The sequence below is a fragment of the Amblyomma mixtum genome, chromosome 3 (assembly GCF_055824585.1).
Source record: "Amblyomma mixtum isolate Tamu chromosome 3, ASM5582458v1, whole genome shotgun sequence".
In the NCBI taxonomy this organism is placed as follows: Eukaryota; Metazoa; Arthropoda; class Arachnida; order Ixodida; family Ixodidae; genus Amblyomma; species Amblyomma mixtum.
This window is the reverse complement of record NC_143014.1, coordinates 302,327,404-302,388,351: the sequence shown is the minus strand read 5'-3', so window position 1 is coordinate 302,388,351 and position 60,948 is coordinate 302,327,404. Positions and strand designations below refer to the sequence as shown.

Below are 60,948 nucleotides of genomic sequence, written 5' to 3'. Positions count from 1 at the left end.
CTACCCAGACAACACCAAAGATCCGTAGGACGTCCCAAAAATGTACGCACGTCCCACATCCCTAACAGGACGTCCCTGGGACATCCGTATGAAGTCCGCACTGGGATTATCCCGGGAACAGTCGCGGCTCAAACGTTACACGGACATGACGTCCGTATAAAAGCCGCGGTGGGATCATCCCGAAAACAGTCGCAGATCGGTTGTTATAAGGAAGTGTTTATATTCAGAGGGTCTGAATCGTGCAGATGGCCGTACAATTCTCATGAGCGCTCGAGTGGCACGCTCCACTGTCCTTTTCCGACGTCTTTGGCTAGCGGGCTTGATACAGCTGTTTAGAACAAGTAAACAATAATCCATGCGATGTATAAGCGCAAGATGTCACAAAGTAATACACAACCCAGTACTCATTTTTTGAAAGAGCCAAAAAAAAACCTGTTAAAAGCAGGACGAAAATAAGCAATTCCAAAACGGCCATTAGCTGAATACAGAAACCCTAAATTTTAAAACTTCGAAATTAGGGAAGGGCGACCTAATTACCCTAACTGAACCTGGCTCAAATAGTCTAATTCCCGTTTTGTTATAGCTATCGAGGGTGAGCTTACACTCTTCTCCTCCAAGCTCACAACATAACCACCTTGACGCAAAATTGTATTCCCGCCTTCCGACCATAACAGCCACTGACGATGACAGTGACACCACAGCAAAAACAACTGGCCACTTGTTCGTGCTCTTAGAGCCGTGATCATAAAAATTAATAACTTACATCATTTTCTGCAGTTATCTTTTGTTTATTTAGGATCACAGTTCTATATTTGTCTTAGGTGCATGTTGCTTAAAAAAAGGCCCTTTGCTCATTAGCTCAATGGCACCACCATCGTCATCGCACTACTGAAGTAACAAGCATGAACTGAAGGTTTGAGGCGTGTGTTAGCCAGTTTTCCGTTTTTTTGGACCAAAATTTCAGGTAATTATTGACGCTCCTACTGCATGTTCGTTGCGTAACGAGTGTAATTTTTTTTACGTATTCAGCAAGGTTCCAGCAGCGGGAAACACGGATGGCACATGCGGCAAGTGAAAGTAGGTGGCAGTGTGTGTGAGCCTGGTGTGTGAGCCGTGTAGCGTGATTTCTAGCTTTTGAAGTAATTTTAGCGGCGGTATTAAAGTTCAGTGACTGATGTTGGCTCAACATGAGCAGAAGCTTACTGGGGGTCAGTATATTAATCTGGTGACAGCATAATGGCGACGGTGCCGAGGAGTACTGCTTACAGGGGTGCACGCCGAGAGGCACGTCGTGATATTAAGCTAATAGCGTCGGCTGCTGGCGATGGTGTTGCATACGGCCCTTCCTGATCCGTGTGCTGTTGCAAAGTCGCAAGAGCAGCTAGATCCTAGCTCGTCGCATGTTCCGTGCCTTCAACATTCGACTGAATATGCGCCTAAAGTTCCTGTTCTAATTTTGATTTGGTTTATTGGTTTGTTTGGGTTGAACGTCCCAAAGCAACTATGGCTCAGAGGGACACCGTAGTGAAGGGCTCCGGAAATTTCGACCACCTGGGGTTCTTAATGGGCACTGACATCGCACAGTACACGAGCCTTTAGAATTTCACCTCCAACGAAATTCGACCGCCACGGCGTGGATCGAACCCGCACCTTTCGGGACAGCAGCCGAGCGCAGTAACCACTTTGCCGGGGCGGGGCTGTTTTAATTTTGTATTCTGTTTATAACTGTTGCATGCGCACAGATTTTCTTTTATTGGTTTGTAACCTAGATATATATAGTATTGAAAAGAACTATTGCATAACATAAGAGTAGCGCAAGACCAGGATGACGGACACAAGGGGAGAGAACACACACCAACAACACAGGCTCCTATGTTGTTGGTGTGTGTTCTCTCCCCTTGTGTCCGTCATCCTGGTTTTGCGCTACTCTTATGCTATGGATCAATACCGACCTGCCCAAATTTCCACCCTGGAGAACTATTGCAATTTCATTTTAACTATATGTGTTGTTTGGGCCTTTTGCATCCAAAAAATGAGGTCATGCATGTTTTTACTTATGAATTTTTTGCTGGCGAGGGCCAAATCTGCCCCTGTGTCATATGGATGGCTCATAATGTACGGCATATGCATGTTTAATTGTACCACCTAGGGATACCTCACAACAGCATGCCAGCTGCCTTCAATATGATAAAAACTGACTATAGCAATAGAGTTCCCCTCTGTTAACTTGAGAAATCCTGATTTTATTTTCTTGGTCTGATTTCGAACCTAATTCTGTTTTGATCTAGAGAAATCACATGACTGTGCAAGATGGAGACACTGCAAGAGAAAAGACATCTCAGATTCTGCGAAGTATTCTAACATCTGAACTGGCTTCTAGCTACAGCTGGTATGGTGCCAAGGGAAGAACAGGCTCTGTGAGCTGAATATATGCAAAATCATGTGCAGTAAGTATTATTTGGAGGAAGCTATTTCAAATCTTAAAGGAGCACAGATATAAAATTTTAAACTCAAATAAGTGATCCGATCTGTGTCCTGGGCACAAAGGGTCTTACTTTTCCAAATTTTCTGATTTCACTGATTCCACATGCCAAAAATCATTGACAGAGGAGCTGTTAGCCAATGCTGACATCTATCATCTATATATGGACTGGTTGGCAGAGTCACTAGCAAAACATGGGGTAAGTCCTAACCATGCCATCACATGATGCCATAATGGACTCCAGCACTGGCATTGACCTGACAGAGACCAAAAGTACTCGTATAAAACAGTTTAACTGTTCACACTGTGGACTAAATATTTAAGCTCATTTCCATGATTAATAGGCTTTTACGTCTCATTAAAAGCAGAAAAATGAACACTTCAAAACACTGTGTCTGTATCCCTTTAAGACTTCGAATATAAATCAGATCACAGAATCAATATCTACTTTAAGTGTTTATAATTGAATTTGTAGGTCTTGGTAGGATTGCGTCAAGACCAGTGATATTTGCTTCGAAAAAAAATGCCAAATTTTCATTGTTTATTTTCAGATCTGCACATTCACTCACTTCACAACTAGCCACATGGATTTTTGTTGTAATCTGGTTCATTGGCTCATGGCTGCAGTGCCATGAATGTTACCACAGGTTAGAACAAGCTAGAATTACAGCTTTCATAGTGTGCATTTGGGATTGTTTTCATACTGCCTGCACAAAAGGCATGGTCCAGCAATGGAATTGGTAATAAGATGTGTTGAAATATGCCATCCTTTGTTACTCAAGCCCATGCCCTTTGCCTGCTGGTTCAAAATTAAGGAAATGCAGTAAAGTTTGGGTACAAAAATTTTTTGTGGTGAGATATATTTTTTATAAAAAATACACAACATATATACTCTCATTCGTATATAGGTTGCCTAACCGACCAGCAGACCTCAAATCAGGCACAGCAAACTACGCTGAAAGAAATCGAAAAGGTAGCCATGTCATGGTTTCGGCATGCAACTGAACGGGTAATGCGCAAGAAAACTCGCGAACAAAGCTGTGCTCCTGAGCAAAACTGTATGGTGAGTGTGTTCCTAGTGTGCTACATTTTTTTGTTGATATTAACATCTTGGGTCGAGGATTTTTCATTCGAAACTGTTGATATTTTTCCTGTGACAGTGTGCTGAGAGGTGATTGATTTTGAGAGAGCACAGAATTCAGTAGATTATTTCAATAGATACTGTGAAAACTTCTGCATATCAGCCTGTGTAGTTAGGTAGAATCATGAAATGTATCTAAGTTAACTTGGGTATTCTTAGCCTGCTAAGTCCTCACGCACCTCTCTTTACTTGGCCGTCTGTTTGTGGTGGTTTTACTCCTGGAAGTATGTACATTTACTTCTGCAAGGATTAATTCCTTGCCGCAAGTACCATTTGGTGCCAACACCATGTGAAGGTGCTGCAATTTGTATATTGTGCTGCAAGTTTTTTTTTTCTCAAATGCAGTCAGTGATTTAAAAAAAAAGGTGAACTGAAAGAAGTGTCTATATGTATAGGGTCTTTTTTGTCTTCCTTCCAGCAAGGCAGCCTATTTCAGCATTGGCCCAGGTGACAGGATTTCTGCTTTACATGTATACATAACTCTTCTTTTCGATGACACTATAGCAGAACCGAAAAGAAGACTGCCTAAAATGAGAAGCCAAGCAATATCTTGAAAACGTGTCACTTTATTAATACCTAGCAGTTGTAGTATACTTAAGTGTCTAGAAATGCGATGCTTTGTGCATGAACAATTTTTTTTTTCTCTGACCAAGCTGGGCATTTTGTTGCCCATCTGAAATTTACTTGTATCGAGCTATACTTGCTGTTTTTGTCTCTAGTCCCACTATGCTTGTGTAAATTTGTTCCTGACTGCTACTACTAGAGTTATTTTTCACCCCCATAGTGCGTTTGTATTGCTGTTCCAGCAAAAAAAGAGGATATGTGGATTTTAATGACTTTTATGGTCTATGTAAGAAACGACCATACTTCCTGTGGCTTGTAGCAGTCTTATAACTTGTTAATGTTAATATCATACATATGCAGCATGTTTTAGATTTTTTTTCTGGCCGTGCTAGTTGCCTTAAAGCCCATCTACTCCTTATGCACACTTATGTGTGCTTTTTATTTCTAGTCCAGTGCTTGCTGAAATGTGAGTCTGAATGGTAGTGCTTGTGTCAGTATTTTAACCTCTGATCTGTGTGCATGTATTGCTGTTATAGCAAAAAAAGGCTTATTTGTGATTTAATAATCTTTATTGTTTTGAGTGAGACAAGCATAGTTCCTGTACCTTGTAGCAGTCAGACAACCTGTCTTATTTTAGTCATTCGACATGCAGCTTGACTGAAATGTTTATCTTGCCTTGTTGTTGTGGTTGATGCTGGCTAATTGCCTTGAAGGCCACCTACTACTTATGCACAGCTATATACCTGCTTTTATCTCTAGTTGCATGCTTGCTGAAATTTGATCCTGACAGATAGTGCTTGTGTTAATATTTTAATCTCTAATCTGTGTAGTTGGGTTGTATTACTGTTATAGCAAGAAAGGGTCATTTGTGTTTTAACAACATTGATTATTCTAAATAAGACAATAGTTCCTATACCTTATTGCAGTCACATAATTTGCCTCATTTTAGCTATGCTACGTGCAGTGTGATCGAGATTTTTGTACCTCTGCTGCGTATGCTTGTATTGTTGTTTCAGTAAAAAAAAGTTGCATTTGTGTTTTTAGTTTGTTTTTTTTGGCGTTTTACATCCCATAGCGATCCAGGCTATAAGGGATGCCATAGTGGAGGGCTCCAGATAATTTCGACTACCTGGGGTCCTCTAGCGTGCACTGACATCGCACAGTACACTGGCCTCTCAACTTCTCGCCTCCTTCGAAATGGGACTGCCATGGCTGGGATCGAACCTGCGTCTTTTGGGTCAGCAGCCGAGCACCATATGACCAATGAGGCACTGAGTGGCATATTTGTGTTTTGTTGCGTTCATTATTTATAAGACAGTCATGTAATATTTATGCCTTAGAGTTTGCTGCTACTGTTTGTTTTAATGTCATACCCTTTGCAGTGCAATTAATATTTTTTGTTCTGACCAAGATAATCATCCCGAAGCCTGTTTAGACCTTACATGACTTATATGTATATACCTGCTGTTTTAGCCGTATAGTTATTTTGCATCTCTCTATTTTGCAACTCTGCATCTGGGGTTGGCTTGGCTACTTATTGTATTGGAATCCTACTGCTTCAAGTTTGAAAACGTGATAATTTTGGCTAATACTAACCAGACAAGCTAAACAAAATTAATGAAGCCTATTACACACACTGCGAAGGAAGGTCTACGTGCACACCATCCATGACCTTGCTCTCAATAACGAGAAATGCCTGAGAGGAGCTGTTAAAGCTGTGTTAGTGCTTCCTTTATGTGAGTTCTGTGTCATGTGCTGTTATTAAAAATAAAATTCAGCTGTGAATCAGCATTCGGCCTGATCATCAGCATGCCCCATATATTTGAATAAAACTTTTAGCCAAAGCTTCGTGTTTTAAATCACTGTGCAGCATAATCCAGGCCTGTGTTCTAACTTTGTGTCGTTTTTACTATAGCATCGCTCTCGGCCATATGCAATTGGCCGAAATGCCAGAAGCTGACGCTGGTTCTGTTGCGGCCATGAGGCACTGCTTCTGCTTCTGGTATTTTGGTCCGTCATGCGTGACCAGTAGCGACACTTTTGAAAAGGACACGAGGTTATATTGGGTCCTGGCCAAGGAAAAAATAAAAATAGTAACGTCCTATTGCAGTCCTGCGAAGGTCCCAAAAATGTACTCGTCAGACATCCGAAGGACTTCTTTCGGCGTTTCACTTCGGATGTTTTCAGGATTTTTTCGGGACATCCGCGGGATGTGCGTAAAGTCCTGCCGCGGACTTCCCAAGGACGTCCTTAGGATGTAGGTGTGTTGTCTGGGCTAAGGCTATGAGAGACGCCGCAGTGGAGGGCTCCGGAAATTTCGACCACCTGGGGTTCTTTAACGTGCACTGACATCGCACAGTACACGGGCCTCGAAGTTCTCCTCCAAAGAAATTCAGCCGCCGCGGCCGGGATCGAACCCGCGTCTTTCGGGCCAGCAGCCGAGCACCATAGCCACTGAGCCACCGCGGCGGCTGAATCTATATGCTGTAGCTTCACAGATGGACATGTACTATTGGTCACTGATGTTCAAGAATAAGGGCTGCAGTTAGCAGTCTCCCAGAGCTTTCTTTAGCGTGCCTGCACTCCTTTAGGGTACAGGGTGACTGAAGTATCGTATTTTGTAAAAATATGGAGTGCATGTTTTTCATACTATAGAAGCCGGAATAATCGTACCATACTTACAATTTTAGTTCTAGATATTCAACACAACTGAAGGTGATTTCGGCCTTTCGAACTAGTAGTGTCAAAAGGGGGTGATCGCAGCAACAGAGTAAGCACTAACATATAAGTTCTAGCATATAAGGGGATTCTTTACCACCCAACATTTTTAAGAGCAAATATTTTGTGAAAGGACTAGAAAGCCATATTTTGCATACTTAACATATCTTGTTTTCCTTCCAGAAGAGTTATTTGTCATGCATTTTGCATTCATATCATACATGAGGTGTGTTGTTGCCATTTATTACCCAATGTTAGTTTTATCATATAGTTGTTCTTTTAAGAAATGTGTTGTTTCCCATGGGTTCTTCCTCGCATTGTATATGTTCTTCTTGTTGTATCCCAAGCAACCACAGATATCCATCGGACGGCCGTCGGCCGTCCGTTTCGGATATTCCGTACGGCCGATGGACGTCCGCAAACAGCCGGTGGACGGCCGTCCGACAGGCGTCCAAAGGGACATGTCTGTATGGCCAACAGACGTCGACTTCGGACGTCCGTTAACGGATCTTTCTCGGATGTTTGCATATATGGCGCATGCATGCTTTTTTCCCGCCCCCGAGGCAATAAAATGGAAAAGGAATTGTACACCGGGCATATTTTATTTTGGTAGTACATCAGCACAGGACTGAATTATAGTAAAACTTCGAGCGCACACCCATCTTCCATGATGAAGCGGAAACAAACAGCATTCTTTAAAAAAAAGAAAAAGGTTATTCCTCAAGCCTACGACAAATTCCAGTAGACCATGATAACTTCAAAAATGCTCGGAAACTTTGTTTTGGTATTCCCGTAGCTCATGCAACCCAACATAGTCATCCTCCTTGACACGACAAATAATTCTATGCTTGAAAGAGGCCAAGAGCAAGGAAGTTTAGCATTTTTCATGATGGTATCAGGCCTACAACCCACTTGTTATATTCAGTACCCTGCTCGAGTAATACCTACCTTTTCCATTATAGTAGTGGCCCACTGCTGAGGAAACGTTTCAGAGTTCAAGCCAGAATATTGCCAGCTTTGATCCACTTCGAAAGCAGTATATAGGTGATAGGAGCACAACAGCCATCTTCTACGACATGAGTGGTGCTGCACAAAACCAGACATAGAACAGAGACGTCAAGACCAGCGGCTTAAGTGGCAGCCTTGCAACTCACCTTTAGCCCGCATTCAGTCGTTCTCATCGTGGCTAGAAGTGCTGCACACTTGTGTGTCTAGAGGAGAAAGAGGAAAAGGTGTGAGAAGGCCGGACACTGCAGAGTAATGAGACCTACCCTTTGCAACAGTAGTGAGGCATCGTTGAGGAAACGTTTCCTAGTTCAATCCAGAATACTGGCAGCTTTGTTCCATCTTTAAAAGCAGTATATAGGTGGTAGGGGCCTAACAGCCGTCCTGTACGACATGAGTGGTGCTGCACAAAACCAGACATAGAACAGAGACGTCAAGACCAGCGGCCTAAGTGGCAGCCTTGCAACTCACCTTTAGCCTGCATTCAGTCATTCTCATCGTGGCTAGAAGTGCTGCACACTGTGTGTCTAGAGGAGAAAGAGGAAAAGGTGTAAGAAGGCCGGACACTGCAGAGTAATGAGACCTACCCTTTGCAATAGTAGTGAGGCATCGTTGAGGAAACGTTTCCTAGTTCAATCCAGAATACTGGCAGCTTTGTTCCATCTTTAAAAGCAGTATATAGGTGGTAGGGGCGTAACAGCCGTCCTGTACGACATGAGTGGTGCTGCACAAAACCAGACATAGAACAGGGACGTCAAGACCAGCGGCCTAAGTGGCAGCCTTGCAACTCATCTTTAGCCTGCATTCAGTCGTTCTCATCGTGGCTAGAAGTGCTGCACACTTGTGTGTCTAGAGGAGAAAGAGGAAAAGGTGTGAGAAGGCCGGACACTGCAGAGTAATGAGACCTACCCTTTGCAATAGTAGTGAGGCATCGTTGAGGAAACGTTCCCTAGTTCAATCCAGAATACTGGCAGCTTTGTTCCATCTTTAAAAGCAGTATATAGGTGGTAGGGGCGTAACAGCCGTCCTGTACGACATGAGTGGTGCTGCACAAAACCAGACATAGAACAGGGACGTCAAGACCAGCGGCCTAAGTGGCAGCCTTGCAACTCATCTTTAGCCTGCATTCAGTCGTTCTCATCGTGGCTAGAAGTGCTGCACACTTGTGTGTCTAGAGGAGAAAGAGGAAAAGGTGTGAGAAGGCCGGACACTGCAGAGTAATGAGACCTACCCTTTGCAATAGTAGTGAGGCATCGTTGAGGAAACGTTTCCTAGTTCAATCCAGAATACTGGCAGCTTTGTTCCATCTTTAAAAGCAGTATATAGGTGGTAGGGGCGTAACAGCCGTCCTGTACGACATGAGTGGTGCTGCACAAAACCAGACATAGAACAGGGACGTCAAGACCAGCGGCCTAAGTGGCAGCCTTGCAACTCACCTTTAGCCTGCATTCAGTCATTCTCATCGTGGCTAGAAGTGCTGCACACTGTGTGTCTAGAGGAGAAAGAGGAAAAGGTGTAAGAAGGCCGGACACTGCAGAGTAATGAGACCTACCCTTTGCAATAGTAGTGAGGCATCGTTGAGGAAACGTTTCCTAGTTCAATCCAGAATACTGGCAGCTTTGTTCCATCTTTAAAAGCAGTATATAGGTGGTAGGGGCATAACAGCCGTCCTGTACGACATGAGTGGTGCTGCACAAAACCAGACATAGAACAGGGACGTCAAGACCAGCGGCCTAAGTGGCAGCCTTGCAACTCATCTTTAGCCTGCATTCAGTCGTTCTCATCGTGGCTAGAAGTGCTGCACACTTGTGTGTCTAGAGGAGAAAGAGGAAAAGGTGTGAGAAGGCCGGACACTGCAGAGTAATGAGACCTACCCTTTGCAATAGTAGTGAGGCATCGTTGAGGAAACGTTTCCCAGTTCAATCCAGAATACTGGCAGCTTTGTTCCATCTTTAAAAGCAGTATATAGGTGGTAGGGGCGTAACAGCCGTCCTGTACGACATGAGTGGTGCTGCACAAAACCAGACATAGAACAGGGACGTCAAGACCAGCGGCCTAAGTGGCAGCCTTGCAACTCACCTTTAGCCTGCATTCAGTCATTCTCATCGTGGCTAGAAGTGCTGCACACTGTGTGTCTAGAGGAGAAAGAGGAAAAGGTGTAAGAAGGCCGGACACTGCAGAGTAATGAGACCTACCCTTTGCAATAGTAGTGAGGCATCGTTGAGGAAACGTTTCCTAGTTCAATCCAGAATACTGGCAGCTTTGTTCCATCTTTAAAAGCAGTATATAGGTGGTAGGGGCGTAACAGCCGTCCTGTACGACTTGAGTGGTGCTGCACAAAACCAGACATAGAACAGGGACGTCAAGACCAGCGGCCTAAGTGGCAGCCTTGCAACTCATCTTTAGCCTGCATTCAGTCGTTCTCATCGTGGCTAGAAGTGCCGCACACTTGTGTGTCTAGAGGAGAAAGAGGAAAAGGTGTGAGAAGGCCGGACACTGCAGAGTAATGAGACCTACCCTTTGCAATAGTAGTGAGGCATCGTTGAGGAAACGTTTCCCAGTTCAATCCAGAATACTGGCAGCTTTGTTCCATCTTTAAAAGCAGTATATAGGTGGTAGGGGCGTAACAGCCGTCCTGTACGACATGAGTGGTGCTGCACAAAACCAGACATAGAACAGAGACGTCAAGACCAGCGGCCTAAGTGGCAGCCTTGCAACTCACCTTTAGCCTGCATTCAGTCGTTCTCATCGTGGCTAGAAGTGCTGCACACTGTGTGTCTAGAGGAGAAAGAGGAAAAGGTGTAAGAAGGCCGGACACTGCAGAGTAATGAGACCTACCCTTTGCAATAGTAGTGAGGCATCGTTGAGGAAACGTTTCCCAGTTCAATCCAGAATACTGGCAGCTTTGTTCCATCTTTAAAAGCAGTATATAGGTGGTAGGGGCGTAACAGCCGTCCTGTACGACATGAGTGGTGCTGCACAAAACCAGACATAGAACAGAGACGTCAAGACCAGCGGCCTAAGTGGCAGCCTTGCAACTCACCTTTAGCCCGCATTCAGTCGTTCTCATCGTGGCTAGAAGTGCTGCACACTTGTGTGTCTAGAGGAGAAAGAGGAAAAGGTGTGAGAAGGCCGGACACTGCAGAGTAACGAGACCTACCCTTTGCAACAGTAGTGAGGCATCGTTGAGGAAACGTTTCCCAGTTCAATCCAGAATACTGGCAGCTTTGTTCCATCTTTAAAAGCAGTATATAGGTGGTAGGGGCGTAACAGCCGTCCTGTACGACATGAGTGGTGCTGCACAAAACCAGACATAGAACAGAGACGTCAAGACCAGCGGCCTAAGTGGCAGCCTTGCAACTCACCTTTAGCCTGCATTCAGTCATTCTCATCGTGGCTAGAAGTGCTGCACACTGTGTGTCTAGAGGAGAAAGAGGAAAAGGTGTAAGAAGGCCGGACACTGCAGAGTAATGAGACCTACCCTTTGCAATAGTAGTGAGGCATCGTTGAGGAAACGTTTCCTAGTTCAATCCAGAATACTGGCAGCTTTGTTCCATCTTTAAAAGCAGTATATAGGTGGTAGGGGCGTAACAGCCGTCCTGTACGACATGAGTGGTGCTGCACAAAACCAGACATAGAACAGGGACGTCAAGACCAGCGGCCTAAGTGGCAGCCTTGCAACTCATCTTTAGCCTGCATTCAGTCGTTCTCATCGTGGCTAGAAGTGCTGCACACTGTGTGTCTAGAGGAGAAAGAGGAAAAGGTGTGAGAAGGCCGGACACTGCAGAGTAATGAGACCTACCCTTTGCAATAGTAGTGAGGCATCGTTGAGGAAACGTTTCCCAGTTCAATCCAGAATACTGGCAGCTTTGTTCCATCTTTAAAAGCAGTATATAGGTGGTAGGGGCGTAACAGCCGTCCTGTACGACATGAGTGGTGCTGCACAAAACCAGACATAGAACAGGGACGTCAAGACCAGCGGCCTAAGTGGCAGCCTTGCAACTCACCTTTAGCCTGCATTCAGTCATTCTCATCGTGGCTAGAAGTGCTGCACACTGTGTGTCTAGAGGAGAAAGAGGAAAAGGTGTAAGAAGGCCGGACACTGCAGAGTAATGAGACCTACCCTTTGCAATAGTAGTGAGGCATCGTTGAGGAAACGTTTCCTAGTTCAATCCAGAATACTGGCAGCTTTGTTCCATCTTTAAAAGCAGTATATAGGTGGTAGGGGCGTAACAGCCGTCCTGTACGACATGAGTGGTGCTGCACAAAACCAGACATAGAACAGGGACGTCAAGACCAGCGGCCTAAGTGGCAGCCTTGCAACTCATCTTTAGCCTGCATTCAGTCGTTCTCATCGTGGCTAGAAGTGCTGCACACTTGTGTGTCTAGAGGAGAAAGAGGAAAAGGTGTGAGAAGGCCGGACACTGCAGAGTAATGAGACCTACCCTTTGCAATAGTAGTGAGGCATCGTTGAGGAAACGTTTCCCAGTTCAATCCAGAATACTGGCAGCTTTGTTCCATCTTTAAAAGCAGTATATAGGTGGTAGGGGCGTAACAGCCGTCCTGTACGACATGAGTGGTGCTGCACAAAACCAGACATAGAACAGAGACGTCAAGACCAGCGGCCTAAGTGGCAGCCTTGCAACTCACCTTTAGCCTGCATTCAGTCATTCTCATCGTGGCTAGAAGTGCTGCACACTTGTGTGTCTAGAGGAGAGAGAGGAAAAGGTATGAGAAGGGCCGATATTACAGGGAATATTGCAACCTACCTGCTTCTTGAGTAGTGGCCCATAGTAGAGGAAATGTTTTCCAGTCGAAGCAGGGATAATGCAAGTTTAGTTGTGCAGTCTTCAAAGGCAGAAAGTATGGGCAAGACGCCTAACAGACATCCCAAGCCAGAAGTTGCTGCAGTGGCTCCGTTGTTATGGTTCTCAGCTGCTGACCCGAAAGACTGGGGTACGATCCAGGTTGAAGTAGTTGCATTTCGATGGAGCAAAACTCTAGATGCCCATGTACTGTGCGATCTCAGTGCATGGTAAAGAACCTCAGGTGGTCTAAATTATCTGGAGATTTCCACTTAGCCTGAGTCACTTTAGGACATTAAACCCCATAAACCAAAGTTATCTCCAGCGACACTGGGCTGAATCTGGGTTTACGCAATAATGGAATCCAGTGTCGGAAATTTGTCAAAATGGAAATGAGGCAGGCAAGCCTCTAAAAGTTAACCTGTGTGTAGTAGGGGCATAACTATCATCTTTTCTGACAAAGGAATCTGGGCTGCATTTTTTGACAGAGGAAGCCTAACTAGCTTTTGGATGTTGTGGAGTGGCCAGTGCTTTGTGTCAGAAAGCTCAGACACGACAAAGACACCAATATTGCCCGAATCGAATGGCTTTTCATAGAAGTTCTCTTTGACCCTGTATTCACGGCCAATGATGCACGGTACCGATGTTGATGCCAGGCTTGCAAAATTGTCAATGACAACGATTGCATCATTAACCATACAACAGTTGTCTGGAATCCCAACAGTGAGCACAAAATTTGAAAACTGGGCTCGTTTGTACTGGGGTGGCCTGCAGGCAATCGGAAGAGGGCCATTTGCATGCTCTCTTGTGAAGATTACATCTGGTGAAGATGACTTCGTCAGTGCATGTCTTCCTTCTCGTTCCTTCAAGCGATTATACAGCTGGGCAAGCGGGGTGTTGTGGCTTCTCAGAAGGCGTTTGAAGAATTGCATGTTGTTTTCGTACCGAAAAGCACTGAAGCAGTCAAGTGGCCCCTGACTTCGGACATCGTTTGCAAGATGCAAAACACAGTGTGCATTGTACGATACTTGGTCTTCTCCGTAAATTGAAGCAAACATCTTCACAAAGTGGCAAAAAAGGTGTTCTGCATAGTCAGCATGTTCTTCCCAGCGATTTGAAGCTGCAACAAGAACAGCACCACAGTGCAGGCTGAGGAAATTCTTGTACAGTGCTCGGGGCAAGACCGATCTAAGAGCCACCACCCCAGCATAGAACAGAAAAAACCTAAACTCAGTCGCCTTCCACCTCTCAAATTCTGCGACGCTCCTTGTCTTCCGCACAAATTCACTTGGAACATATGCAGCAAATGCAACATTTTGTGCTGACAACCTCCTCCTCTTCTGAGGTCCGAGGCGCACATGCAAGGGCCCACATAGCCAGAGATGTATCAATTTCTTGGTGACTCCGAGACAGAGAAGGTGCATATAATCAAGAGGAGCAGTGTTTACACAGTCGATCGGAAGTGTTGTTAATACTGAAGTCTCGTTATGGTGATCCGGGTCAGTTTGCTGCCGAAAGGAATCATCTGTCCGTAATACCGAACTTTTTGGAGGGAAAACAAGCCGCCTGTTTATGTATGCTCCTTCCGCAATGCACTTTGGGCACCCGGAATAGCCCATGTGACCCTTAATGCCAAACACGAAAGAACGTGCTGGTGCGTCACAAATGAAGCTTTTCACAGATACCTGGATTATTTTCCCTTTCATGTCCATCCCATGTAACATCAGGCGCTTTAGTTCGGCCACAAATGGTCCCAAGAAATCTTTAGCCGAAGCTGGCTTTCACGGCCCAGCAAAGACCCCAATAACAAAAGGGGCCATCTTCTCAAACTCAACAATCGTGCACTGAATCGGCCAAAGCTGCATTCTAGAGCTTTTCGAAATAGGCAGTCCATCAATGTTAAAAGAAAGGGTGATTGATGAGATTTTGGGAGCTGCTTGACCATGAATGAGCTTCAACTGATGCTCGAGACCAAAATGACAGTAACTGCCAGGGGGCATCTCAATTACTTGCGAGGTACGGTGCGTGTCGCGGGGTGTTTTCAGCAAAGTGCGAGCATCGCTTGGAAGAGTAGCTGGGTCCAGTGGGCTAGATTTTAGAACCTTTAACAGCGACGTCAAAGAACTGTGCGGTATATTCTCATCAAGTGCCCAACGCCTTAAAGCTGCAACTCCATCACTGGATTCGGCAGATGAATCTGGATTCGCGCCATCAGCCTCGGAAACTTGGCAACTTGCTAGCGGCGATGAAGGCAGACCTTTAGGAGCATATTCTGAACCCCCTGAAACGTCATTTAATGTTTCTGGAGGCCTATTTGTCATGGAGGGCATTGTGTGGCCCCCATCAGATGCATGTGACAGCTCAACATCGATGTGACCAGCATCCAAGCTGTCAAAATTAGAGGCACTGTCCCTGTGATCGGAAGAATCCAGATCATGCTGAGCTGGATCCAACATTTCCTGCTCCTCTGCCCTGCTATGGCACGGTCGCCCAATGATTTCAATGGTCGCCCTTGTCAACTTGTAAGCCTTCTTGCGTATATGCAACTTTTCCTTGTACGGCATGATGACCTGCGGTTTAAGGGCATGGGCGTTACCAAAAGGCTCCGAAACGTCAATAGGGCTAGTTGGGAATTCAATTTAAAGAAAAATGTGGCAGACTGGTCGCGAAAAAATGAAAGCACACACAAAAGAAAGACTAGACAAACGCCGACACGCTCCGAATGTCTAGTCAGACCTGTTTTCCAACCAATGTGGCGCGCTTTCCCCAAAACGAAAAGGAAAGCTGACCTGCGAACTGGTGCTGATTGTTGAATGACGTGAAGTTTCGGGCTCGTCGGAAGCTGTTCAAGATACTCAATGACAGCCGAACTTATCAGACTGGGCACTGCGCCGCCCCGCCATAAGCCTGTTTTGACTTGACTATGGAACGAGCTTGGCTTGCGATGGCACTGCGCCGATAACGGCAACAAATGTACGACTTCAGTTTTAGTAATATAAACTTTATGGGCGAAAATAACGACAAAAAATTATTTAAAGAGTTGCACTTCTAGAGACATTAATGTCGATCTTAGCGCTTGTCGTGTCCGGTCGCTGTGTTGAATGCAGCGAAAGACGCACACGGTACTTTAAGACTTCGTTTATTTAAAGCCGATGAGGGTGCGACCAGCGTCGACCGAGGCAGGAGCCGAACTGGCCGCCCGAAGAAAGGAGGGAGCGGAGAAGCGTCCACGGGAGGGAGTGGCTTCCCAAAACAGGAGGAGGATGCGGGGGCGCACCATGGGGGGGCATCTGGCGACAGCGTGCGACGAAGGGCAAGTGGTCGTTAGGAGGAGGATGCGTCCGGTCGTTAGGAGGAGGATGCGAGTGGTCGTTAGGAGGAGAATGCGGGGGCGCACACACACAAAAGCAATAAGGGGACACAACACTTCCTTCCCCCTTAGAAAGTTGCCTGGTATCGTGCAGGGGGTCGGCGCTCACGCGTGGAGGCGCGCTGGCTTTGTGCGCTCGGGGGAGAAACACTTGTAGGCTGGCTGTTGTTCGCTGTGTCTCCTAGGTCTGTCCTGGGCGAAGTCTCTTCTTCCGGGAAGAGGTGCCAGGCTATGTGGGAAGATGGTGCACGTGTTCTCTCCGCTGGCGGACAGCTCTCAGACGGCGTCGTAAATCTACGCAGCTGGTTGAGATGTCGGCGTGCTACTGTGCCATGTATGTTGACGAGCCAAGAGCGCAGGCCTATGCGTCTGACAATTGTAGCTTCCTCCCAGCGTGGCTTTTTCAGAAACTGTCGGGCGAGGACGCGCTGCCCCTCATTAAGCGTGCCGCAGCGCGGAATTGCTTTTTCTTCCCGGAACGTCTCTGCCTTTGGCTCGGGGAGGATGGCTGTGAGCTGGGTTCGCATTTCACGCTCGAACATCATTTTCGAGGGGGTCTCGCCTGTTGTGCTCTGAACCGTCGTGTGCTGCTTGAAGAGAAAGCGCGCAAGGCGGCGCTGCAGCGAGCCTGTCTGATCTCTTTCAAGGGCGCGTTTTAGCTCGGCTACGTAGCGCTCGGCTTGGCCGTTTGTCGCTGGGTGGTAGGGGGCCGATGTAACTGATGAGATCCCGTTGTCGCGATAAAACTTGAGGATCTCCTCAGACACAAACGGTGTTCCGTTGTCCGACACTACCTTGCGCGGCAGGCCGAACGTTGCAAATAGTGATCGGAGGTTGTCAATGACTGCTGCCGAAGTCGTCTGTCCCATTTGCCTTATCTCAAGCCACTTTGTGTAGGCATCTACGACCACAAGGAAAGTGCAGCCCTCAATTGGTCCTGCAAAATCAATGTGCAGTGTGTGCCATGGTGTGTCTGGCTTTTCCCATTCTGGGACAGGAGCTTTCGGCGGGGCGCTCCGGCTGCTCTGGCAAGGCTTGCATTCTCGCACCACTGTTTCGATGTCGTTGTCAATGCCAGGCCACCACATGTAGCTTCTGGCACACTTTTTCATTGCAACGATGCCCCGATGTCCGGCGTGGATGAGAGACATAGCTTGTGCGCGTAGTTCTCTCGGCATCACAACTCGGGACCCAAATATGATACAGCCGCGATGGGTGCTCAACTCTGTAGCTCGCCTGCGGTAAGCGTCGAAGTTGTCCCCTTTGAGTTTATGCACGTTGCCTTGTTGAACAGCTGTGTAAACTAGCCGGAGAGCTGCGCACTTCTGCGTAGATGCTGCAACTGTGCCTGCTGTAAGCGGAGGTTCTGGCAGTGCTTCGAACATCAGAACGTCTCCTGGTGGAAATGGTTCGTCAACAGTTGCGTCTAGTGGCAGACGGCTTAGCGCATCGGCGTTTTGATGTTTACTCCCATTGCGGTAGACCAGAGCGTAGTCGTACGCTGAGAGTTTGATGCACCAACGTGTCATTCGCGGAGACAAAGTTGGTGGCATAGGCCTTTGTGGTCCCAGAATGCCCAATAGCGGTCGGTGATCGGTTATAAAGGTCACCTTCCGGCCGGCAATGTACTGGTGAAAATGTGTCGCCGCGTAGACGATGGCTAGCCCTTCTTTGTCAAGTTGCGCGTAGTTGCGTTCTGCTTGCGACAACGTACGTGAGGCGAAGGCGATAGGAGCTTCCCTTCCTTGCTCGTCAGTTTGCGATAGAACCGCGCCGACTCCGTACGGTGATGCGTCGCAAGCCAAAAGCAGAGGCTTCCTTTCGTCGTAGTGGCGGAGGACTGTACATCTTCGAATCAGGTCTTTCAGGGCATCGAATGACTGCTGATGGCGTGGCGACCATGTCCATGTCACATCTTTCCGAAGGAGTTGGTATAAGTCGTTGGCCACGGTAGCTCTTTGTTCCAAGAACCGGTCGTAGAACGTCAAGAGTCCGAGAAAAGCCTGTAGCTCCTGCTTGTTTGTTGGAGCTCGTGCTTCTGTGATCGCTCGCACTTTGTCCTCGGTAGGGTGAATGCCTTCCGCATCAATTCGGTGTCCCAGAAATTGCACCTCTGGCACCGCAAAACAGCACTTCGATTTGCTTATGCACAAATTAGCGTTTGCTAGCCTTTCGAGAACGAGCTCTAGGCGCACTGCATGCTCTTCAGTGGAAGTGCCACTGATGATGACATCGTCAAGGTAGACACAACTCCTGGGATGCCCTGAAGCACTGTCTCCATGAATTTTTGAAATATGGCCGGGGCTGCAGCTACGCCAAAAGGCAGTCGCTTGACTTTGTACAAGCCTTTCAGTGTGTTAATTGCCAATAATTCAGCAGTTGACTCGCTCACCTTCAGCTGCTGATACGCCTGGGTGAGGTCCAATGTGCTGAAGACTCTTGCGCCACGTAGTACACTGAATACTTCTTCAGGTGTCGGTAGCGGGTAAGAGGACGCTTTAGTCGCAAGATTGACGGTGCTCCGGTAGTCTCCGCAGAGGCGTATGGTTCCGTTCTTCTTGCGAACTACGACAAGTGGTGTGGCCCATTCTGAATGCTGCGTCGGCTCGATGACACCTTGCTGCTCCAGTTTGTCCAACTCTTTTTCAACTGAATCTCGGAGAGCAAACGGCACCGGCCTGGCCTTCAGAAATTTGGGTTGCGCGTTGTCCAACAACTCCAGTGTGACCGGGGGCCCTTCGTTTCCTGGAATCTCTTCCGAGAATACTCTTTCGTATTTCTCTTGCAGTTGCTCAACCATGTTCTGGCTCGGCGTCTGGTGTATGCCGCATATCATCACGCCTAGTGGAGAAAACCAGTTTCTCCCTAGAAGGCTTGATCCTGTGCCCTTCACAACAAGCAGAGGTAGCGTATGGGTCTGGCCGTTGTAGTTAACCTGCACGTTGGCAGAGCCCAATAGTGGCAGATTCTGTCCTGACCACGTTCGCAGGTGCGTGTCGTCTTGTTGCAGGGCGGGTGCGTCAGATGGCCATGAAGTTCGGAACGTGTCCTCACTGATCAGAGTACAGGCTGCGCCGGAGTCCACCTCGAACTTAATCAGCTGGTGATGTACGCTTACTTCTGTAAAAATCTTCGGTCGCGTGCCGAGATTCATGGTGTCCAGGTCGTACAACACAGATGGTGTTGCTGATGTTGTTCCATGGAGATCAGATAGCGGCGTATTCTCTGAGGCGTTGACGCTGTGATTAGGCTGGGAAGGTGACTTTATCTTGGCAAGTCTCCGTTTCGTAATGCATGCTCTTTCGATATGCCCTCGCTTGTGGCAAAAATTACACGTGGCTGACTGGAATCGACATCCCTGGGGGTTGTGTTGGTCGTCACACCGCCAGCAGCGTTGTGCCTTTTTGACCGATTTTACAACAACAGAAGGCTTGCGCACCTGGTTGCTTGTCTGGTGTACCGGCTCGGTGTTCCGGCGAATCCCTCTCTGCTGGTGACCGGCGCTCTCCGCTCGAACGGCGATGTCGTAAGCTTTGCTGAATGTGAGGTCCTTCTCAGCGAACAGGCGCTGCTGCAGTGACTCGTCACTCAGTCCGCACACAAATCTGTCGTGTAACATCACGTCCAAGGGAAGCATGGTGGTGTTAGCAGAAGAAGCTGCGTCTCCCTCCTGCCCGGTAGCTGTTGTCGACAGCGTTCCAAAATTGCAGTCGGCAGCGAGCTTCTTGAGCGCGGCTACGTAGGCGCTCACAGTTTCTCCTCCCAGTTGATCTCGTCGTTGGAAGCGAGCCCGGCTGTAGACCTCGGATGGCCTTGGGTCGTAGTGCTTTTGCAGCGCTTTTACGATGTCGTCGTAAGACACTGCCGCTGGTGTGCTTGGCTGAATAAGGGCGCAGACAGTATCGTAGGTCTGCTCCCCGCACAGCGTCAGCAGGTTGGCCCTCTTCAAGGCTGGGTCTGTGATGTTGTTAGCTTCAAAGTAGAACTGAAGGCGTCCAACCCACGATGACCACGATGAGCCGTTGAACTCTGGTATCTGATTGGGAAACCCTCGCGTAGCCATGGCTTGTCAATAGCGTTGCGTAGCGCGGGTCGAATCCACTTTCTCGTCGCCACTGTCGTGTCCGGTCGCTGTGTTGAATGCAGCGAAAGACGCACACGGTACTTTAAGACTTCGTTTATTTAAAGCCGATGAGGGTGCGACCAGCGTCGACCGAGGCAGGAGCCGAACTGGCCGCCCGAAGAAAGGAGGGAGCGGAGAAGCGTCCACGGGAGGGAGTGGCTTCCCAAAACAGGAGGAGGATGCGGGGGCGCACCATGGGGGGGCATCTGGCGACAGCGTGCGACGAAGGGCAAGTGGTCGTTAGGAGGAGGATGCGTCCGGTCGTTAGGAGGAGGATGCGAGTGGTCGTTAGGAGGAGAATGCGGGGGCGCACACACACAAAAGCAATAAGGGGACACAACAGCGCTATTGCAGCTGGAGCCGTCGGCGCTGTAGGTAACACGTGACTACGTTTGTTTGGCCATTGTCATAATCACGTGAAATGTTCAACCACGGCGCTGCTGCTGAGAGTGCTGACATGCTTCACGTGTTGCGAAGTGGATAGGACGCAAATCCAAAGCGATAGCAGTCCATCGCAATCTCCTTCAAGCAGCAGAACGCATCTGGAGGTAATTGCTTGCATGCTGGCTGTTGCTTTTCAGTTTTGGAGTGTTCGATTTCCGCTTACACAAGCCGTGTTTTCTTGTTTTTTTTCAGATGTACGCAATTGTAGAATTTAACGAGACGCGTGAAGTGGAGCTCATCCCATTAACGTAGATGAATGGCTCCACGTGCTCATGGCCAAATGTGCCAGCTGGCAAAGCCACTAGGCTTGTCAGGAAAGGCGGACCGCCGGGTCAAAATTACGTCGAATACAGAGCGACGGTCAAGCGGACATTCCGTAAGAATCGATGCAACTTTTAAATAAGAGCGCTAAACGTTTACATGTATTTCTTTTTTGCTAGGCTCATACGATGAGGGCCGAAAGATGCTAGACCGGGCCCGGTTTACATCTGATTTATCCGATGACGAAGGCAGTAGTCAAAAGAGGAAAAGAATGCGGCCTACCTGGTGGAGCTCTTCGGACTCCGACTCCAACGACTTTCCAGACGCGCCGGCTCTTCTGTCAAACAAACTGAGCAGGCGTAACATATTTTTTTTTCATTGTCGTGCTTTCATAACGCGTGGCATTCACACGTGTTTGTGAACGTACCATTCGTGTCGGCGGCTTCGTTTCTTTGTAATCTTACAACACCTTGATGCATGCAGATAAAGTGCGTTGAAAAGTTATATGACGATTGGTTTCAGCGTTCTCTGAATATAATAATAGGGAAGCCTCTGGTGCCAACCACAGCTTCAGAAACCGGACTCTGCGTTACTTAGACTTCTGAGATACATGTGTTCTGGTCAATTACTTTTTTGTGCTGTGTATTGTTATATGCTTTCGTTCCTGCATTAAAAAATGACAGATTTTAAGGTGGTCAGTTTTGTCCTTTTTCACTGACTTGGTAGAGTGCTGGTCATCATGTTTGTCAAATTCTTTTCCTCCACAGCTCACAATCAAATCAGACAAAAGACTCAACTGAGTAGGCCTTTAGCAACCTCCTCTCATGTGGCACCCACAGAAGGTATATGCTCTTCTTAAGCAATTGTATTCAAGTTATTGTTTATGTTGTGTAGTATGAGTATCAATATTTTAAAATGCTCCACTGCAGCTCGCGGTCAAACGGTGCAAGGTCTGGCAGCGATGGCAAGTAAGTGTGGAAGCCACTTCTTCATTGTATTATTTTGATAAATGTTTTAACCTTAATGCAAAGCATACCTAGTGCTATGTGTGTCAAGTCTCCAAAGTGGTCAGGCCTTGGCAGTTAGCTTGGAAACAAGCTTTTCATGACTGTTTTTGTCATCTTTTCTGTCACTGCTTCCTACACTTCGTTGTAAGTTTTGTTCTAATACTGTTCTTTCACAGGGTGCTTTAAATGTAAAGCATATGGAAACAGCATGTCCTCCTTTTGTGTTGTCTCTACATGATTGCTCTTCTTCTGTGCTTGCCAAATTGCTTTCATATCTCACTGTATTAATTGTTTATGTTGTATATTTCTTAAGGCACAAGTGATGTTGCCTGTGTGGAGCAAAGTGGAGCCCACGTGAGCTCTTTGGATAGTCAGGGTAAGCACTCCTGGGTCTTTAGATAATTGTTTTCCAGCATAATGCCACCAGACTCTAACTGTAAAGTATGCTTATAGTACATTTATTTTTTGTTTCAGCACTTCTTGGCACTCAGCCGTCACTGGAAAAAAGTGGTTGTAAGAAATTTTTGTTGTCAGAAATGTGCTTTGAGCTCCCAGAGCACTAAAAATGATTCATTATGTTTACTTTCAGGTGCAAACCAGTGCTGCAGCACAAGTCTCAGCTGTGCTGGTGAGTTCCGCTTTGCTTGCAGTAAATTATCAAAGCTTGTGACATTATTTCTCTTGCAGATTTTCAGCGCCGGGTGCTAAATTCGTTAAACATTTTAAGGCACACTCAATCCGAAATCTTGGATTGCATCGGAACGTTGCTGGAGAGGAGGAAGTCAGACAACATGGCAGAAAACCTGGAGCCAGTCCTGGAGAGCCCACTTGGTTCAGCAGCGGCTCTGCAGGCTTTTGACACTCAACTCACCGATGAGATGAGTGAAGCCTTGGTAAGTGCCAGCCTACATTAAGCAGTTATATGTTCGGGCTGTTGACTTTAACTGTAGCTGTGCAGCATTCTAGAGTGCAAGTGTAGCCACAAAGACTGCATATTGTCCAACCTTTTAGGTAATAGGCATTCAAATTCTTGTTCTGTTTTCTATTTTGTCTTGTTTTCCGTAGCTGCTGAATTCAAGTAGCTTAATTTGGTATCATTTCTTCACAATGAACAGGTTGTTGAACTAAGTTCATATGGTGCACGCACCATGAAGGCCACCGTGAGCTCAATGCTTGCCCACATCATGGATGACCACACCGCAGCGCAATTCAGTATGCATGGAAGGAAGGGGAAGGAGGTCTTCCGTGACCTTAGACTGCGGAAGGTCATTTTTGGCACGTATACATTTTTGAATGTTGCTATTCTTTCAGGTTTGACAGTTCAAAGCCGATGTGTAAAGACAGTGCCAAGAAGTTCTCACATACATTTTTGTATGCTGTTATGCTCTTAGGTGCTGTGAAGAGGACAATGTCCCATTCTAGTGCCACCCATGAGGACGTGGACCTACAAATTGGTGAATTGTTGCGGAGGGCAAAGGAACGCTGCGGCAAAGGAGCACTGTAAATTGCTACATGCAATAAATAAACTAAATAAATTGATTTCTTCTGTATTTCCTGCTGAATTTGTCATGAATACAGCAGTTGAATGGTGAGCTTCCTGGCACATATGCAATAACATGTGTCAGTTCACAGCCCAGGCCAACTGCATGCATGAGATGAAACCACATGACATTTGCTTGAAATCCTGGTTTTGATGGCACGTTTTAAGAAAAAGTGGAAATCTCCACACAATTTTGTTAATGTAATGCTCTTTAAAACAAATTAGTTACACACAGCTTATATATGCTTTCGTCTGCCATTGTTGATCAGACTGTTGAATTACCCCAGTCCAGAAACATCTTTTCTGCAGCTGATGCACAAGTTCTCAGGAACAGAGCTGCCCTTTGAATGAGTTTTATATAATTTTCTAAAGGTATATGCGATAGGCTATGTCAATTACCCACTGCCCCCACCCCCCTAAAAAAAAGAAAAAATTGGGAATCTTTCCCTGGTAAAACAGATGCAAACAGTAGTCATGAATAACAATTTGTGTGATGTGATTTCGCAGAAAAATTTTTTAGTGTGGCTGGGCAAGGCATTGAAGTGCAAAAAGAACGTGCATCCTCCACAGGAAGAATACCACCCAACGATTAGAGAGCAAACACAGGACCAAATTCTTTTCTGCAAGTCCCCAGCGTGCAAGCTTTTGCCCATAGTGACAGACCCAATCATATTTATCTCAGGTTCTGGGAAATGAAGCAGAATTATAAAGCAAGTACTGGCTTTCACTTACGCTTGCTCTGAAATGCAGCCGAATACATGAGAACCCCAAAGGAACCACCTTGCCCCTTGCAAACTAGTTGCGGCAAGGTTTTATGTATCTCCAGGACACAGCTTGAGCACTCAAGACAAGTGTGATCAGCTCTGTACATGTGGAAACTGAGAATTTTGTCAGCAATAATTACACCCACACATAAGTCCTGGAAACATACTTGTCCGTGCATACATCGGATGTACATCTCGTCTCTCATGTGGATATACAAAAGTGGACGTAGTCCGTATGTCCGATGAACATACAGATACGTATGTCCGAAACCAGATGTCGTATGTATGTCCGACGGATGTCCAATTTCGGCGAAGGACGTTCGGCTTTAGCTCGGACGTCCGACGGACGTCGGTGGTTGCTTGGGATTCTACATTTGTATGCCCATCCTGCTTGGGCCAAAACATTGGCCTGCAGTATATGTAAATAAATAAAAAATAAGTTTGCAACCTGCAACAAATTCATGTTCTTAAATGATGAAAACACTTTTCCACATGCACTTGGTACATATGCATACAGAGGAAAACCTTATCATTCTACCAGCCGCAATTTGTACACTATATTAACCATTCTTTAGCTGTCATCATGCCTTAGTTGTGCACAGCTCAAATGCCCGTCTTATGTGCAGACTATGTTGGTTGGCTCGTGGTTTTGACCAGTATAAAACAGCATGTGCACACAAGTACCACATAGCACACAACAAACAGAACAGAAAACTATGCTATTTCTATACTGTTCCAGGCTAGGCAGATAAGAGTCTAATACAACAATGCAACATTAGAAATAGTGTCAGCAGGGTACTCTCTTTCTTTGAATATATTACAGAAAGGAATACATGAAGCAGAAGGGAGGGAAATGATTCACTTTTTCCACCAGCTGGGACAACTGTTACCAATTTTTCAAGTCACTTCCACACAGTGCTTCAATTACTTTGCATTTACATTGCTTAAATTTTATCAACTTTGTGATGCAGAAACAACTGCCGAGAAATGAAAGCTTTCACACAATAGACGATATGCGAAATGCGCAGCGCCATCTCTCGGCGCTCCGAGAACTAAGTCATCCATGTTGGCACGGTACAGAAAACGAAACCGCTGCCCAGCGTTGGGTTAAAACGGCTGCGCTTCGTTTAAAAAGTACAATGCCGATGCAGTGTTGCGCTACCCTCTCCATTGTGAAAAGACACTACGATGCGTGCCAGAACTAGGTGCGTTCCAGCTTTTCGCTTTTCTATTTCTTTACTCTGTCCCAACGTTTTAGTAACACAAAAGGCCATGCGAGGTATCATGTGTCAGCACGCGGATCAGTGCGCAGCTTTCGCTTTCTGCGCTGATTTTTGACAAATCTCTCGAGGTGATTTGCGCTTAAATTAAGATAAGGACCACAGCCTTTGTTGTCTCTGATCAAAATTAGAAGCCGATTTCGTGCATTTATCAACTCTCCGGTCAGGCGTGAATATATATAGACGCATACTTGAACAACGTAATAGAGAAGGTAATTTTTTTGAGCGGGCCAATCGCTCGTGCCGTGGCGAAATAAGTTCACTCGAAGAACCATATGCCGATTACTGCTTAGTTTGCTACGAGTTCAGTAAAGTTTTTCCCGTGTTCAATTAGTTTTAGAAGGGCGAGCAAACTCTCTGGACCATACGCATATGTTATGCGTGTTAAGGAGTCTTTGTGAAGCAATACCCCCTACGTATAAAAACTGAGGTGCGAATGCTTTATTTCTTGAGGATTCCTATACCTTCGATATCTGCGGCGACGAAAATCTAAAAAGAAGAAGCGAATAATATAGCTACTTTATTATGAAGGAGGGACGCATTTCTAAGCACGTACTTTCTAGTACGTGCTCTGAAAACGCGTTCTGAAAACGCTTCAGGCCATCAGATTTTATTATCGTTGTGGCAAGCTCCAACAGCTTGCTTCGCAACAAAGCCATTTGTCCAAGTTTGGGAGTAAGCTAATTAAGTTTCGGAAGCAACCGAACATGCTAATTTCGCCCCTGCACACACAGCTTGACCAGCGTATCGAGTCCGTGCATATCCCTACGTATACAGCTGTAGCATCTTTCTCTAATCAAGCCGCCGCGGTGGCTCAGTGCTTATCTGAAAAAAAAAGCTGCGTCTTTGCTTACAATATTTTGAATTATATGTGCATGCCTACTTTCCTCTTGTTAATGTCGACTGACTGCGTCTTAAGCAGGACGCGGTTTCAACGAATTGTGGCGAAAATCAACCGACGCCGGGCTCTGAAACGGTGACCTTGAAAACCGCGGATGCGCATTGCACATTACAGTAAAGGAATCGAATTACGCAGCTGGTCGAGGGTCTTGTGTGATTATACTGCAATGCACGAAGCTCCTGGCGTCGGCGCGAACAAAAGTTCGCACTGTCACAAAGTTTGTCAACACACGTGCGCACTCACTGCAAAATAACCGCTCGCTACCCTACCAGATGAATTCGCGTCCACCTGGGAATAAAATAGCCATGATAATGCGTGATGCTTGAACTGGTGCTTTAATGCGAGCATTAAAACGACAACAGCGCACGGTCACGGTTCGACTTTCCAACCCACTTTCGAGTGCCGATTATTGCGATCATCAGCGCCAGACTTCAAGCGAAGCTAAGGACGCTGTAGGAGTAAGCTGGCGCTTATTGAAAGCACCTACATTTGGTGAAAGATCAGCTGTAAAAACAACGCAGCAGCTGAAGCTTGCCTGTTGAAATTCCAAATTCCACTCGCAAGAAGAAAGCGCGCATAGCAAACGATGCACCATCTCGACGAGCTCGCCCGAATCAAGATGGAAACCGGAAGTTGTGGGCGCGGTGTTGCCAGACCGCCAAGCAATTTCGCATATCGTCTATTGGGCAAGAATTAATGGTCCACAAATATTTTTCTGTCTCAAAGCCCTCATTTACTGCCTTCCTATATGTTTTTACTCTCTCTGATCGAATAGTTCATGGTTGCAAAGTGATCTAATTCAGTTGTGCATTTCTTCTTCTTTCTAGTCTTTCTGTTGAATCCTTTTTATGTGTGTTCTCCTTCCATACACGAGTGTTATCACTTTTGTTAAAAGATTTTGCTTGCTTCACGTAGCAAGCTATATGTTTTGTAGTAAATGTGATGCTGTATCAAACCTTTTTAAAGCTCATAATTTGATTTTCCAATAAACTACAAATTTTGGACTTCACTAATGCGTTTAATCAGCGGAATGCAAGAAACTGCAACTCGGCGAGGTGGTCGCAGGTCGACTCGACATCTCGGTAAGTTGCGAGGTACAGTCTTTGTAAAAAGTTTAGAGCCCAGGGGGTTCACTTCCAAACTTTATAATGGGACTCCAGGAGCATTCATGGATGTCCTACCTATTGCAGGAGGCAGTAGCAGAAATCTTCTCATGTCCAGGAAATTTGGAGCGCTAGATATCCATTAAGAACGACAGTGTGTGGCTAAAAAGAAAACCCCCCTGGGCTCCAAACTTTTGACAAAGGCTGTACACTCAATCTTACAATGGCATGGCCTTACACTTCACCACCCTTAAGCGCAAATGTTTTAAACCTAACCCTGCGCATCCTAAACCCGGCTATGTGTCCTTACGCTCGCACAACAGCACTCGATCGAGACAGCCGCGCGGATCGGTCGATCCACAGGGTCCATATCGGAGAAAACTTGCACGCAGTTGACATATCGCTCGCACAGCGTACAGTAAACAGATATGGTACGCTTCAGACTGCTTCGCGTGTCGCTTTGCTGACGGATACCATTGGATGCGGCGCGGCTTTCTTGGCACTGCACGCTTCGGTGAGCATAGCGCGGCCCACGCATATCGGTCGCCAACAATTGTGACCGTCATGCATAGGGGAATGTAGACGCAACGGGTATACTTACAAGGACACGGTCTGGACGAGTTTGTATTTATTCGTGGTTAAAACAGCGCGGGAAAAATACACAAAAATGAAGGAACACGCAGAACACGTATACATACACAAAACAAGCGCCGACTCGCAAATGGCTTTTTCTTCCCTCGCTGCTGTGTCCATATAAACCAGCGTGTCACCGTCGTCTATCACTTTATGAGCCGTCGGCACTGTCAATTTCTCCTCGGAACAAGACTAGCAGCGTTGAGGGACGCAACCGCACAAAACGCGAAGCCGAAAAAGAATAGCGAAGCTGCAGCGCCAAGCCTTTTCAGAGAAAGCTGTCGCGGGCTTCCAAAACAACCGCTTTCGTCAAGACGGCATCCTGAATGAACTAAGCGCACAGCAAAGAAGACCGGCACCGACTACAGGCCTCTGGAACTTTGTGCCTCCCGCGGACCACAACGATTGAATAAAAATGCGAATTTCCAACTCTACTCCACCGGGTCTGCCGACATGGGTGATGCGTGAAGCAGACGACGCCGCTGCGCCCAACGCTGCTATTGGCTGCGCCATCGGCCAAGAAATCCCAGTACGCACTGCAAAACCACGTGACTTCCTGCACGCGCCTCCTATCTGCACGGAACGCAGTCTGAGCCCACATCAGCTTTTTGGAACGAACTCTCCTTTGAAACAAAGAAGGCAAGTCGCAACTGCTTGTTCATGTTGTTTGACACGATAGTAATGTGATGAGATTAACACAAGTGCCGGGAAAGTCCTTCAGCGTCCTCTGTTATGCGTCCATTGTCTCGCGAACAACTGACAACTGAAGATGGTCGCTTTCGTGACGGCCGCAGAGAAGTATTTTTTTTTCTGTTAAGGTAATCCCTCATTCTCCTTAAAAAGTGGAGTTGAAGGATAGAAGGATGAAAGAGCGAAATAATCTCATGTGCTTCGTTTGGTCGTTTTGCGAATATAAACTACGGCAGGTCACTTTTATCCGAGTAGGCTAAGCCTAAACTGACTTCCTTTACTAATTTCGATTGCACATTTCTTTCCGGTGCTTGAGAACATTTGCATGACATATTTTCTTCCTTGCGAATCTCTGGGAAAGAGGAGGAGTGTGTGGACATGCGATTCAGGAGGAGGTACTGCAGCAACAGAGATGGATGGAAGCTGTGTGCTGGCTCACATGCATTGCTCGCCGCCACAGCGCGCGGTAACAAGGCTCTCAAGACCGGCCGAGTCCCTCCGCTCTGTCCCTGAAATACGGTAGAGGTGCGAAGAGCGAATGTTGGTGCTAAAGCAGTAAATATTCGGTCGTGTTTACTTACCGGAAGAGTTTCTAGCTCCTCTCGAAAGCGCTACTGCGTGAAATACGAATTAAAATAATTTGCCTATGGGTGAATAAACAACCACAGACCTCTGGCAAATGAGAAAGCTTGCCCAAGCTTGCAGCAGCTAGGCATATAAAAGGCCACATAGCAGAAGAAATAGCTCACGGCAGCTCTGCACAAAATAACTACAATCAGGCAATCAAAGTTTTTCTGCAAAATATTGTCTCATATTTTCATCATGACCTGCAACAAAACAAGTCAGCAACTACCGCGTGTTCCGTATTTATCTGTCCCTGTTACGAAAAATTCCGCTGCGCAATCTACTGAACTATATGGGCTCAAAACACCGACTACAAGGTACCTTATGATGGTCTTCGTCTTTCGATAAGTAATTTAACATATAAAATTGCCTGCATTTTCGGGATTCGGCGAAAAACTGCATACAGCTGCGGCAGAACTTTTCGTCCAAGCGAGCAAAGAAGCCACTTTGACAGGTTGCGCCATCTGGCGAGCGGTGAGGCAACCGATGTCACGGCTTGGGGCTGGAATGCGCACCTCGCGCGGTTTCTTTCAACGTTCTTAGACATTTTCAGTTTCGCACAAGACCTACTGAACTACAGACCTGCACATTTGGCACTGCTCCAGCGCGCATGTTCTAGTTCATGCCTTTTGCCGCTAGGGAAAGACACCTACGGGAAGCGTGGCGCTACATTATACCTGTTGAACAAGATGGCCTCCTCCATCATTTTATTTCAAAGAAGGCAGTTTCGTCGTTTGTCCACGTAATCATTAACATCCATTTATCTATGCTAGGCACGGTGGTGCTGACGAAAAGAAAGCGGATAAAAAGAAAGACGTTTTTTGTACTCATCCAGAGCGAAAAAACTCGTTATTGTGGATATTTTTATCGTTGATGTTAAGATAGCAGAAGAAGACGAAACAAATGTATTAAATATCTTGCGCAAATTGGCAAACGATGATGATGATGACAGCAGACGAACAGGTCAACCGAGCGCCCTCAACGGCCAATAAGCTAATTAAAGTTGGCGCACGCTGCTCCATAGGACCCCGCCAAATGTGCAGGTCTGTAGTTCAGTAGGTCTTGGTTTCGCAGCTCCCTATACTCGCCGCTTGATGGCGTGCCTATAGTGGACGTCGCTGGAACTAACGGCGCTGCAGTCGCGCTTTTCTACGCATCTCGCGCGTCGTCTGCTACACCCTCGTAGAGACGGTTGGCGCCTCGCCCATACCTGCAGGTTAATTATTTTTTTCCGGCGTGACCAAACAAGAATATGGCATAACTGCTGTTGGTACGTGTCGAAAAGCTGTTCCGCTTGGAGGGCAGAAGGGTACAACCTATGGGGTTGGGGCGAACAATATCTGAAGGAGGCACCCACGATCGGCGCGCTTCGCCTTTTAGGTGTCTATAGTCCCAACCTTCTCGTGTGTGTCATTGTATATATTATGTTCTCTCTGGCGGTTATAGCACTTCACACCAACCTGTGCAACGAAATAATCTACCGTTTCTTGTGTTCATTAGGTTCGAATAATTGAATGTGATCTGAATAAGGTAAGACAAACTTGTTTAAATGTTTCATTGTACAGCTCTTTTACGGCACATCGTTCGTTAAACTGCGCCATTTTTAAAAACAATTTATCGATCTCTTGAGGAGAAAATTATTTTAAATGTCAAACGCTTCCATGGAAAGAGAAAAAAAAACGTCTTGCTTTGTAAAAAGCGTTCCATTAAGGGTGCTTAAAGCAGTTTTGCTCTCTTTCTCGCTGACTGCACTTGAGCAGTTACCAGCATTTCAGAGTTCATTTTCCTGGAAAAAAGTGCATCCTCATGATGACGTAAAACTTGATCACTTTAGGAGTGACTTCTGTAGTGTTTGTAATCGGCATCTAACCGAATGTTAGCACTCTGTTGGTCACTATGAGAAGAATAAAACATGGCGGCTTAAGTAACAGGCTCGCTTTATCAGTATCGCCCAATCTAATCAATCGGGCCCTATCACAGTCTTCGGGAACACTAAGACTTCCTGGCAGTGAGCATGACAACCGACTGCAGGCACAGAGGACTCTTCATGCTTGTCTAGTACCACCCAGGACAGGTCGCCAAATACAATGCGTTTCTCAAGGGCTTTGTGAACAATGCTCTCTCTGTCATATTTAATTTATGACTGCGTACAGCCTTAGCGACGGCTCGCGAAGGCATCCAGCTGGCTTGAACGACCTCAGGTCAGTCAAGTGCCTCTGAACAACATCACTTGGGCTGGCGTGTCCAGGAGCAGTCGTCAGCGTGACCTGGCAATCCTTACAATGCACTGCCTTAGCTATCTTCTTATGCACATATCCCGCTAAATAATAAACAACCATTTCTTCTGGTCCAGCTCTTTCGTATCCATGCTCGCCCAAGTCATCACTTTCACTCGAAAAAGAGCTTATGCTGAACTCTAGCTGAACTGTATGATCGATTTCAGCTGCTTTAAGGATGTCATGAACGCAGGCGCTGCAAAGGTGGGAGATCAACCAGTGTTGTTTCAATTCCTTGATCTGTAAGCTTTGAGAGCGCTGCTTTCAGTGCCACAACATCGCTCTGTTTTTTCTCCCGCGCGGCAGTTGCTCGAAAAGCTTTCCTCTTCAAGTTCTGCAGCTTCTGGCCCTTCTTAGGTGCTGACGTTTTCTTCCTCGCTCGAAACTGTCTTCGAAAACGCAAGCAACGCGCACAGATTAGCTGTTTCGAAAAAAACATAACAGTGTTTGTGATGAACAGCTTCCGACTTCGTCGGCTGTTCATGAAGGTTTGTATTTACTCCTGCACAGATATTTAAGCCATCTGTTTCCAGCAGAATGTTCTCAAGGTCAGTGACAGAAGCTACAGTTTTTCCAGGGGTTCTTAGATACGCTGGCTTGCACAGCACACGGACGTTTTTGTATTTCGACTCTATCGACATACGGCCGCGGCGGCCGGCGTCGAATAACCTGCGACCTTGGGATCAGCAGCCGAATGCCAATGCAGCACAGCCATCACGACGGGCTTCATGTTTACTTCATGATAATTAATACTGCAGATTCCTTTCCGCAGTTAAGGTAGCAAAAGCCTTTATAACGCGCGAGTGTCGCTGATGGCAATCACAGCAAGGAGAATTGTAGCACTCAGGTGGCCACAAAAGAGCGCTTGGCAAGAATAAGATCCTGCCAGAATGCAATCGAGCACAGACTTCAATCAATCTGTAGGGAAAAATTCTCGCCTTTATAACCTACGTTTAAACACAGCTCCTTGTTTTGAAGCTTTGCCGCGTTCACCTTGTCACCGCCTTCGTAAAGATAGCAGTTCGCATGCGACAGCAGCCTGGCTGTATCCACTTAACGAAAGCTCAAGCTCATGCAAACACCTTGTTTTAATACATTCAACGCTACGCTTTGGTATGTAAAACACTGGCTGATACTGTTTTGTGATTTGCAAATCAAAGGAGCGACACACTGGCCGTCGGTTCAATCAGGCGCATTAGCGGCAGCAATGAAGCTGATACTTTCACCGCGCAAGAGAAGCGGAAGGTTACTCACTTTTGCGGAAAACTAGGTTCACATCTCGGCGCAGCGCTGGTAATAGTGAACGACATCGCGGGCAAACGGGAAACTGCAGACAGCAGCGGCGTGGAGCGCCAACCATCGCGGAACGCAGAGCACAGAGAACATTCGCAGCGTACACTTCGCGCGCGTACCTATCGCGTGTTGCGTAAATCAGAGAAAATCGAAAAAAAAAATTCTCTCGGCTTAACCGCGCGTTTGTTCGGGCTCAAATTTCGCACAGAGGTTGCATTTGGTGGTCAGTTTTGTTTTATACTACATTTAGGGGGGGTACTTGCCTGATTCAGTCAGAATTATTTGGAAATTCCCATTGTATGTGGCGACGACGATCCAAAGGGGAAGGTGAGGATTCTTAGTACATGCTCACACCATGTGAAAGATATCGCAGATCTCTCCACAGTGCGGGCAGCGCCCATCTGTGTTGGGATCAAAGTGTTTTGCTATGGCAGGACAGAGAAGAGTTCCTGTCTGCATTCGCCGCAGAGTTCGCTCCTTCCGCCTTACTCAGTCCCTTGGCAGGTGCCGGGTAGAGGCGGTGGCTGTCGCAATAATGAATTAGGACTTCGCGGAACCGCAGAAGTGGTTTATGAGCTTCTGAGCCAGGAGAACTAGGATGAGGAGCCCCGGTGTGTGAGCGTTCGGGCGGCCGCATGAGCGGCCTCATTGCCTCGTAGACCCTGATGGCCAGGAGCCCAGATCACGTTTGTGCGAGTTGGATCGGCGGGAGCGTGTCTTACAATTTGGGAGGCAAGAGGTGATATTTCCCCTGCAAGATAATGTTCACAGGCCCGGCGAGAGTCTGTGATAACCGCTCTTGATTTTGGATCGGCGGCAGCGATAGCTATTGCGACTTCCTCCGCTCGTGTTGAATTTGGGGCCCGAAAAGATAGCCCATCGACATTCATTCCCCGGTGGACTACGGCAGCCGAGTAGAATCCCCCCGGTGACGGTCCTGTGATGTTCACGTAGTAGACGCCCTCTTTAGATCCATATTGCCTCTCAAACGTGCGAACCCGCGCTTGTCGTCTGCCTTCATGTGAAGCCATGTCCATGTTACGCGGGAGCGGAGCGACCCAGAGCATGTGGCGCCACAGCACCGGGTTGTTCTCCGTCTCCTCTGGTATGCATGTGTGCTGGATGTGTAAGCGGTTTAGCAGGCGGCGCCCAGGAACCGTCTGCGATAGCCGTGTATATTGGTTCTCGAGGTGGGCCTCCCGCAACCCCTGATAGGAGTTTACCACTCCCAACGCCTTCAGTTTGGCGTTGGAGGTAGCCACCGAGTGCTCGCTTTGTTGCCTTCCTGATGATGGCGTCAATGCGCTCGTCTTGTTGTTTGGTGGTGCGTAGGTACGGCACGGCGTAGAGGATCCGGCTGGTCACGAAGGCATGGGCGAGCCGTAGCGCGTCCCTGCCCCGCAGACCACCCCGCTTGTTGGACACGCGGTGGATCATGTGCCTTACCTGTTCACCTATGCGCTTGAGTTTCGCTATGGTGGAGTCCGGCCTAAGTTTGTTATTGATGAGCAGACCCAGGATCCGGAGTTCTGCCACTTCTCTGATGGGGCCGCCCGACAGTCGGCGCGGGCGTCGGCCGCGCGACGCGATTTCGTCGGCAAAAAACGCTCCATGCGGGCCACGCTTTACGCCAAGCCGCGTATAGTTGCCCGATACGCCATAGGTTTCGCTCTGTAACCAGGTTCAAGAGTAGTTGAGCCACACCTAATTGTGTCACTCACGTAACCACCGTCGGCTTTCAGGGCCAGTATATGTTACCTCAGTCCAGGCTTACGATTTGCGGGCTAGCTGCACTCGGTGTGCACCGTGATTATAGAGTAATTTAGGGCGCGCGAAACCAAGACACCGCAAGAGAAAGCGCGCAGATAATTGTTTCTACAGCACTGCATGGTCTCGAGGGTTGAATTCGGAACTTTTTTTCGTAGAAGAAATTGAAATGGGCCTATGCTTTCTTGACCAAGCACACGTACATCATGTGAAGGAGGTAGTGCTGTCGGGTGCCTCTGAGCTGCGAAATGCACGCCACCGACGATGAACGCGCCGCTGTACTTGCTCGTGAGAAGGAGGTTTGAAAAACTATTCAACGGCAGTTGGGGTTGGGATATGGCAGCTTATTGGCCGCACTAGGTGGCCGGAAGTACCTGGCTCTTATCGACCTCTTTGGCCAGCCCGGGGTTGTACCCTCGGGTCCGAGCTGGGCAGCACGGCCTCCCACTGCTAGGAAGTGGGGAGCTGACCCAGGTTCGGAGGAGGGTGCGGGTCTTCCGGACAGTATATACGATCTAATGTGGCTTCATCGCCCCAATGAGTGCAGAAGTACTGACCGGTGTACATGTGAGAATGTACTGCCGTGGAGTGGGTCTGTAGCCGGCGCCAAGTGATAAATGCCTGTATTTTGCGTGCCTACAGAATTGGCTGCTTTTAAAAAGACTGTTCTAGCACAGCCGCGTGGTCGGTCAGTATACACGGTGACGCGTGGCCGTTGCTACACCGTTGCGCCGTGTTCGCCCGCATTCGCCGTGCGGCCGTATAGGTATGCCGTAGAGAGTATTAACCGAGTGAGAGTAACCGTGAGAGTATTTACCACATGATGGACTGAAATACTCCCGCGACTACAGTGCGACGAGCAACGAAAATGCGAGCATGGTGGAGCTGTCGCGCTGCGCGCTCAAGACGCGAAGTTTGGGTTCCGATTCCGCAGGGCAGGAGCACGGGGCGTTTCTACAATTCGAAAACGGCACTGAAATGGACATAAGGAAGACAGCAGTGAGCGAAGGGAGTAATTAATAATCCGGCTCAGGTGGAAAGACCCCAAGCGATCAAAGGCGTGATTCCAGCTGAAACCAGTCGACATCTTAAGATATTTTCACTATAGGACAAGAAGGGTGACATAAGTTTGCAACGAGCCGCACCGGTCAAGTAGCAAAATAATTATCTTCCAAGCGAGACGAAAGAAACCGTTCCGGCATGAGAAAATACCGTGAAGCTATATTTGTATTCATAAGTTAACAGCGCGCGCCCAAACTTCCCCGTGATTCATGTACCGCGCAGCATGCATGCTTTATATGTAGAAACAGGTTCCGCAGCAAAATCGCCTTCCCCGCCTGCCGTTGTTTACTGAAATCACCATACAGTGGTTTTTCAAAAGAGATACGAGTTCAACAGAGCTCTGAGAGTTTGCGCTCGAAATGAATTGGTTCCAAAGGAATTTTTTCTCCCAGAAAAATATGTGCTCACATCGCGATCCCCTATCTGGAGAGTGTCGCTTCTAGAACATTGCCCAGCTGTATGTGGGTCTCATTTGGCTTTGTACAGGCAAGAAAAGCTTGCCACATATTCTCGAGTGACTTGCGGAGGGCCAGTTTCAATTACTGTTGTGTGAAATCTGAATTCATAGCTTCATTCCCCGCTTGCCGACAAACGCAATAGTGTGCGTGATGCAGCGAACGTTTGCCGCGGGGCAAGCGCGATCGAGGGGCTGGAGCTGTCAAACCGACTTCCTGCGGTGAAATATCGCATGTGCAAGCCTCTGCAATAGACAACGGTGAGACAACTGAACGGTTTGCATTTAAAATGGACAGTCTTAGCAAACTGAAGAGAGCAGCAGGACCCGATCTAATGGCAGCCGTCGGAGTCCGCACGGCGGCGAGCTCATCCTGCAGCAGGTTCGCTCCTCGCCGCGAGTGCGCCCCCGTCGGCGCCGGAGTGGCGTTCTCCCGTTGCCTTCGCCCTAAGGTCCCTTTCAACGACACGGGACCCTTGACGTTATCGCGTTAAATTTGGCTGCATTACGGCAGTCCGCAAACGAACTACGATAAAAAGACGCACTGTTCCTGCACGACCTGAAGAAAGCCAGTTTAGCACCTCATTACACGCTCAACTTCACAGTCAGAACTAATTCATATTAAGAAGGAGGCGCGCGTTTGTCAATTGAAAATCCTTCAAGTTGTCAAAGCCCGAGCTGGGCATCAACACACGTGGTGCGCCCGCCCACTTGATTGGAAACAGTGTTTATAGTATCACTCGAGAGACCAAAAAATAAAAACAGGAAAGCATGCGTCAATTTCAGTAATGTTTCGACCGCATGAGCGCAGCGGTACACGTTCCGCAAACCGCAACGCCACTCATGAAAGGCGCCGCTGCACTTGCTCGCTTGGCCGAAAAATAACAAGCCAGGCTGTTTCAGAGCAATACCTCTACACAGTGCAAAACTCGAGTTTCAGTTCGAGGGATCCGCATGTCATTGCAGTGACCTTCGGACTTAGCGGTTTCATAGCAACAACATTAAGTCAAATTCCGAAGCATACTTTAACTATGACCAATTCGATGGTGTCTCCAAATTAGACCAGGGTCGTTTCTTAAATCTTGCCAATCCCACCTCCCAGATTTCTCCCCAGGCCAATTTGAATGTGCTCTATACGATGGTAGTCTCCAAATTTGACCCGGGCCACTCCAAAATTTGGCCCACCCCACTCCGAAAATTTGAAAATTGAAAATTGGTGTTTGAGGAAAGGAAATGGTGCAATAATTTCCTCACATCTCGGTGGACATCCGAACTGCGCAGTAAGGGAAGGGAGCAGGGTGGGGGTGAAAGAAGAAAGAGGTGCCGTAGAGGAGAGTTAAAAATGTCCAAACTAATTTGACTATGGGCATCACGATGGCAATCTCCCAGTATGACCTGAGTCACTCCCAAAAGTTGGCCCACTCACCCCCGTGAAATTTGACCTTCTTCGACTCGGACCAAAATCGTTGTACAAACTAATTTGACTGTGGGCACCACGATGGCAATCTCCAAATATGACCTGGGTCACTACCAAAATTTGGCCCCCAACCCCCCAGAATTTGACCTTCTTCGATTTGGACCAAACCATGTTGAGCCTAATTTAACCTTAGACATTCCATTGCTTTGACCTTGGTTTGGTCATTGAGTGGCCTTGGCATTAAACGGAATCCAAAGCATGTCGTTTAACAATATTCGCGTGATAGACAAACAAGAACAGCTATCACTCGACCATTCGGTGTAACATAGTTAAACCGCTGCTAGTTTTTTTGTTCGGTAAACGACAAGCACTAGACACTGTGGGGTTTAAAAATGGGGGGATAAATCCGTTCTCCCCCGTTTAACGGCGGCTGACCCAGTTCAACACCGCGCGGACCCCACCCCGTTGTCGCGAGCGCTACCGAGAGCTCGCCGACCACGGCGGGCCTTGCTCTGCGGGAACAAAGGAACGACACACTGGCTGACACAAACAAGGCATTTATTGCTATAAGAACAATAACGCCAGCAAGCAACAAAATACACTGAGGAATCGAGGATGTCCGACTCACCAGCACGGTTACGAGCGAATGTTCGCCCACGGTAGGGCAGAGGAAATAACTCCGAGGCCGGACGGGACGAGCTGAGGGGAACATGTTTCCACACGTGGTCGCCCACGGCGAAGAGCGGAGCGGCTCGCGAAACGTCCGCGAGCTATCCCGGTGCCGAGCAGAAGAGACCCCCGTCGCTCCCCGCGCGCGCGCAGCAAAACGCCGTCCGTGGCGCTGGTGTCGCTGCGACGCGAGCGCCCTCCCCTGTTAGTTAACCACAGGGAACTAGTGCGTTGCGGGAAAGCGAACGCAGGGGACGAAGGCGTCCCCACAACACAAATGGCTCAACGAGGTGCGCAAAAAGCAACGCACACGCCTTAGTTCTTTGACGAGAGCCAAGACGGACGGTCGGACGTCGACACGGCCAGGCAATCATTTTTACTATCGCGCTCCCTGATCACGTCTACGAAACTTACCTGGAAGCGGAAGTGCTTGTATCCTCACAAGAGAGGAAGTGAACTCGTTAGTGCATATCTGCCAATTTCTCTATCCCTTCACAAGCCGCTCACTCGAACACCACACCACAAAGGCCCCAGGACAAATCACTTCAAGTGCTTTTTGTGAGGTACTCCCAGCCGAGCCCGCCAACCACGTGATACCGGAAACGTACGGTGCATTCATTTGTCGATCATAATTGCCACAGTTTCGGCGGCGGACGGCGGTTGAGACATCACACTGCACAAGACAGCATGCGAGCTACAGAGATTCCTGCTGCTCGCTGCGGTGCGACGCGTTGCTCGATCTGTGGTCGGTCACGCAGGAACACGTAGTGGCACTTGCCGGAGCGCGCGACGCATATCCGAAGGAAATTGTGAACAGGCGTTGTCAAGTCAGAAGGCTCCGCGTTGCAAGGTGGAGGAGTTTATGGGCAGAGGAAAGGAGCGGTCACTGACGCGCGAAGCGCTCCGTCTCTCCTCTTTGGCGGTTCGCAGTGTGACAGCTGGCCGCGATTTTGCGCCCACAAGTGAGACCACCCACCTGATGTGAAATCCAAGGAGTGTAAACCATGTAGTTACCGCTGTAGAAGTGGTGTGTCAGGGTCAAATGATCAAATTCACTGGCACTTGGCTGGCTGTGAAATAAACATAGCCGGAAAGCCTGTGGAGGCGCTGCCACAGGTACACTAAGCTGACTGCTGTCATCGTTGAAGCTGAAGTGGCTTGAGGTCTTAGTCCCAATTTATCTAGCTTGATTTGTTAAATTCTGTTCTGCCATTCGTTTATTGTAAGCGCCAGATTTTAAATGATGTCCAGAGTCACAGCGGACATCCCTTAAGTCGGCCTTCTCATCAGCACATAAGTCTCATCATAGCCATAGCTGTCATTCATGTCGATTATAATCTCGACGTAGAGAAGGAAGCACATACTTGGCTTAATGGCGGATTCTCTTTTCTCCCGGGTGTGTTTAGGTGCCTTGAAAGCATCGTAGCCGTGTTATCAACTCATTGCCTGCAACCTTTTGATACTCCATGGAGATGGATGGCGGCGACGAGTATCGGCACGCAGTTTGGGAGGTCTCCTCCTTCACGCCAGGTAAGGTACAAATAAACCACTGCCTGTAGCGGAATTTTATCGTTAGGAACGGCATTACAGTCTGTTGTCCTCTATGCCGGCTTTCACAGGGTACGGCGTCGATAAGCTGCAAGATGGCCACATCTACACTTACTGGCAATCCGATGGCCAACTTCCGCACTTAGTGACCGTCCATCTTCAAGACGAGGCCACAGTCCACGGTGTGAAGATTTACGCTTTCTACGCACTGGACTTCAGTTACACTCCTCGCAGGTATGTGTTTCTTGCAAGTGTGTCGGCACACCTAGTTCACGCTCTTATACGGTAACATCGCTAAGGCTCATAAGTCAAAAACGCGTGGAACCGGAACCATGGAGCCTCCGGAACCGTAGTTCTTATAACGGGCTTATTGGATACACACGAACACCTTCCCAAACCTCCATAGACTGCATCTCATACACCCAACGCTGTACACCGACACATATCCCTGGTGCTAGGCTACGCTATTCCACATTTCGTGGAGATGTAGGGCCAACCCAAACCAAATGGAGACACAAAACACGTCATCTGAGCGGCGTAAGGCGCTGCTGACTAGCGATAACCTGGAGGACCAACGGGCCCTCGTCCAATAGGTCCGCAGAGCAGCTCAAGCCCGTGGAAACCTAGAATAAGTCATCATCATCATCAGCCTGACTATGCCCACTGCAGGGCAAATGCCTTTTCCATGTCTGTCCAATAAAACCTGTCCTGTTCCAGTTGCGGCCACCCTTTCCCCGCAAACTTCTTAATCTCATCCTGTCGCCCCCTGCTACGTTTGCCTCCTCTTGGAATCAATTCCGTTACCCTTAAGGACCAGCGGTTATCTTGCCTTCGCATTACATGCCCAGCCTAAGCCCATTTCTTCCTCTTGATTTCGACTAGGATGTCATTAACTCGCGCTTGTTCTCCCACCCACTCTGCCCACTTCCGCGGTCTCTTAACGTTACACCATCATTTTTCTTTCCATAGCTCGCTGCGTTATTCTTGACGTAAGCTGAACCCTTTTCGTTAGCGTCCACGTTTCTGACCCATAGGTGAGTACCGCTAAGATTCAGCTGTTGTATACTTTTCTCTTGAGGAATATCGGTAAACTGCCATTCATGATCTGAAAGAACCTGCCATATGCGCTCTATCCCATTCTTATTCTTCTAGTTATTTCCCTCTCATGATCCGGATCAGCGGCCACTACCTGCCCTAAGTAGACGTATTATCTCACCATTTCCAGCACCTCGCTACCAATTTTGAACTGCTGTTCCCTTGCGAGGCTGTTGAACATTACTTTGGTTTTCTGCATGTTAATTTTAAGACCCACAGTTCTGCTTTTCCTGTCTAACTGATTGATCATACTTTAAAGCTCATCTCCTGAGAGACTTAGCAAGGCAATGTCATCAGCGAGTCACAGATTACTTAGGTATTCTCCATTAACTCTTATCCCCAACTGTTCCCAATTCAGGCCTTCGAATACCTCCTGTAAACAGGTGGTGAATAGCACTGGCGAGATCGTGTCTCCCTGCCTGACACCCTTCCTTATTGGAATTTTATTGCTAAATTTATGGAGGAGTATGGTAGCTGCGCAGTCGTTATAGTTATCTTTCGATATTTGCGCATAACACTCTTCTACTCCATGATTCCGTAATGCCTGCATGACAGCTGAGGTTTCCACTTAGTGAAATGCTTTCTCGTAATCAATGAAGGCTATATAGGGGTCGGTTATATTCTGTGCATTTCTCTATCACCTGATTGATAGTATGAATATGGTCTATTGTCTAGTATCTTTTACGAAAGCCTGCCTGCCTGATCATTTGGTTGATTGAATTCTAAGATTGTCCTGATTTGATTTGCATAGTAAATACCTCGTGGGAAACGGATAGTAAGCTGATCGGTCTGTAATTTTTCAAGTCCTTGACGTCTCCTATCTTATGAGTTAAGATAACGTTAGCGTCCTTTAAGGGTCTGGTACACTCGAGGTCGTAAGGTATTGCGTATACATTGTGGCTATTATTTCTAGCACAATCTCACCTGCGTTCTTCAAGAGATCTGCTGCTACCTGATCCTCACCGGCTGCTTTACCCCGTTGCATTGCTCCTGAGGCTTTCTTTACTTCCTCTTTCGTTACTGGCGGGTGTGTCCCATTACAGTGCGCTTCTGCCTCTCTCATTAACGTTCTCATTACATTGGCCACTGTATAGCACCCATAAGTACCCTACTCATAAGCATCGAACAAGTTTCCTTCTGTTTAATAAAGTTTTTCCTCCTCCACCTCCAACGTGCTTGCGACCGAAGACGCAGCAAAGAGGATGCAGCATGAAGAACCTGCGGCACGTACGTGCCACCGAAGCTGGGGCATGAGGCGGCTTCAGCGTAAATAATCCACAGTTCACTTGAGTGCCCCACAGGCTGAAAGAAGAACGCGTTGGAGAAAAGCGAAAGCCGAAGAATCCGCGAATCCCTTTCTCAAGAAATTCCGGGACAACCCGTTTGCTTACAGTTCCCCTGCGCGTGATCCCCATCGGTTTGCCACTGCGCGCTGCAAGGGGCGTTTTCGAACTCACTGGATGCCAGCTGTGCACCAGGTGTCTCTGAATTTCGCGATGCATTACCATTTTTTACCTCATTTCGAGCTGTTGGGGCTGATGTAAACTTCTCCACGTTATAGTCTGCCTTCTGACCAAAGCTTCATCTCCACTCTTGTCAGCTCTTCCCGAGCATCGCAAGCGGCAATATCTTTTCGGCACATAAAATCGGTAGACTGCTTCCATTCCTCGTGCCGCCGTGGTGGCTCAGTGGTTATGGCGCTCGGCTGCTTACCCGAAAGACATGGGTTCGATACCGGCCGCGGCGGTTGAATTTCGATGGCGGCGAAACTGTAGAGGCCCGTGTACTGCGCGATGTTAGTGCAAGTTAAAGAACCCCAGGTGGTCTAAATTTACGGAGCCGTTCACTACGGCATCCCTCATAGCCTGAGTCGCTTTGGGACGTTAAACCCCCCTAAACCAATCCTTTCCACGAAGACAGCCACCCCCCGTCGGCGTGGACGCCTTCGCGCTTCTGGTCGGCCACGCTTGTGTACGCTACGAAGTTTTGTCCATACACATCTTTTATCGTTTCCCCAAGAGATAGAACGCCCCCATTGGTGGGCAGTGAGAGGCTGTAGATTATGTCAGCATAGTTGACGAGGCATTTCCAGTAATCCAAAAAAACTTTTTCCTTGCACTCGAGCGGTGCACGTAAGCGGTCCCCCTTCGGCGCACAGGGTTGGCGGCCGGAGCGAGAGTAGGGAGAAAGAAGGAAGGAAGTCCCTGCGGGCTGAAGCCCCTCCGTGACGCTTTCTGCCGACCAGAGAGGGGCTTTACTGCGGGGCAGTGGGCTTTCCCTTTTGAGTACTTCCAAGAAAACGAGGGGGTCCGGCTCCCTATTTGCTTAGAGTGTGACGTCACGGGCCGGCTAGGGCGTGCCAGAAATATATATGACAGAAGCGAACAGTCACCGAAACCAAGGAGCCGCTATGGACGAGGGTGGCACTTGTGAACACTCTCAAGGTTAGGTTACACCACACATAAATACCCCCGAAAGCAGAAGTTTGGACAGACGTCGCCACAGCTGAGTTGGTAGAGCACCGGACGCGAAATTCCGAGGTCATGGGTTGTGATCCCACTGGCGGAATGCGGTTGTTTTTCTTCTGCTTTCTAATTATCATTAAATATAATTGCCTTATAATCTCCCACTGACGAATGCCACAAATCAAGAAAAAAAAATCCCTTACGGTTACTGTTGGCTTCGGTCATATATGTCGTAACGAGCACCTCTTTTTCCTGCCCTTTGTCTTCTCAATGGTCGAAAATATAGCTTGTTTGGCATAAGCGCCCTTTGTGACGGTGCTTCTCTGCGGAGCTAGAACTCCGTGGAGATTTCCGATGACGAACGCAGGTGCCGCCATCAAGGCCGATAAATGCCATGGTCGTAGTTGGATTTGTTCGGGACTTCGGGAGAACGAGAGAACAAAACCTTCCTGCCACTCAACTAAAAAATGCGTGTAAACATAAGTATGGGCGGGAAAATCTCTAGGCATCTATTAGCGAAGTTTACGCTGCAGATCCTGTCAGCTCTTGCCAGCTGTTGTTTTGCTCATCGCGTGGCTCGTATATACAGTTTTTGCCCCTTTCGATCATCCAGAAAGCCCAAGAAACCAAGACAGCTGTTTAATTATGCGTATAATGAGCGCATTCGACAGCGCATCAACTCGACAATCCCCGAAAAAAGTACAGCTAGCTCTCGCCAAACGAGGTGTGCTGCTCTAGGCTGCCAGCAGAGAATATTTTTCGGCAACCAATTCAGACAACGGCAGTCGCACGTGCACCGATTCGTTATCTGGGACGCAGACCGGAAAAAAATTTTCAGGTTTCAAGACCGTTTCGGTTTCTTCCGCAGCAGAAGCAGTTTTAGCTGTGCGTCCGCAAAAGCTGTGCGTACGCTACGGGCGCACCTTACGCGCACTGCCACCCGTCCTGGCAACAAGTTTTAGTTGGGAGCTGTTGGGAGTGGCTAGCGTAGCGCCCGGGAAGCTTAGGATACTGTGGCGCCATTTAGCGACAGCAGGTCAAAGCTCCTAAACTGTGTGCTGAGGAAACTTTTTCCTCTTTTATTAATGGCAGTGGTGGTTGCAATCGAAGGCTTTGTTTTTTTAATGTAAATCAACTGAATAAAATTAAAATATAAATTCTAGCACAAAGTTGGAGAAGTACTCTACCAGGGGTCGTTGCTATGACGACAGTGTACGCCGTAGATAGTTAGGCTTAACATCAAGAAATTTTCAGATTTATCTAAAGAACGATGACTATTTGTCCCCTATGTCGTTACGGAGGGGTGAGAATGCACAAAATAAAAGTGAATACAACCGTTTAGAGCGAGCTATCGCGTCGAAAAATGCAGCGGCGATGCAATAATTGCCCCGAAGCAGGCGTGCAGGGCGCCGCCATGTTGCCAACGTTAACCACGCAAGCCACGCAAGCAACGCAAAGCAAAGTCCGCTGGCTTGCGTACGTACGCAAGACGCAGGGCTCGCGCTAGCGTTCTGCGCATGCGTACTACGGTCCCCGCAAGCTCCTTGCGTACGCTTAGCCCTTGCGGACGCACAGCTAAAACTGTTGATGGCCCAGCGGTCGATAACGTGGCATAGGCCGAGGGTGTAGAATTTAAAAGTACCCCCCTCCCCACCCTTGAGGAGCCGCCACGGAGGCTCGTTGGTGAGGGTGCTCGGCTGCGTACTGGAAAGACGCGGGTTCGATCCCGGCCGCGGCGGTCGCATTTCGATAGAGGCGAAATGCTAGAGGCCCGTGTACTGTGCGACGTCAGTGCACGTTAAAAGAACCCCAGATGCCCTCCAGATACGGAGTCCCTCATAGCCTGTGTCGCGTTGGGACGTTAGAACCCAGAAACCTAACCAAACCTTAACACTTCTCTGCCACACCGGGTGCGACACTGAGAGGGGGTGCAGGTTTTTCATATGAGCAAAACCTACGTGACGGTCGTGCTTTTTGGAGCGTTCCACCATCAGCTTCGCACTCAACTTAGTGTTCATGAAGGCTTTTGGAGAAACTTGCCGCGTCTCCATTTTCTCATGGGCGCCGCCATGTTGGAGAAGCAGCGCCACGTGTAGCAACTGGTCCGGTCATGACCGCCACGCTGGCCTGTGGGGCTGGCCGCAGCGGCGTTTGGCTGAGCAAGAACAGTCGATACAGCTTAACCGCGTGCAGTCGCGTTCTTTTAATCAATTCTTTCGCGAGTGGTGGCCTCTTAAAGGGCAACTGCAGCACTTTTTTGAGAATTTCGCGACATTCAAGGATACAGATCTTTATATGCTGTAGGTAAAGCATGCCAAGTGTTTTTTCACTAGCATTGAAAATAGTGACGTAATCGACGATTGAATTACCACTGTCGTCAGCCACACTCTGCCCTGACGCGTTAGACGCTGCCAAACAACTCTCGGCAGGGTTCGCCTTCGGTGGCGTTGGTGTTTTTCCTTCAAAGCACGCGTTTGTGCGTTGGAAATGTACCCATACCTTCGTTGACGTCATCATGCGCCCCCCAATTGGCGTTGTGCGCTGCGGAGAAGCTGGAATGGCGCCCGGATTTTAATCGGCGATTACTTCACTGTTTCAAGTGCTAGCCCAAAACGACTTCGCATGCTTTACCTGCAGGTTTCACACATTCGACCCTCTTAAGCTCGTTGATTTCTAAAACCTATGCAGTTTCCCTTTAAGGAGAACGCGGATCTGATATGACTGTCGCATGCCTCGCGCTACCGTGGTTGGCCCAGTGTGTCTGCGCGCATGCCAGATGTGCGTCGGACGAGGAACGTGTGCTCAGTGTAAATAAACGACGCGACTGGAAAGCAAGAGCTTGTTTTGAGCGGTGAAAGAGCTAAAATCTCCGTGCTAAGTCGAGATAATCGTACTTCGACAGCATTTGACAAGTAGCGCACCGGATCAAACATGGCAGTGATAACATTACTGCAATAAAATTACTTTTCTTGGTAATTTGTAATGTAATTCATTACTTTTCTTGGCTGGTAATTTATTAATGCAATGAATTATTTTGAAGCAGTGATTTCATATGAAACGTCATTAATTACGAGCGAAATTACTTTTGCTAAGTACTGAGTCCGTGCACCTCCTTGTATCTGCCATGCTCTGGCCTCGTGTTTGCGGGGTTGAGCGTCTACAACGCAAGAAAAACGTGGGCCAGAAGTAGCCAGCACTTCAGCGAAGCGGCGCACGCGGACCAGAGGCGATGCGCGCTCGGCCATCAGCACTGCCTTGAGGAAGAGCCTATAGGGCTGCTACGCATCTTCCAGCACTGCGTACTGTCGCACACACACAGCAGGGCCACTAGGCAGGAGAGCTCCATGACTATGGCATGCCGTATTGCACCTTACCACAGACGCTCTGCGAGTGTTTGAGCGAGTACTCCCTTCCAGACTGCTTCACATATAGTGTCACTGCGCCGAACGGACAAGAAGTGTCAACTGACACCTGGCAAACTTGTTTGTGAGCTTTAGGGAAAACTAGCTTCTGTGGCTGGATATGAAGCCCCATTTTTAAATCAAGGGCAACACAGGCGACAGCGTCACCGCGATATTCTACTTATTTCTGTCAACATGCCCCAGAACGAGTCAATTTAACAGAAGAATTGGTAGCATGTCTGCGCCTTGGTGCATTTCCGTACGACAATTTTTTTGTTTTTTTTTGAGGAAAGGAAAATACGCAATATCTGTCTCGCCTATCTCGGTGGACACCTGAACCGCTCCGCAATGGAAGGGAGGATGGTGGGAGTGAAAGAAGAAAGCGAGAAAGAGGTGTCGTAGTGGAGGTCTACGGAAAAATTCCGACCATATCTGCGGATATTTAACGTGCACTGACATCGCACAGCACACGGGCGCCTTTTGCGCTCTGCCTGCATTCAAACGAGGCCGCCGTGGTCAGGCTCAAACCCGACGGCCACCTACTTCCCCCCTCCTCGATTTTCATGACCTAGAGGGGAAGCCTCAGTCGACCCAATTGATAGAGCGCACGAATGAAGGAGCTTTACCCAACATGGTGGCTCTGCGGAGGACTGTGTCATGTGGTTATCCGCGAAAGAAACGCGCTTGCTTCAAAACTTCGCGATGAACTCGGGCTTGCTTGTCGCGAGAAGTCTCGTCGCTCGACTGTGCAAAGGAATAAACGGGAGAGAAGGAAGAAGTCGCTGTCTGGCGATTGGAAGCATGTACGCGTGCACGCCGTCGTTTTCGAGAAAACATGGACAGAACGGGCACAAGTAACCAAGCGAAGGTTACCCGACTGGTGACTAAAATCAAGACAAGAGTGAAATTTCACGAGCAACGGCTAGGTTGGCTTGAGGTGCCGCCCGATTTGAAAGATTCAGCACCTCCTGGACAATAAGCGCGACGTCTCTCAGGGAGCGCGCAAGCCTTATAGTTCTCAACACCTCTGAAGTAAAAATAAACTGCCAACACCCTTTGAAGAATGCCGCCTTTGCCTTTCGGTATTTTTGAGTCATAGCTATTTTAAATACGGGATTAATACACTACAAGAGCGACCTCATGAGTGATACTGCACGCATACAGGCATTCGTTTCACCATAAGCAAATCAGGTCGGCTGTTAGGTCAGGTCGGGGTGATATGCTCAGGAATTCTGCGCTATGCGTTATGGATCCTAAAAGCGTAGTTGTTAGCTTGCAAATAAGTACTAAGGCTTATTTTTTATATCGATAGTTCTTCACCTTGTGCAGAAGTCTCAGTCATTTTGCTTTGTTTGAACACTGAACTTTGACTGCGCCAAGACGTACCATCGTGTTATTAAGTGTGGCTTGCAACGCGGAAGGCATGGTCTGAGATTTCTTCACTACTACTGGTAACTCGATGGTGGTCAGAAACGAGGCTTTTAGCGCACATGAAAACGCATTGCTTCCAGGCGTGTTTGTCCAGGCGAATTCAGTTGACATACGTATAGCGCAAATCGCATTACGGCGGCCACAGTTGCATTGCAGGGAAGGCTGAGTCCGAGTGTGCACCCGCAGAAGAGAAAACCAGTGCTGCGCAGGTAATAGGAAGCAGCGCTGGGTCACTCAGGCTAGGAAATTGTATCAGGAATTCGGTTGATTCTGTCGCGCACGCCTATCGCTTGAGCACAACACCAATGACCATGATCAGGAGTAGACATTTGCGTTTCTTATCTCTTTCCAGGATATCCGTGCGGGTGGGGCCCAACCTGCAAGACCTGCACGAAGTCTATGAAGCAGAGCTGAGCCGTCCCATGGGCTGGGTGCGCTTGCCAACGCTGGACTCGGCTGGCCGGCCTGTGCGCACCCGTGTCGTACAACTCGCGGTGATCTCGAACCACCACTTCGACAGCGACAGCCGCTTGCGATTGGCCATGCTGTACTAGGCCGCTCAGGCAGGCAGCGTTGGTAGAGATTTGGGATAGGGGACCCTGTCACTTGGAAGGACCCGAAGAAATTAAGCTGATCGCCGGTGCGCAAGAGAGCTTTGGGTTAGCTTCGACCCTAACGCTGAATATACCTATATCTAGTATAGCATATTCAATCACCCATCAGTCTTCTTAGAAAATCGCTCTTGTGGGCAGTTCTTCGGCGCCGACGCGGTGCATACGTCACCAGCCCATCAATGAACTCGAATTTCTCGTTTTATGAGGCCAGATAAAAAAAACAGCTTTACGAACAGGTTAGTTAATTTTTCAGGAACCCATTGGAACAGTCATGAAACGACGCGTTTCTTTTTTGGGTGTGAAAAAACAGCAAATTTCGTCCCTCATTCTCGTAAACGGGTTACGAACAAGTTAATTTTAAGGAGTATACTAAATTTTATTACTTCTGGCTCTTTTTAAAGCAGTCGCTAATGAAACGGCTAAAATTAAATCTACGAGACTTACAATGCAGTGTAGCACTTTTAGGCTGAAAAGGCTCTCTGAGCGACCAATGCGATCTGCATGCTGCCAGCTTGTATGCCGTATTTGTTTCTCGTACATACTGCAAGGCTCCCGTGCCTACGGTCAGCAGAGACGCCATGTTTGGGTCCCCTATTATAAATCTATCTGATGTGTCGCCTAGAGCTGACAGAGTCCGTGCTAACTGCCATTGTTATTCTAAGCACCAGTGACCACAGTACTGGTCATCCCTCTTTGTTGCGAAGGGCAAGAAGATCCCGCCTGCGGTGCAGAAGCACGACGCGTCTCTCATGTAGTTACATGACGCAAGCACAGATTACGTGCTGGTTTTGAAAAAGCATTCAGTACGTTATGTTCCAACTTTACCTTCTAGCGCGAAGGAGTCAGGCACATGTGCTCTTCGTTGGTTATTGTACGACGATTATTTTTCCCGATACGCAATGCAAGGAAGAAGCCGGTTACAAAATAAAGCGGAGAAAATTATTCAGTAAATTTGGTCATTTTCCTCACCCTGTTGTTTTGAAGACCTGTGTGCTTTTTGCGCGATCGGCCAAGAAGCATGGCGTCAGTGAGGGAGCGCGCAGGCCGCCTATTTCTCAAGACCTCTGAGAGAAAACTGAAATGCCAATAACTTGTGAAGAGTGTCGCCTTTGCCCCTGTATTCCTCCTCCGCCTCCTGATGCTATTGGTTCCTTTGCAGGACAATTTTTTTTGGCAATGCAGCAGAGGCTAGGCAGGAAAGGATAGGAGACGGGCCTTCGTCCCTGTGTCCTGGGGGTGGGTTCAGAAGGGTAGCGGATCGGGCTAGTTGGTGCAGATTTGACATTGGGTTGTTCAGGATAGGGGTGCGGAGGGAGGAAAGGAGAGAAGTTGGAGAGATGGTGAAGGGCCACCAGGGCCAGGAGCCCTTTCCTCACGGCACGGAGACAAAGGCCCGTCTCCTTCACTTTCCTGCCTAGCCGCTGCTGCATCGCTAAAAAAGGTGGCGCCATCTAGTGTCCAGGCTGGAAACGAGCGCCACGCTGGTATGCGCGATCACGTTCGGGGTGCAGACACCGAACAGGACGCAGTGGAAGAAAAATCGGCCTTTCCGAGTTCTCGCATTCATTTTTTTTTTTACATTCTAAAAATACGCATTGATTGAAAAAGATTTTCAAGCAGCAGTGAGGCAGTTCGCTCAATAAATGGCCCGAATATCCGCGGATTATGGCGCCGTAGACGCTTCCACTGTCCTGATGACGACCGACATAGAAAAAAAAAATCAAATGGGTTTGGTGTAACCTACGTGGTGAAAAATTGCTGGCGGTTTAGCATTGCTAAGCACGGAATATTGAGCGAGAGCAAATTTTTTCCTGTGGGCACCAACGCCCCGGACATGAAAGCGACATTGAGGTGCTCATCGACCCAGGAAGCCGGTTGTGCGCCCTTCCTTTCGTCAAAATCAACGGCCTCTACAACGTTGTCAACGCCAACGCCAATGAACCCGATTGATGCCGGCCGCCCACTTGTTTTGTTTTGTTTGGTTTTTGAGGAAAGGAAATGGTGCAGTAACTCTCACATCTTGGTGGACACACGAACCTCGCCGTATACGGGAAGGGATAAAGGATGGAGTAAAAGAAAAAAGGAAGGAAGAGGAAACTGAAAATTGAAAAATTGGTTTTTGAGGTGGTGGGGATGAAAACATTTATTAGGAAGGGACCGGAGATGTGTTTGGATCGGCTCGTAAGGGACCGATCCTTACAAGCACCAGGTGGAGCTCCCTAGTTTGGGACCCCAGTGGCGGTGGCCGCTGCCCTGGAGCGCCCGACTAAGGCTTGTTGGGCCTGTAAGACGGCAGCCGAGCAGGGTCGCCTCCCAGTCCTCCCGGGTTGGGTTGTGGATGGGTGGGATAGCCGGGTTGAAGGGGCAAGTCCACCCCATGTGATAGGTGTCCGAAGACACCGCTCTACAGTGCGGGCAGCTACCGTTAAAGGAGGGGCCAAGTTGTTTTAGAGCTCACCAATACATGGCTGGCTTTTGAGGAAAGAAAATGGCGCAGTATCTCTCACGCATCTCGGTGGAAACCAGAACCGCACCTTAAGGGAAGGGATAAGGGAGGGAATGAGGGAAGATATATGTCATGCGGCTGCCACACCTACACCGCTCCTCCACTTGAAGGTGAAAGTGTGGCGCCGATGACCTTTGGTTGACTGGGCCAGTAAAGCTTTCACTTCAGAAGCGGCTTATAGGCGTAGCGCTGTTTGCGGCGGCGGTCGAGGAAGTGATGCAGGGCAACTGTCACGCAACCTTCCAAGATATCTGGCTGAGTTTGAAGGGAGACCAAAGGGTAACCAGCTAGGAATATTTTTGGAAGCTAGCAAAGGTAGTCACTTCCTGACGACTGTTTTAAGTCCGATGTTAGCCGCACTTCATTTGTCGAGTTGGCCGAGTGCATAAACACCCAGCTTACTGTCGAATAGTTGAGTTTGTTTCGTGAAAGCCGACGCGTATATGTGTCAAGAAACGTTTCGCCCTTGCCATCATTCTACACACGAAAAATCTTGAGGTCACCAATAAATTGTCGCGCATATATTATGACAGAAATCTAGATCTAGGCTACAACAACGTACTTGGGACAGAAAATGTAGGGCGGTAAGCTCTAGCCCAGTGCTCTTGTGAACTGAATACTGTGGCAGAATTTTAAAGTGCCGAAAGAGCTCACCGAAATCTTTCATGCGAAACTTCTTTGACGGACAACCTGAGGCCCATATCACTGACCTCATGTGCGGGCAAGCTTATGGAGACGATGGTACGGGATCGCCTCTCTCCATACCTGGAGAGTAAGGGCTTCTTTGCAGTCACCATGTTCGGGTTTCGCCCTCACCTGTCTGCACAGGATGTCCTTCTCCAGCTGCACAGGAATGTAATACGGCCCACAACTATGCAACACAATGACAAAGCCATCCTCGCCCTTGATCTGAAAGGGGCTTTCGACAATGTGAAACACGGAAGCATCCTGGCCAACTTGAGTTCTACCGATTGTGGGGCTAGGACCTACGCGTATGTAAGAGATTTCTTGTCTAATCGCCAGGCCTTTCTTCGGATCGAGGACGAGGAATACGGCCCTTACATGATGGGAACACGGGGTACCCCTCAGGGAGCAGTGTTATCACCGCTCCTGTTCAACATTGCTATGATGCGCCTCCCAAGCCAATTGGCCCGGGTGGAAGGCATTAAACACGCGTTATATGCAGATGATATTACAATTTGGACCACTCAGGGGAGCCTTGGGGACATGGAGGACCGCCTTCAGCAGGCTGCTTCCATAGTCGATGCGTATGCTAATGACTGTGGGCTCCAATGTGCTCCAGCGAAATCAGAGCTTCTGCATGTCAGAGCGAACCCAAAGGATAGGACAGCAATACACATCTCTCTGTCAGGAGGTCCTATTAGAGAGGTGGAGGAGCTCCGTATTCTGGGCCTTTTCATTCACCAGAGACTCCGACCGGACTCCACTATTGCGAAACTCAAGAGAGTAGGCGAACAGGTAGGGCGCATGATCCGCCGCGTTTCCAACAAGCGGGGTGGTCTGCGGGGCAGGGACGCGCTTCGGCTCGTCTATGCCTTCGTGACTAGCCGGATCCTCTACGCCGTGCCATATCTACGCACTACTAAGCAAGACGAGGCGCGAATAGACGCCATCATCCGCAAGGCAACTAAGCGAGCCCTGGATCTCCCGGTGGCTACCTCTAATGCCAAACTCAAGGCATTGGGGGTGCTAAACTCCTATCAGGAGCTGCGGGAGGCCCACCTCGTGAACCAATACACGCGGCTCACGCAGACGGCTCCTGGGCGCCGCCTGCTAAACCGCTTACACATCCAACACGACTGCACTCCAGAGGAGGCGGAGCGTATCCCAGTACTATGGCGCCATATGCTCTGGGTCTCCCCGCTCCCCCGTAACATGGACACCGACATGCATGAAAACAGACGACAAGCGCGGGCTCGGGCTCTTGAGAGACAACACGGCTCCGTATGTTGACGTAGCATGGCCATCGCCCACGGGATTTTACTCGGCCGCTGTCGTTCACCAGGAAATGCACGTTGATGGACTCTCCTTTCGAGCCCAGAATTCAATGCGGGCCGAGGAAGTAGCGATAGCGCTTGCTGCCGCCCACGCCAATTCGAGAATAATCATCACGGACTCCCGAAAAGCATGTGAACATTACTTGGCAGGGGAGATCTCCCTCTTAGCTGCTTGTATTCTACGACGGACTGCCACTGATCCAACACCCAAACGAATCATTTGGGCTCCTGGCCACCAGGGCTTACGAGGTAATGAGGCCGCTGACGCGGCTGCCCGAGCGCTTACTCACCGGGCTCCTCATCCCAGCTCTTCTGGCTCGGAGACTAACCAGCCGCTGCTGCGATTCAGGGAAATATTAACACATTATAGCGACAACCACCGCCTTTTCCCGGCCCCTGCAAAAGGGCTGAGTAAGACGGAGGAGCGAACTTTAAGGCGCCTGCAGACAGGTACTCTACTCTGTCCTGCAATAATAAAACATTACGATCCTAACACGGATGGGCGATGCCCACACTGTGGGGAGACCTGTGATATCTTCCACATGGTGTGGGCATGTACTCAAAATCCCCACCTCCCCCCTTCCCCTACCCCTTCCAGAGAGGCATGGGAGACTGCCCTCCTCAACTGCTCCTCGCTTGAGTCCCAAAGGGCTCTGGTGAAACGGGCGAGAGACGGGGCCTCGTCATGCGGTGTCCCGGACTAGGGACGCCGACCATGTAGCGGGGCCACTCTGTGGCTCCCAAACTCTTTTTCACAAAATAAAAGTTTTCACCACCACCTGCCTCGGATCCTTTGCCGCCGCATCTGGTTCCAACTGGCTCCTCAATCTGGCAACCTATGTCGACGCCGCCCGAAGCGATCGGCACGGCACATAAACACCGATCAGAGGACAACCTAACCGGGCTTCACCCCACGCCAGCGACTAAGCGCTCGCACCTGCTTCTTTTCCAGGCTGCTGTCACTTGGGTCGTTTGCGCCAGGCGTCTCGGTTCCTGCCAGATCATCTTTGATGTTCCTTTACGGCATATAAACGCCGATCAGAGGACAACTTAATCGGGCTTGACACCGCGCCAGAGACGATGCGCTTACACCTGCTTGTTTTCTAGGTCAGTTACATGAAATCTGCATCGTGTATTAGAAGCAGCAATTACTGCCTGTTCGCGGTGTCTCGCCAACGAGAGTTTCTTGAAGTGTCCAAACGGTTTTTATGCTTGTCGAGTTGTTTGTGGCAATCATTGTGTGACGTACTCCTGATTCCTTCCGGTGATATTGAGTCAGATCCCGGCCACATAAGGTCATGGAATTTCTTCGTAACGCTATGGGAGAGCTTCATATGTTGACCGCGCCTTCCACGAGGCGGCGCTATGGGGGCAACGACGCGAGGAAGCGAGCGTCTCTACGGCCGCGAGTCTACGGGCGTAATGGGACGCCGGCGGTGCGGCAGCAACTATTTTCTCTTTTCACTCTGCCTTCGTTTGCCAAATAAGTACAGTGCACGTGACGTGCAAGCCTGCGATGCCGAATACTTGCTGCGTGACCGGTTGCCGCTCCGGATACGGAAGCTCACAGGAAAAGGCCTCGCTGTTCTGTCTGCCGAGCGACGCCGAGCAGCGTACCCGATAGGAAAGCGGTGGCTTTAGCTTAGACTCCAAGCATATTCGTGTCTGCGAGAGGCATTTTGCCCCGCGGATTTAATTCGGCCTCACGAGTTCGTGATCAACGCAGAAGCAGTGTCGCCGCAACGCGAGAAGCTGAAACTCAGGCCCGGCGCCGTCCCACGAATATTCGAAAGCCAACCAGTGTACTTGAGCACGAATCTGTGACGATGTTGCATTTCAGACAGCTGTACTATTCAATGTGCTTATGGCACTTGGTGCGAAAGCACTACTTCACGGGGTCAAACCCAGCCAAGAATCTTGTGGCGTCCCTGAATTTAAGGGTGCGGAAATATAATAAATATTGCCGCGACTGGAAATTTCGCACCCCCGGCGGCGCGAACGGATCAACTTCGCTGGCCACTGCACGAGAGCACTGTGCTATCGCAGCAGCGATCACGCCTCGGATTGGTGTTGTTGTTGTTGCCTCAAAAGCGATGGCACATACCCACGGTGGGAGATTGGCCAGGGTTTGGCGCGGGCCCAAACAGGAAAAAACTGAACTGCAACACACTCCCGCGCTGCGCGCTTTGTACACCGTCGTCTTCATCAACGTCCACCATTGGAACGAATACATCAGACCAGCTTAACCTCGATCAGAGCTTAACTTCAGTCTAATATCGTCGCCAGACGTGCCAACGACCCAGCAAAGCAAAACCACGAGCCAATTAAACAGGCTAAACACATGCGTTCGCACGTCTGCTCGATTTAACCACGTTAATCCCCTAGCGCTTTTTATTTTTGTACATGTTTCTTCGTGATTTCTATCATTGCTCATTTTTGGTTTATTAATTGCGTGGCTGCTCACAGCTTGTCTCGGTAGCGCGAAGCCACCACATGAGCAATGAACAACAAAAATTCACAATTTCCTTGCACTCGTCAGCGCCTCCGTAGTCACAGCGTGACAAAGTGTAAATAAATGGCTTATGTAGCAAGAGTCTTCAGCAGCTGGCTTTGCCACCTTCGAATGTGTCAGCAAAAAAAAAAAAAATGAGATAGCGCCATCAAACTACCGGTGCATTCGTCATGTGATCGCTTTTGTAGCGCGCACGCTGTTCTTAAATGCCGCCATAACGTCTTGTTTTCAGCATTATTGAGATTGCAGTATTTCTCACAAGGTAAACGCCAGCCTCATGCAGCCTTGTGCACTTATATGAAAGCAAGGACTCGGCCGAGACAGGCGCAACGCAGACACATATAGATATGTTACTGATCGCTACGCGAGATCTTCCAGAATGGCGTTGTAGGCAAGTTGCGGTAGAAATGAATGAGAAGGCTGGACCAATTTACAAAAATCTGTTTTGTAATAAGCAACCAGAGAAAGTAAGCGCGTTAATTGTTTGCCAGAAAACAGCCGCTACCAAGGTTTACTAGTGTCCGTCGTCGATCGCACAGGGTTTTTAGTGCCTCGATGTTGCAGCCAAGCTTTCAGGTGATAACCAGTAAAGTAGCGTCCATCCTAAGCCCAAATACCGATCCCCAGAAAGCACAACTACCAAGCGAAAGTGAGCCTGTTGGCCGGAAAACAGCTGCTGCGAACAGGGCTCGCACAGCAACTCGTGCCCCCTCGCCGACTGCCGCGCCACTAGCGGTGCGCGCAGTGCCTATATGAAACTTTGGCCGGAGTTTCGTGACCAGAAAAAAACATTGAAGGACTATGATAAGGCTGAAACTAAGGCAGTTACACTGCATAATAGTAGAAAGATTTCAGAAGCTAGATGAAGGTTATGCATCCGTCTCTGAAACAGCCCAAAGCTGGAGGAAAGTAGAGCTGCTTTGCTGGAGGAACTGAAATGTTCTAAAGAGATGGAGGCTGCCGGTTAAGCACTTGACTGAAATGGTAGCTGCACTTGAGGCCCGCGAGAGTGAGGAAGGGCAAGCATCTTTGCTTGAGGAAATAAAAACGGCCAAACAAAAAGAGGCGACCTCACAGAGCGAAGTGAAGCATTTGAAGGAAAGGGTAGCAACGCTGGAAACGTCAACCACCATTCAACTTCCAAATGAGCGTGGAACACCTGAACACGCTCTCAGCACTGTCTCGAAGCAGCTCTCACTGATTACATCTAGACGCGAACAGGCTGAAAATCTATTTCGATGGCGCAATCTTCTTTTCTTTGGAACTGAAGACGATCCTGATTAAGACTGGGCAGCAACTGAGCAGAAAATAATCCAGTTCTGTTCAGAAAAGCCAATAACAACAACAAGTTCTCAGTTCGAACGAGTACACATACTAGGGAAGCATGACGAGGATAGGAGGAGATTAATTATTGGAAAGATGATGTCTTTCATCGACGAGGATTTTTCTCTGGACGCGACAGATCAGAAGAAAGCTGTATGCATTTGTTAAGGCACAAAACAAACCTTTCAAGCTGTCTTTCAATAAACTGCACATGGCATCCCGAACACACACACACACACACACATACACGCACACACACACACACACACACACACGCACACACACACGCACGCACTCACGCACGCACACGTACACACACACACACACACACACGCACACACACACACACGCACACACACACACACACACACATACACGCACACACACACACACACACACGCACACACACACGCACGCACTCACGCACGCACACACACACACACACACACACACGCACACACACACACACGCACACACACACGCACGCACTCACGCACACATATATATATATATATTAGGCAAACAAGGGAATGGGAATTGAGGGGCTCGTTATATATATGAGAGAAGCCAACAGCCACAGAAATCAAGGGACAGAGGGGATTTTTTATTAATTTATTTAGTTTGTGCTGTTGTTCGATTTAGAATAATACTGAATATGTTATCGCTTAAAGCTAAATGATTAGAAAAGCAGAAGAAAAAACAACCACATGCCGCCGGTGGGATCCGAACCCACGACCTGGGTTCGGATCCCACCGGCGGCATGTGGTTGTTTTTCTTCTGCTTTTCTAATCATTTAGCTTTAAGCGATAACATATTCAGTAATATTCTAAATCGAACAACAGCACAAACTAAATAAATTAATAAAAAAATCCCCTCTGTCCCTTGATTTCTGTGGCTGTTGGCTTCTCTCATATATATACAGGGTGTTTCACCTAAGACTTTCTACAATTTTTAAAAATAAGCTATTTGAATTAGATGCGCGCTTTTTCTGGCATAGCATTGTCAGTGGTGTAGTACATCATAATGCAGCTAAGACGTGCTAACTAGCAGGCTTGTTAACCAATATTTAATAGTTAACTTTTAAACTATTACCGTTGGGTTCCTTAATTATTGAGAGGCATGCAGCCCACCGTAAGTGATGTCCATATCCGTTTTTAGAATTTCGAGAACGCAATTATCCTCGGCTCTGTGGCCCGACAAATTTCGCCTACATCGCGCCGAAATACATGCGGTTTGAGAAGCTTGCAGGCAAAGCAACCTCTCCAGTGCACCTAACTCGTCGAAATAGCCAAAATTTGTTGGGCCACAGCGCCGAGGATAATCGCGCTCTCGAAATTCTAAAAACGGATATGGACATCACTTACGGTGGGCTGCATGCCTCTCAATAATTAAGGAACCCAACGGTAATAGTGTAAAAGTTAACTATTAAATATTGGTTAACAAGCCTGCTAGTTAGCACGTCTTAGCTGTTTTATGATGTACTACACCACTGACAATGCTATGCCAGAAAAAGGGCGCATCTAATTCAAATATCTTATTTTTAAAAATTGCAGAAAGTCTTAAGTGAAACACCCTGTATGTATGTATATATATATATATATATATATATATATATATATATATATATATATATATATATCCCCTCTATATATATATATAAATCCCCTCTCTCTCTCTCTCTATATATATATATATATATATATATATATATATATATATATATATATATATATATATATATATATATATACGACACCACTTCAGACAGTGTTGTGCTGTTCCACAGATAGCTAGATGTTAGTAAATACGCAAATAATCAGCACGAGTCCGGAGCACACGACAGTCATTATTCACTATCGCTGCCATACGCCAACATGAGCAGCCGTGTGCCAAAACGCGACCTACTCTTCGTTTCTAGACACATCATCATTCTGAAAGAAACATGGTTAAATCCAAGCACTGCTGACGATGAAATTTTTCCTGGTGCACATTCGTGCAACTTATACAGGTATGATCGTATTGAAAAAAGAGGCGGATGTTCTAAGAATAAAGAAAAGAAGCACATCATACTCAATTCACACCTATTAAAACCTTGAGATTGTCCGGGCAGTCTGCCTAATGTCTGCCGCCATTAGGCAGACTGCAGCGCCAGAGCAGCGATGGCGTAGAGGTAGAGCATCCGCCTCGCGTGCAAGAGGACCGGTGTTCGAATCCCGGTGCCACGCAATTCTCCACCGGATAAAAAAAAACTCCGCGTGTCGATGGAATTGCATAACCAGGCTTGGAGTCCGGCCTGATTTCGGTGACGAGAACCGACAACGCACTTCCTCACCAGAACAGGATTTGGCCACCCTGGTGTAGTACTTGGCCACAACCTTCTATCAACAAACCAATTAACCCTCGGCCCTCAGTCCCCAGCGGCTGCGGAGCAATTAACCAAGGCGGCGGTCAGATCTGTGACGCAGCGGAGGGTGCTAAGAATCTCTGGCTCCGGACAGGCCGCCATTGGAAACTGAACCTGGCAACGTTTAACGCAAGAACCTTATCAAGTGTGGCTAGCTTAGGAGTGCTATTGGAGGAATTAGCCGGCATTAAATGGGATGTCATAGGCCTTAGTGAGGTTAGGAGGACAGATGAGGCGTATACAGTACCAAAGGGCGGGCATGTACTGTGCTATCGTGGATTAGCAGATAGGCGAGAACAAGGTGTGGGATTTCTCATAAATCAGGATATAGCTGGCAACATCGAGGAGTTTTACAGTATTAACGAGAGAGTGGCAGCTATCGTAATTAGGCTTAATAAGAGGTACAAGCTGAAGGTGGACCAGATAGTTGAAAGCCTCTATGAGGATGTAGAATCGGCAATGAACAAAGTAAAATCACAGTACACTGTACTGATGGGCGACTTTTATGCAAAGGTAGGTAAAAAGCAGGCTGGAGACAAGACGTTAGGTGAATATGGCATAGGTTCTAGGAACAGTAGGGGAGAGTTATTAGTAGAGTTCGCAGATAGAAATAATTTACGGATTATGAATACCTTCTTCCGCAAACGAGCAAACAGGAAGTGGACGAGGAAGAGCCCCAATGGTGAGACTAAAAATGAAATAGACTTCATACTGTGTGCACACCCTAGCATCGTAAAGGATGTGGATGTCCTCGGTAAGGTCCGTTGCAGCGACCACAGAATGGTAAGGTCTCGTATTAGCTTAGATTTGAAGAGGGAACGGAGGAAACTGGTGAAGCGAAAGGCTATTAACGAGTTAGCATTAAGAGGGAAGGTAGAGGAATTCAGATTGTCGCTGCAGAACAGATTTTCCGCTTTAACTGAAGAAGACGACCGTAGTGTTGGAACAATGAATGATAATCTCACAGCTATCGTTACAGAGTGCGCCGCAGAAGTAGGTGGTAGGATGGTTCGACAGGATACCAACAAGCTATCTCAGGAGACTAAAGATCTGATTAAGAAACGTCAAAGCATGAGGACGTCTAACTCCACAGACAGGATAGAACTAGCAGAGCTAAGTTAATAAATAAGCGCAAGGTAGCCGACATAAGAAAGTTTAACATGGAGAAAATCGAGCATGCTCTAAGGAACGGAGGTAGCCTAAAATCACTGAGGAGAAAACTGGGCATAGGTAAAAAC

General features: G+C 48.1%; 1 protein-coding gene and 2 long non-coding RNA genes across 5 annotated transcripts; all 3 read left to right on the top strand.

The window, feature by feature from the left end:
• Nucleotides 1-900: 900 nt before the first annotated feature.
• On the top strand, nt 901-6,031 carry LOC149355422 (uncharacterized). 3 transcript variants are annotated; one of them, XR_016291504.1, is made up of 4 exons: nt 902-964; nt 1,030-1,077; nt 2,289-2,447; nt 3,034-6,031. It is a non-coding gene; the product is annotated as an uncharacterized LOC149355422 (long non-coding RNA). The 3 variants fall into 3 exon arrangements; XR_016291505.1 differs by lacking the exon at nt 1,030-1,077 and having other exon boundaries at nt 901-964; XR_016291503.1 differs by having other exon boundaries at nt 948-1,077.
• Nucleotides 6,032-21,653: 15,622 nt separating this feature from the next.
• Nucleotides 21,654-23,342, top strand: LOC149355421 (uncharacterized). Its single transcript, XR_016289351.1, has 6 exons — nt 21,654-21,755; nt 21,843-21,881; nt 22,234-22,548; nt 22,608-22,813; nt 23,036-23,199; nt 23,312-23,342. It is a non-coding gene; the product is annotated as an uncharacterized LOC149355421 (long non-coding RNA).
• A 16,517-nt stretch (nt 23,343-39,859) lies between these two features.
• LOC149355420 (anaphase-promoting complex subunit 10-like) lies at nt 39,860-48,887 on the top strand. The gene is made up of 3 exons (XM_089576111.1): nt 39,860-39,923; nt 40,013-40,175; nt 48,686-48,887. Exons 1-3 carry the CDS (start codon nt 39,860-39,862, stop codon nt 48,885-48,887), a joined length of 429 nt encoding a protein of 142 aa, XP_089432237.1.
• The last annotated feature ends 12,061 nt before the right edge of the window (nt 48,888-60,948 follow it).

Coding starts and splice junctions, on each gene's coding strand:
- LOC149355420 (XM_089576111.1), top strand. CDS start 39,860: ATGGAGATGGATGGCGGCGACGAGTATCGGCACGCAGTTTGGGAGGTC. Junction 39,924..40,012: donor GGTCTCCTCCTTCACGCCAG/GTAAGGTACAAA, acceptor CGGCTTTCACAG/GGTACGGCGTCGATAAGCTG. Junction 40,176..48,685: donor TTCAGTTACACTCCTCGCAG/GTATGTGTTTCT, acceptor ATCTCTTTCCAG/GATATCCGTGCGGGTGGGGC.